Source organism: Spea bombifrons, chromosome 7, assembly GCF_027358695.1.
Source record: "Spea bombifrons isolate aSpeBom1 chromosome 7, aSpeBom1.2.pri, whole genome shotgun sequence".
In the NCBI taxonomy this organism is placed as follows: Eukaryota; Metazoa; Chordata; class Amphibia; order Anura; family Pelobatidae; genus Spea; species Spea bombifrons.
The window spans coordinates 27,703,456-27,764,403 of NC_071093.1; the positions used below are offsets into that span (position 1 = coordinate 27,703,456).

At 39.5% G+C, this 60,948-nt stretch overlaps 1 protein-coding gene across 1 annotated transcript; it reads right to left on the reverse strand.

The window, feature by feature from the left end:
• Positions 1-36,989: 36,989 nt before the first annotated feature.
• On the reverse strand, positions 36,990-44,606 carry LOC128502195 (uncharacterized). The gene is made up of 4 exons (XM_053471957.1): positions 42,612-44,606; positions 42,477-42,494; positions 39,682-42,387; positions 36,990-39,519 (listed from the first exon to the last, which is right to left on the reverse strand). The coding sequence occupies exons 1-4, from the start codon at positions 44,604-44,606 to the stop codon at positions 37,003-37,005; spliced, it is 7,236 nt and encodes a 2,411-aa protein (XP_053327932.1). The 3' UTR covers positions 36,990-37,002.
• Between the last annotated feature and the right edge of the window lie 16,342 nt (positions 44,607-60,948).

A 60,948-nucleotide genomic window follows, 5' to 3' on the forward strand; every position in this document is an offset into this window, starting at 1 on the left:
GTGTCTCCTTTAGTTCTTTCTAAACAAATTATGGAAAGAGTGAATAAGGAATGCTGATCGCCTCCTAAGGGGTTTTTGGTACCTCAAAGCCGGAGCAATTCTGCCATTTGAAAAAAAAAAACCTAATTTTTATATATTTTCCCTCCGAATCCTCACAAAATTGGGTAAAGTGATGGAAACTTTCCTCCAAGTTTATCAATTCAAGTGTCCTGATTTCAGAAATACCTAATTTATATAGATTTTCTATACTTTCCCAGCACTTCGTAGAATTTTTATGCTTATGGCTTAATGGGTTTTGGGGTTGTGAACGGGGGCAGGAGGGTTATACTTTTTAGATGTTGTGTTAGGGCAATGGGATGTAAGGGTTTTTTTCTTTTTTCTTATTATTATTATATTTATATATTTTTTTAAATATTGCTAGCTGAACTTCATGGGAATAAAAGTTATAGACTGGGGTTGTGGTGCCCCACACTACCTTTTTTATTGTTGACCACAGCTCCGATACTATACAGTCAGCCATTACTGACTGAATACCCTAGGAATTTTACACTAAGGTAGTGGCTAAATTTTACCACCCCAGCTATTTTAACCTAAAGTTCTCATGTTGCACAGGTTTATGATAGTCTGTTAGCTACTGCTATCATTGTTTCCACCAGGAAACCCCTCTCCTGAGCCAACAATGGTAGGCAATGGGGAGAAGGTAAGGAGGTATTGGGGTGTGAGAGGGGAATAGTAGGAAAGATATTTTGCCCTGCCCCCTGGAAAAGATCCTGCAGACATCCAGGTTTTGGGCTGTACTTAAAGACTAATATATGTATTTTTAAGCGAGGAAGCCACTCAAACCTTATAAAGACAATTTGATGCTTGCAGTATTTAGTGCTCTGAAAGAGTAAGGGTTTATTTTGATTTTGTTTACTTTAGGTGTTGAAGCTGGACTTGCCATGTACTTTTTTTTCACCCAGATGATGGTTTGTAAGGATCACTGACAAAACACCTTGCATTATAAGACGAGGTTTTTTTCAGAGCAAATGCTCTGAAAAATACCCCTCGTCTTCTAATCGGGGTCGTCTTCTAATCAGACCTCAAATAGAGGTCTGATTAGGAGACTAAGATCCAGATCCCCCGCACCGCTGCAGGGGACCTGGATCCTCCTGTCTCCCCCCCCCCCCCATCATACACACACTTACCGGTGCTTCCTGCTGTGTTGCCGGGGCAGCGGGTTGACGTCTACGCGATCCGCGTAGACAACATCCGCTGCAGCCGGAAGGAGGTGTGGCTAGCAGCGGGGGTTGTCTGCGTCCGTCGCGTAGACCTTCCCCGACTGTCAGAGATCAGAACTCTGATCTCTGACAGCCGGGGAAAGTATACGCGACGGACGCATACAAACCCCCGCTGCCAACTCCACCTCCTTCCGGCTGCCGCGGAAGGCGACGTCAACCCGCTGCCCCGGCTGGAAGCACCGGTAAGAGAGGGCTGAGAGGGGTGAGAGGGGAGAGAGGGGTGAGAGAGAGAGAGTGTGTGTGTGTGTGTTAGTTAAATGGGGGTATAGAGTGTGTGTGTGTGTTAAATGGGGGCATAGGGCATTTCTGGAGTGGCGTTAAGGGGGCATTTAATAGAGCACTCTGCCTCCTGAAATGCCTTATACCTCCCTATATGGCACTCTGCCCCATAATATGCCTTTTAACCCCCTAAATGCCAGAGTGGCATATAGGGGTATAAGGCATTTCTGGAGGCAGAGTGCTCTATACAATGCCTTTTAACTCCCTTAATGCCACTCTGCCTCCTGAAATGCCTTATACCTCCCTACATGCCACTCTGCCACATAATATGCATTTTAAACCCCTAAATGCCAGAATGGGATATAGGGGTATAAGGCATTTCTGGAGGCAGAGTGGCACATAGGGGGTCAAAAGGCATACCATGGGGCACAGTGGCATATAGAGGGTTAAAAGGCATATCATGGGCCACAGTGCCATATTGGAGTGGCAAGCCTGGGGGCAGATGTGCGTAACTGGGGGACAGGTTGGAAAATACAAGAAATAAAAACAAAAAAAAATATTTTTCTCAATCATAGCTTTTATAAAAAAAAATAGTTTACATGAATTAACATTTACTGGTTAAACTTTTTTCCTTTGGGGTCGTCTTATATTCAGGCTTTTTCTTTTTTTCCTAAGTTAATATTCAGATTTTGGGGGGTCGTTTTATAATCGAGCAAATACGGTATACTGTTCTTTTTACTTAATTTAATCTTAGCATAGTAAATTTATTTTCCACAACTAGTAACTATGTAACATTCTGTGCAGTTTGAAATGGATCAGATTAAGTGCTAAATAATGTGAGAAGGAATGCTGCCGAAAGATTTTTTTTTTTTTTAAAAAGTAAACATATCCATATGTCTCAGAATAAATCTGGATTAAAAGCGATTCTCACTTCTGTTGAATGCCCTTATGTTTCATCTCTTTAACTGAGTTTATAGTTAATGTGATAGTGTTGTACAAATATTTCTGAATTTATAACACATTTCACATGAAGTTTTTAGTGGTTGACAAGCTGCATCCAAAGACATACCAGCATATGACTGACTTGCAACATTAACAGTGCCTCAATTTTTATAGAAATTTACATAGGTCTGAGAAAAGAAATTAGCACTTGCTATTTGAAAGTCAATTTAAACTTTTGACCTTGTCTTCTACTATTTGAAGAATGCCAGCAATGTACATGGAACACTTAAACCTTTCCACTTATCTACCAGGTTGAACTAAGTCAATTAAGTGGCATCCTGGGAATTTGACATTTTAAATAATTTGGACATAACTGTTAGATTTAGTTTAGATAATTGTTGGTATATATATATATATATATATATATATATATATATATATATATATATATATATATATATGAATTCCGTTTCATACCTATCTATGCAATATGTAAAAAATATTACATATTAATTCAAGCATATAAAAATTAAAAATTGTACAATTTTGTCAAAATATTTGACAGTTTGTTTGTATGTCTCTGAATTATAAACTGGCAGTAAAAAAAATTGTTTTGTTGAGAACCTGACGCATTTCACCAATACCGGTTGTACAGTTGAACAAATATTGAGAGCAAGTTTTATAAGTATACAGGCTCAAGAACAATGGTCCAGCAAATAATGTGTAAACTATTTATACAAATCCACAAAAGTTACAAAGTTTGATGTATACTATATTATCTAATATTAGGATCTTTTTCTGCATGTCCTATAGTTCATTTGTTCCCACTTTTCTTATGTTAGACAGTCTCTTCATGTCCAATTTCAAAACCCCTTACCTCTAAAGAACCCAGCATTGGCAAAACGTGGCAACAAGTTGTCATATATTTTAACAAAATTGTACAATTCTTCAATTTCATATGCCTGTTTTTTTATTATGGAGTATTACATTATTCCAACACCTTTGAGCATCAGGCTCTCTGTAGTTGGTAGCAGCTACAGTATGTTTCTTATTTTTCTGCTTCTTTTAGAGTTTTTAATCTTTCTTTATTTTTAAACCATTCTGGTTTTTGGTCATTAACATTTTATTTTCACAAGTTTTATAGTCATGACAGTGTGACAATATTGTCATGTGAGTAGAATACATTGCAGATAAATCAAACAATGTAACCAGCAGTTTAGGCAGTACATACGAACTTTGAGTAAACACAACAGAATGCCACTTCATTAGTGTTACTATACAATTTGGGGTTAACCCAAGATTTTCATTATATTTCCAAGGTGTTGTCTGTCACGCCCTACCATTGCAGCCTGTAGGCAATGTTTATATCCTGCTTCAGCTAGTATAATGAAGGAGAACTCTAGAACCAGAGCTATGAACTTCAATAAAAGTGAACCTTTAAGCTTAGTAATGTAAAAGGATGTCGGCCTTATTGCCTTGATGTTCTGCATGCATGTTGTGTATGTCCCCCCTCTTGAGGTCTCTATTGAGTGCTCAATGGTCTGTACCCTTCCAACAATTTCTTGCGATAGCATTCAGTGTTTTGGAAAATTCATATAATGTGAGACCTGGTTTGGCTATCTAGCATATTAATGTATGCTCCCCATATGCCGATGAATCATTTGACCCTGTAAGCCGCGAGTAATGATGAATTGTGAAGTTGTGTGTCGTAATACAGCCCAAGTGTATGTAAAGATCCGCCATCGGGTATCAGGTGTATAGGAAGCACTCCAGCGAGGGTGGTGCGAGTGAAGATGATGCAGTTGTGGCAGATGAGTTCTCTACCACGGTAAATTGTCAGTTTCGCCTCCCCTGCTTTGCCCCTTGTGTAGAGTTGGCGTCTTCAAGGAGTCTTTGACTGCGGGTGAAACCCCTGGGATCCCTTCTTCATCCAAAATATTGCCTCTACACCGATTATGTAGGAGTTATCTGCTTCCAAGATGATGGATTTTATGAAAGTTGGATTTTAAAAGCTTGTATGGTTATCGATTTTAAAAGCTTGAATGGTATTTCGTGGCTGCCTCACTTGGCCCAGCCTCCTGGTTTCTTTTTTTCTCTTTTCCCTTTTTCCTGACACATACATATATAACTCCTGATCCTAGGTGGTAGCCAAGGGCACTCTGGTGGAAGTAAGACCTGTCACTTTCCCATGGATTAACGGTGCAGTACACGGAGCAATTGCTCCAGGGCTCCGGAGCAGTTTCCACTACTGAGCAGTGGAAACATGTGCTCTGGAGTGATGACTCATGCTTTACGACAGGGGCGTCCAATATGCGGGCCGCACCTCGAGCCCTGCTACAACAAGAGCCCTGCTACTTACCTGTGGGAGGGTCTTTTGTACTGCACAGAGGAAGTGGAACCCAGCAGAGTTCACGTGATATCACATGACTCTGCTCCAGTCCTGCTTCCTCAGTGCAGTACCAGAGAATGCAGAGGTAGGCCGCGCCCCCTGCTGAAGTCTGTGAGCGGCATCGAGGAGCTGCAGTGCAGGTAAGGGGGTGGGGAGGGTGTTTGAATGAGTATGCGTGATTGAGAGAATGAATCTGTGAATGAATCAGTATATGAATGAATGAGTGTGGATGTGTAAGTGCTGGAGCCTAGGCATGATGGGACTGTGATTGCTGTTAGCAATCACACTCCTATCATGCCAAGTCAACCAGCACATGCTGAAACCTAGCTAGCTGCCCCCCTTGTGTATTGATGCTGCCAGCAGTATGGGGTCTGCATATCACTTACAGCCACCCTGTACCAGCATGTACTGGCCGACTTGGCATGATAGGAGTATGATTGCTAACAGCAATCACAGTCCCATCATGCCTAGGTTCCAGCACTTACACATCCAACCGGTAAATGCTGGAACCTAGGCATGATGGGACTGTGATTGCTGTTAGCAATCACACTCCTATCATGCCAAGTCAGCCAGTACATGCTGAAACCTAGCTAGCTGCCCCCCTTGTGTGTTGATGCTGCCAGCAGTATGGGGTCTGCACATCACTTATAGCCACCCTGTACCAGCATGTACTGGCTGACTTGGCATGATAGGAGTGTGATTGCTAACAGCAAACACAGTCCTATCATGCCAAGTCATATTGCTATTTTTTGTTGTCCAATTATGGTGTGTTACCTACTTTTATTAAAAATGTGAGTTTTTATTATTATTTTTAAAGGTGGGGGGTCATTTTCGGTTTTGGCTAAGTGAACCGTGAATGTTTTGGTCCAGAATTTTCATTTTGGTGCATCCCTAGAATACATAGAACTATTTCATTTTTAACTATCCTGAATCCTGAATTTTTAGTCGCAAAACTTTCTAGGCCCAGAAATCAGTGAGAGGAAAAGTAAAGGTTTTGTGTTATTTACTTTATTTTAATCTGCATATTTTATTAAAGGCCATATTTTCTCACAGAATTATAAATGATTTACATAAATCTAGCATATGCTTAGTTTTTTAGGGATGGCTTTTTCCAACAGCAAAGTGTAAAGAAGAGGCAACAATATACTGCTAAGGGCCATGAACATCACTGATCTACCAGTGTGTGTTTATAAGTTAGTGTGATCTTATTGATAAACTCTTGCATTCCAATACAGTGCGGGAAATGTATACTTGATTAATTGTGAGACTGAAGCAACACTAGGAGGCATTTAGGAATAAACAGTGCTGTAGTGCACCTTCGTTGACCTCCATGTACATGTTAAGGCAGGTCTATTCTTCAAACTGTTACAGCCTCTTATCTCTGAGAAATTTTCTAGCATCTTCTTTCACAATTCAGTTATCCTTTGTTTAATGATGCGTAATCCAATAGTCACAGAGCTATGTTTTGGACCTCAGTTCTATTATCTCACGTTAGAGAGAAAAACCTCTTTAGTATTTTTCTATATTCGATTCATGTCACTTTAATATATATATATATATATATACACACTGATTCACATATGCAGACCTTCACACATAAAATACATTTTATATTATGAATATCTCACATACACACTGATTCGCATATACTATTTTATTTAATTATTAATAGGAAGCCTTGGAAAGCATGTTAATTTCAGATTTAATAATATACATATAATCATTATAGACATGACCAGATTCAGAGAATTAACTCCTCTGTTGAAAGAGATAACACACAAATGGTCAGAGCTGTGGCAATTGGCATTTAACGTGGATAAATGCAAAGTAATGCACCTGGGGCATAAAAACCCAAGGGCAGAGTATAGACTATTTGGTTCTGTCCTAACCTCAACGTGTGAGGAAAGGGATTTAGGGGTAATTATTTTTGAGGATTTAAAGGTAGGTAGACAATGCAGTAAAGCAGCAGGTAATGCTAGCAGAATGCTTGGTTGTATAGGGAGAGGTATTAGCAGTAGGAAGAGGGAAGTGCTCATGCCGCTGTACAGATCACTGGTGAGACCTCACTTGGAGTATTGTGTACAGTACTGGAGACCATATCTCCAGAAGGATATAGATATGTTGGAGAAAGTGCAGAGAAGGGCTACTAAAATGGTTTATGGATTACAAAATAAACCTTACCAGGACAGGTTAAAGGATCTTAACCTATATAGCCTGGAAAAAAGACGGGACAGGGGGGATATGATAGAAACATTTAAATACTTAAAGGGAATCAACAAAGTAAAGGAAGAAAGTTTATTTAAAAGAAGAAATAAAACCGCAACAAGAGGACACAAGCATAAACTAGAGGGGCAAAGGTTTAATGGTAACATCAGAAAATATTACTTTACGGAAAGGGTAGTGGACGCATGGAATAGCCTCCCAGTGGAAGTGGTAGATGTTAATACAGTAAAGTCATTTAAGCAAGCATGGGATAGGCATAATGCCAAGCTAGATATAGGATAAGGGCAAGTACTAAAGGAGAGTACTCAGAGGTTGGGCAGACTGGATGGGCCTTCTGGCTCTTATCTGCCGTCACTTTCTATGTTTCTATGTTTCTATGTTTCAAACAGAAAAACACAGTGACAAACAGACAAACATGAACCCTGAACAGCCTCATCACCACCTGGACCATCTCCCACAGATGAAAAGAGTCCCCTGAGCCCTGGAAACCAATTCAGAGGAAATCATCCAAGCAGTGGAGGATAGAGGACACCCCAGCCTCCTCCTGCACTACCCATTCTAAAAAGGTGCTACATGTGATGCCTACCGTGTCTGCCGCGGTCCCTCGCCGGCCGCTGCTGGGCGGTTCTTGCGGACGCGTCCTCTCAGTATGACGTGCACACAGCACGTACACGGAGGGAGGTGCGCGTCGACGCGGCACACTCACGGCGGTCGCATGACGCAAAGCGAACCGCCGTGGCATGCCCATGACACACCAACGGTACTGTACGAGCCGCCACGCGACATGCCAGCGGCACTCGCAGGGTCATGAGCGAGTTGTAGCAACACGTTCGCGCCACTCGATCACCCCAGCATCTGCCAATGTGGCACAACCGCGGCGCTCGTGGGTATAGCACACACAGATGCCATTTTTGTGTATGGTGTCAACATTACCTCGCTTCCTATTGGCCGCTAGTTCGTTTTTCCCACCTTTTGCCTATTTAAACCTGCTTCCTCAATCCTTCAGTGCCCGTTCAACGAGTCACTTGCATGTTGCTCTGGGTTCTCGTTATGTCAGTACCAGTACCTCATCACAGGGTCCGCCACCTCGGACCGCGGTCCCCGTCGGCCAGCCTCCTAACGGCGTGGACACACGGTCCCAGGACCGTGCGCCACAAAGAGTCCAGGATCCCTCGACGCGGGAACCGTCGGGCAGGAGGTTTAATCCTGCCCGCGGGTCTCCCGGTAACGCCGCGGCACTGTCTCGCAGCAGGCCGCAACCCCAACCTCGTGGTCAGCGCGCACGGCGTGCCTCGCACACGCCGCACTCCTGTCCACCAGAACACCAGATGGAGGGGGAGGAGGTGGATACTACCCTGTCCGCCTCCACTCAGGTGCATCTGGAGGGAGGGGATCAGGTACTGAGAGTGGGAGGGGATCAGGTGATAGGGGGCAGACTGCTCATTCCCTGCCCCTATATAATCCCCACAGAGCTCTCTCCCAGTGCTTCTTAGTTGAGCTTCGTACTGTGAAGTACTGTCTCTTGTTCCCTACTCCTTATACTGACTCCTTGGATTTTGACCGTTGCTTTGTTTCCTGATTCTGCTGTCTGCTGCCTGCCTTGACCTCTGGACCGTGACCCTGACTACTCGCTTGGATTTGCTCCTTTAGTACCGCGTTACTGGACTTTGTGTGGTGGCACCTGCGCTACGCTACGCTCCCCCCTACCTGGCACATTATTTATACATTCCTGCTTCTGATTGACTTCATTCATGTACCAGACCTTGGCTTTATTTCCCGACTTTGATCCTGTGCTGCCTGCCCCGACCTTGGAATCCCCTGATTACGTTTCTCTGCCACTGACCCTGTACTGCCTGTTTGCCTTGGACTTACTACCTAAGCCCTTTGTTCTGTGACTACGCTACCATCTATGCATAGTGGGTGCATCACCTGTGTTGTCCTAGGTCCCGCATAACACTACAGCACTCATAATAGAAGCAAGATATAGTGCTTCTCATAGGGAGACTCACATCCACGTAAAAATGTACCCCAACAAATGGTGACAAACTGGATTAATCAGAAGTAGCCTGAAGGCTGCATCCACATCTGTCTTTGCCAGAAGTGCACCACAACTTGCCGTCTTTAACATCTTGATTGCCTTATCAAAAAAAGCATTTGCTGCCCTGTCTAACTCTGCCAAAATATCGCTATTAACCTAACACCCCATGGATGCCCATCCTGAGCAGCTGCCTGCTTTGATACATGCGGACTCCTGCTATGGTAACGAGCCCCTGTCGGCCCCTATCAGCACTAGCCCTAACAGCCCTAACAGCTAAGAAGATGATATCAAGATCCAGGCCATTCAGGACAAGGTCAGCTAAGCAGGTAAGACTGTTAGCCATTGTTCCCACTGACTGAGGTCACCCAAAGGGCACTCTATATCCCCTTGGGACCCCTGCCCTCACATTTACATAACCCAATCATACAGCACTCACATGTTCCTTGTACATTCAGCTGTGCCAATTCCCAGAGGCCATAACACTAGACACATGTTCATGCAATTAAATGTGGTGTATTATGTCAAAGGACAATAAAAGTATTTACTAAGCTTCGGTTAGTGTAGTAAGTGTGGGGGAAAATCTCTTGTCATCATTAGCTAACACCCACAAGCAGTCAGATGTCAGATGTTCCAGGAGATCTTTGAATAACTGCACAACAGATCTTTTTATGCGGTGCTTATGCATCCTTTTCTGAATGGACCACCAAATGTGTACTCTTAAATATTTAAGAATGGATTTACTCGTGAAATTCCTGTGCATACACACAGAACATAGTCATCTTCTGAGTTCCCAATAAACCTTTTAGAAGCAAATACCTGCCCCCAATGTATTTTTTGGTTTATTAATCTACAAATTTAGATTTAATATATGGAGAATTACTAAAAGACCCATATGGAAATTTGTGATTAGTTGACTTGACTTGAACAATACCCTTCCTTAAATATGTTAATCGTACAATAACAATAGAGGACATGGCTCCTCAGATGTTCATAAAAAGACCTTGTTTCAGGGGTTTTACAACCTCATGAGGTAATTCTTACTACTCTGTGGCAGTCCCTTCGCTGAATAGTAAATTAGCCATTTCTGCCATATGGGAATTCTATATCCGATGCACTAACGAGGAAGCACCACTCAAAATAAAGGACTCCATCTGGATGCCCAGGCCCTGAGATGCCATGAACATATCCCTTACTAAGGTATTAAAGAAACCCTATTAGCTCCATAATGGTTTAGTGTTCCCCTTCCCTTTGTTTGCTTTCCTCATCATCGGACACAAGAGGGGCCATTTCTTGTAAAATTGAGGGCTTGCCAACTCCCAAATGGGTCCTTTTGGCTACCAACATTCCTAACAGAACATCATACAGGAGAATAACTTGTAAGAGCTTTTAATTATGAATATCAGTGTCATCCTAACCACAAATAGCCTGTTTGTACCATCTTTGTCCTAAATTTGTCACTACCCCAAACAGCTTATCTGTGCCATCTTTGCCCCAAACAGGTGCCCGGTACAATCTGGCACACATATGTAACACACACTCAATTACACATACACATTCATGCTCACATACATCCCTCTCACGCTTACCTCTCACTGCTCCTGCAGCTTTCTGTCCACAGGGTCATGTGATGTAACATGACCCCGATATGTTCCTTTCTCCTTATGCTGGTTCAAATAAGTTTAGAAAGCCCTTCTAACCTGGACCGATGCGATGTGAGTCGGAAGGGCCCTTTCTAAGCAATTTTGAACTGGTATTAGGAGACAGGAACAAGTGGTTGCATGGTTTGCCCGGGGCCCCCTAGAGGCAGTTGCAACTGCTGCAACTGCTGTAGTTGTGCCACTGATCGTATTGTTTTTTTGAGACCAGTAAAACCTCAGTATGCATATGTAGTTGATTCAGATAGATTGAAATTCAAATATAAATGGTTGAAATCTGAATTTCATTGAATAGAAACTGTTGCAGTCAGTGCTTTTTTTTAACTTTAATAACTCTATTAATGAAAACTATCTAAGGTGTTAAATATTTGTTTAGTTTTTATATTTACCAAAGAAAACTGAGACATATAGTAGCCAGGAGAGCATTAACTGTCCTTAATGTCATGCCCCAAGGTGCACTTCCTTATCCTCACCCCATACTTACAAAGGCTGCTTGAACCAATTAACCAGCAACATAATAGGGGCAGTTAAGTTAATGGTGTGGAATGAGCATGTAGATCATGAGAACAAGGAGTTGCATGGCTGCTTCCATGATATACGTGTAAAGTGTATTTCAAATATGTATATACATTGCTTTTTTCTTTTGTATTTTGTTTTTTTTTTTAAGTTCAAAGACCCTTACCTTATAATCCGTTTATGTAACTGAAAAAAGTGGGATTAATTAAAATGGTTTTAATTAAAAAGGTTTAATGGGATTAATTAAAAGGGTTTTTCCTTTAAGTGTTACTAATAGTAAAATTATTGTCATTGGAGTACATCTTTTAGACACTATTGATCACTGAATTATATTAATATTTTTCTAATTTTCTCCTATTAGACGCACGTCACACCAATAATGTTAAATATACTTGTGTAATTTAGACTGAGAGATACATTGAATTATGCTTGACATTATGCTGAAAATAAACTAATACTGATTTAATTTTAAGCACCCAAAATAAATGTTTGAATGTGTGTATTGTAATTTGCTTAAATATTGGAAAATGATAGTATATGTAAGATAATTTAGTAGTAAGTATAGCTAGCATTTGGATTGGTATAGTACAGGATAAGTTATTAAACATGTCACACTGATTTCCATACTATAAATCTAAAACATTGCAATTATTCCTAACATTAAAAACTATAAAAGTGAATGTAAGTCTGTATCACAGTGATGCCCAAATGCACTATTGTAATATCAGACCTGTAGACACATAAATATTCAGTATAGAATTGCATTGGTCAAATATATCAGAAAGGTGTTTGACCTTGAAAATAAAAGTCTGTTTTTGAAATACTGACTTAGATCATAAAAGTTTAATAGACCGTGTCTTAGCTCAGTCATAAAAAAGTGAAGTTTAGGAGCTGAAACTCAGATTAAAGATGTCTCTACAATAATGTATGATGTTAATAATTGTAAATGACTTTGCAAATTTTTAACTATATACAAAAACTGAACATTTCACCCTTTATCTGCTTAATTTAATTTGAGAATAAACATACACATATCTATTTATATATATATATATATATATATATATATATATATATATATATATATATTTACATGAACCTTAGCATTATGAAACCCAGCCCTTAAATTGGCCAAAAAAGCATTTGAAAATGTACAACACAAAATGAAAATCAATTTCAGTAAAAAAAAACTATAGATAGTATGTTGTATAAAAAATACTTCAGACTAAATTACTACCAGAGGTTGCCATCGAACAATTACGAAAGTTATTTAAAATATGTCTAATAAGCTAGCTTTATTTTAATTTTAATTAATTTAAATACTATATGTTTTTTCTATATAAATATGCTGATTAATGTGTGATTAATCATAAGAATTTGATTGATTTAAATCCATTTTGGCTGCCCTGATAAACCTCACTACCTGTACTAAACATTTTACTGTCAAAAATATTGTCAGTAAAAATATTTTCAATGATTGGCAGGTCAGTTTCTATATTGTTGTGCTTTAAATTACTATAGATAAATTCACTTAAAACCACTATTTTGAATCTATTTTGGATTTTCTTTAGGTTCCTGGCCCAGGTAAGTATATTAAGACACTTTGAAAACTAGTTTAGATTCAGTTTGTTAGCAATATCAAACATTCAACAACAGCACAAATTATGTTTGATATGCCAACAAGCGCTGTAAAGTTGTACAATATTGTAAGGTTAACAATGGTCAATATATGAAATTAAATGTAGCAGGGATTCAAACAGTTATTTAAATGGAATGTTGCTACCCTCATGCAGAATCCTTCAAGAGAACATTAGCAAATCTAATCTGAGGAAAAAGTGGGATGTAATCTGCAAATACAGTATGCACACACCCTGCACATACACACACATTATTAATCCCATGACTGCATTGTAATCAAACTGTCTCCTTCAAGTGCCTGTATTCCTAAACCTCTAATATCTCTTTCACCAGTCCATTCGTAAAAGTACATGGACAGAGTAAATTGTTTTAAATGACTTGCTTTGAAAGTCTTTGGGAAGAGGTATGTAGACTGTGACAAAGGGATTATAAATAAAAAGTCATTCCAGTCACCGTGACCATTCAATTGTTTGTATTACCAATAAGACTATTTTTCACACTCCACTAGAATTACTTTTTATGCAAAGGTCCCAGAGAAAGATTTATTTTCCCTTCCTCTATTTCCAATCTACATATTTTGATTTCAAATTAAGTGATACGTACAGTGAAATGTCACATACTATTGTATTCATGTTAATTAAAGGTTTTAATTGGGGGGGGGGCATCACCAGAAGCGTGGTCATTTTGGTAAACGTTCACACAAAGATTTTGTAGCGCGAAATGGCGGAGTTTCCAATGACGTCCCTTCTCCCGATTCTCCAATCAGGGGAGAGGATGTCACCAGAAGCTCTGCCAATTTGGGCAAAGTTTACAGAGGCTTATTTCAGGGCAAAATGGCAGAACATTCCAGTGATGTCCTCTATCCACACCATCCTTTTTGCTTTGTGTTTGTCCATTTCCTGTGAGGTCTGGCATTGTTTTCAGAGATTTGTACGAGTTGGCGAAATCTGAAAATTTTGTTACATCCGAATGCAAAAGTCTAATATTTACAATTGTATCATCTTATAGAGCCAAGACCCGTAGTGGAGGCAGCTATTTCCTAGTTGTTGCAGTATGAAGAATTTGGGCCACAAGCTTTACTCTTTTTGTATGCATTTTCAAAACCATGAAACCATGGTTTTGGATGAGTCTGCTTTAGGTGGTGATTATTATTAGCTCTTGTTTAGAAACGTTTGTACATGCTATGCACGGAATTCAGCTTTCCATCACATGCCAAAAAATGGAAAATTATTTCTAGGGCCATCGCTGATTTTATGAAATCTGCTCAGTAGCTTTATATTACCTTGGAACGAAAAACTGCATTTTTATGTGTTATTTGCAATAAATTGAACACTAAACATTAAAGTCCTTATCAGGCAGTTTGTTATGAATTCCTTTCTCCTGTTTAGTTTATTAGCAAAGTATTTTCCCACTAAATTATATATCACAAAATGATTTCAAAGTCATTGCAATTAATCTACTATCAGCATAATTGATTACAAGCTATTACTAAAAGATATTTTTTCCAGGAAACAAATAGGCTGTATGTCATAAACGATAAACATATTGCTTTTAATTCCAAAGTAATACTGATAATCTATATTACCTTTCTTTTGGAAAGAAAAAAAGAAAAAAATGTATGATTATCTCTTTTGCTAGCTAAATCTAAAATAAAAAATGTACATACTAGTTTGTGAAGCAGTAACAATGATATTGCAATGTTGCCTGCTCATTTTCTTTTTACTACATATATATATATATATATATATATATATAATTTGTGTATGTGTGTGTATATATATATATATATATATATATATATATATATAATTTGTGTATGTGTGTGTATATATATATATATATATGTAGTAAAAAGAAAATGAGCAGGCAACATTGCAATATCATTGTTACTGCTTCACAAGCTAGTATATACATTTTTTATTTTAGATTTAGCTAGCAAAAGAGATAATCATACATTTTTTTCTTTTTTTCTTTCCAATTTTCTTCCAATTTTCTTTATAATAATAATAAAAAACTATATTCATATACTTTTGAAGAAAACCGAAATATTACTGCAAACACAAATTATATATATATATATATATATATATATATATATAATTTGTGTATGTGTGTGTGTATATATATATATATATATATATATATATATATATATATATATATATAATTTGTGTTTGCAGTAATATTTCGGTTTTCTTCAAAAGTATATGAATATAGTTTTTTATTATTATTATTATTAGTAGTAGTAGTAGTATGATTATTATTATTAATTCAGTGCATGAAAAGCAAATAATTACAGGAGAAAAATCCTGCATGACCATACAGTTGAAGAGGCACTCTAATTATTAAAGAAAAGGTGAATAATTAAAGGTATTAAAGCAATAATTAAAGTTCTACCAATTTATTTTAATTTTCAACTATTACTAACATTTCCTATAAGGATGTTCTACTCTGCTTAGCCCAGTGGATTTAGGAAAGTATAGGTTTGTATAGTTTAGGAGAGTATACTAATAGGGAAAAAGGGATATCATGGCTAAAGAAAGACATAGTAAAACATGAAAATTGCTCTGTAGCATAAAAAAGCGGTCACCATCACTCTGTTGGCGTGGGAATATGGCAATCCATCCATCAGATTAGAGCCCTGCGCGGGACTGTTTTTTTTTAATCCCGGTCCCGCCCGCTTCTGCTGATTTTGTATCCAATCTCGCCCGTTCCTGCCATATATGTGGTCAATATAAGATGAAATTGCACCCCCAACTCGACGCGTTTCATCAGTATGGCAACACAAAACACTATACAGAGACCAACTAATATACCCCCTACAGCTGTCAAACGTTCTGTGCTCCCATAAATGAATGGCATCAGGGCAGTGATGTGTTTAGCCCCTCTGCTGCAAAACTGGGGGGCAAATAGCCCTAATAAGCAATCAGAACTCCTTGTGCACCACGCCTTGATGAGCTGCTTACACGAGAGATCTCTGATCTCCTAATTATTCTATTGAGCCCATAGCATGCTGTAGCCAGCCCTGCTTGTCCTTAAAGGGGAGTGCTGGGATATGATGCTGTAGTCTGCCCTTAGAGGGGACATATTAAATATATGGCTATGTCAGAGTTAGAGAGACAAGGGATTAATCTCCCAAACTTGGGCTGTCCGTAAAGAGGACACTTGCTCGCACGTAATTTAAAAAAAAGTCCAAGTATTTTTTATATAATTCTAGTAAAATGTAGAATGTTTGTTTTTATTGTATCTGCCCAATAGACTAAGGGTGGTATCAAGGTCAGGAATATGTGTAGTTACCTCTGAAAATGGGTGCTTTAAGAGTTTTTATGGTCACTAAATTAGTAAAAATTTAAAAATGAAATACCACTCCAGTTAAACCCTTATGTGTTATTCCTGGAGAAAGTATAAAAGAAAGAAAATGAACACTATCTTTTTTCCATCTCTCATGGGTAAAAAAAGCTTCAGAGGCAGTCAGAATTTTTCCTGGATCATCATTAGCTATGCTAAGTGTAATTGCTATAACCCTGAATACCTACTTTAGCTAGAAAAGTATCCAACCTTTTTTTTTAAGATATTGACTGAATTTGTCAAAACAACTTCATTTGGCAACGAATTTCACATCTTAATTGGTTTTACCGTAAGCAATCCTTTCCTAAACTGTACATCTCCTTTCTTCTAACCTTAAAAGATAATTCCTGTGTCAGCTGTAAAGTTCAGCACATGAAAGAATACCCAACAGGATCTTTGGATTTGACCTTGAACATAATATTCATATTGCTTTGTAGGCGGCTCTTTTTCAAAATGAATAAACCCTATTTGGAAAACCTTTCTAATGATCTGAATCTCGCACACATAAATATAATTTTGTAGCTGGTCTCTTTCTAGTTCTATAATGACAAGAGTTTTTAAAAAGAATGACATCATATTTAATGCATGTATATTAATATTCATATGTACTATGTATGTAAATATGTGAATATGTTCAGAATTGCACACCAGATGAACATGTCTAAGCTAAGGAAAAAGGGTTTTAACTTTTCTTGAAATTAGGTTCATGAGAAACAGGATGATGTAAACCTTCATGGTTTTACCTCAAACATTCTTAGAATCCTATTTTTGTATATAGAGAGTGCCATACTATTTCACATGGCCCATACACTCAACTAAGCCAAAAAACTATGTGCACTGATTAATTGATAGACAGATTCCTATAAACATAGAATAAAAAGATAATGTAGATAATAAATGCATCTTCAATATAATTAAATAGATTTTTAAAATTAACTCTAAATAGATTAGAGGCGACAAAAGCATTTCTGTACCTCTCTTTCTCCACAAATCTATTGCGGCGCTCTGCATGAAATGCCGGCACCGGGACGGGGGTAGGGGGGCTCGTGGAGGAGAATGAGGGGCGCCGAGCGGTTGCTAGGCGCCCCTCTCTCTCCTCTGCATTAAAAAAAAAAATTACGGCATTTGAAAGCCGCTCACAGGCTCCCCCCTTGAGATGGCGCCCATGGCATGTGCCATGGCTGTCATACCCTATATACGCCTCTGCCTGGTACCTCAGGGGGTTAAGGGCTTTCAAGGAATTGTCTGGGATGACAGTTCTTTGAGGGCCCATCACCCCTCATAAGCTAGGAAGCACTCTTGTGTGTACTCACCCCTTCAACCCAGACAATCAGGGGGTGATGGCAGCTCAGGGGAGTGCTATGCAGTCAAGGGGGGGGTCTGGGATGAAGTTCAGGGGGTGGTGGGCTTATAATGACATTCAATTGAGGACTAATCATACCTCTGAGATGCCATCAGCCCCTTACAGTTCCATGCCTTCACACCAGACAAATGCAAACATAATTACCCATGAACCCTTAAAACAATATTTATTTCTAATTATTTTTGGGCTGCCCACATCTGGGGTTCAAAGATACCCTCTTTTTATCCTGAAGCTGCCTAAGGCTGGCATGTGATCACCAGTAAATGGATGGCCAGAGAGCTGCCCATGTACAACATACGCAGTTGGCCGTGGAGCTCCACTTTGCCAACTATGTACAATTACACAGACTGTTTGCAGCCCCTCACAAGAACAGCCCATGGTTGCTAACTGTCAGTAACTCTGACAGAAAATAAAGAAAACTTTATGGATTTAAGTTGCTATCTAGGTGGGAAACCACCTTAGGGACCGGGTTGTTTTTTTTTTGTTTTTTTTTTAAATCCTTGTGTTTAGCTGTAATTTTCTTCCCTTATTTAGTGTACGCACACAAGTTATATATATCTATTAGACTTGTGCATTCATATTCGAGTGAACATGAAAACAATCACGAAGGGTGCGTTTTTGTTGTTCAGCCTGAATACTGAAGAAACGAACATGGCTGTGGCAAAACCTACACGAAGACGAAGACACACAACAAAAAGAATCTTCGTGTTCCTCTTCGTTAATATCTCCAACTAATCTCCCTGGTTCCTTCCCCCCTCTAGCCTACCTTTTCTACGCAGCATCGCAGGGGCTAATGGGAGTGGAAATCCGTAGGATCGCGCAAGGAGTTAAAGGTCCGTGTGAGCGACTCTATTGGTTACCTGAAGGGCCTCCTCTGGCATCAACCAGCTGGTTGATGCTAGAGGAGGCCCCTCCGGCGACCAATAGAGTCGCTCTTATAGACCTTTAACTCCTGTTCCTTCCCCAGGCCAAGTTTTGGCGTCAGGAGTTAAAGGTCCGTAAGAACGACTCTATTGGTCGCTGGCAGGGGGCTCCATCATTGCCAACAGTGTCGCTCGCACAGAACTTCGCTCCTGGAACCTCCCAAAGGCAAGTTCCGCAGTCAGGAGTTAAAGGTCTGTACGAGCGAGTAATAAAGGGAAGAAGATCCAAACTGGTCGAAGGCAATTATTATAAACATTGCCTTAGACTGGGCAAATGACGATCACTCTCCTGAGTTATCTGGAGGCTGAAGGTGTTCGCCACTGAATGCTGATGGCATCCAACAATATTCCATGAGTGACAAAAGCGATTAAAAAATCGCTCTGGAGGCTATTGCCAGTAGAAGGGTAGCGCCATAAACCATCAGTGCTGTCTTTAATGTGGGCAAAATCCCCTGGGGAGCAACAGCTGCTGTATGTATACTGCAGGCAATATTTTAAAGGCCTAACTGCCTACCCTTGTTTGGAGGCTTTAACCCCTTGGTTCCTTCTTTGAGAGTAGGGTTTATATACTCCATCACAGTCTTAATCAGAATTTTTTATTTTATTCCCTTAAGTGCTATCTGATACAATGATTTTGACCATCAGTATAAAAACTGTCAATTATATTTTAATATATCTCCAAGTGGTTAGCAACATTAGTAGAGACATACCTGAATTACTAATGCCCTCAAATATAAATACTGCTGGAGCAAACACTGACAATACCCCACTGTATGTCGCTTGAAAGTAATTTCAATATATTCCCCTTATGAGTAATTTTGTTATAAATTTGTGAATATTTAAAGTAAAATTAGTCCATTCAGCTACCCTGGGACTTTTGGTTTCCTCATGTGTGTGTGTATTTTGTTGAGTATAACAAACCATTCCATTATCTATTGTTCGTTGTGGTATTTCCTTCTATTTATAACATTTAAACGCACGTCAGTGACTTTCCCATTTGTTCTCTGTTTACATTTACATGTCTAACAGCTGGTTTAAGCATCCAAAATCTATATATACAATATCAGAGATGAAAAAACGTTATTTTGCAAAATCATAGTAAATAGGAACAATGCATTAAGATATAACAATTTTTATATCTATACATATAGAAGAAAAGAGTACTCATCCACCACAGCGCATCAAAATTTCCCCCTGAGGTAACAATTTAGACCCCCCTCTGAGCTGTTTAAGTAAATAGTAACCATCCTTAAAGTTGAAAGTATATGTTTGTTGTTAGAAATGTTTAGCTACAGTCTCATCGATGGCCTGCGATTCGACCTCAAAGATTTTGTTTTTTACCAAATAATTGGACAGTGCTTAAAATAAAATTCTCCTTCTCTAAAATCCTTCAGTTGTTAATGATCTGGGATACAGAGTTAGGTGCAGTATGGAGTTTGTTAATGCACTTAATATTTCATATTTTACCATTCCCAACACAATGAGCTTTCCTACAATGTTCACTAGCATCTCTAGCATCCTACAAAGACTGAGCATATCCCCAACCAAGAAATATTTTCTACATGTCTTGCAACTGTGCCTCAGAATTCTTTCTTATGACTTCTAAAAATTGAGAAAAAACTACCTCAATCTTTTCAGGGCCATCGGATGGAAAATCTGTGCTCATTACAATGAATTTTAAAAAGGTACATTCCAAACTGACAGCAACATAAAAACGGATGTCCCATCCCATGACACGGTGAGATAAATTTAACCGTATTATCATTTCTTCAGATGCTGAAATGCTACCAATGATAAACCTGAAACATTCCATTGTTGGAAACATTCCAATATGAAAGACTATGTGACAGAATGACCTGTCATACAGGGCCCCAAGATACCCAGAGATGGCTCCAGCCTGGCTGTCAAACAAAGATAGCACAGGCAGGACTGTTGTCCTCGTCTGGGACCCGAACTCCCCAGTCTCTAAGTGTACCCCAGTACTGGTTAGTGGGACAGGTGCCTCTTGCCAGCCCCCTGCATCCACAACTCTAGGAGCAACGGAGCTGTGCTCTCCGACTGAACTGGATGCAGACCCGGTTGGGGTCTGGCCCCAGTTCAGTCTTCTTTTTAAAAGGGGAGATATGTGACAGAATTACCTGTAATACAGGGGCCCAAGGTACTCAGAGATGGCTCCAGCTTGGCTGTCAAACAAAGACAGCACAGGTAGGAACTCCATTGTTTAATTAATCCCATCAACAGGATTGCTGCCTGGGGATTAAAGGTTGGGTTGAATACATGTATCTGTTAATTTATGTTAATTCAGTTCTCTGGATATATGAGTCTATGTCTTACATCAATAAACTGTTCATTCCTGCTGTACTCAGTTCAAGGTAGTTGTGTCTACTTATTGGGTACACATAGCAGGGTTCCAAGGTGCGCATGCTGGCTGGTGCTGGAAGTGATTCCGGGGACAACAGGAGGATACATGTGGGTGATCTCTGGGAGTTACTACAGCTCTCTTGGTGAACCCGTTACAGACCCTTTCATAACTATTCATAAATGCATTGGCATACATAGAAGCCATTGCCTACCCTAAAGATGTTCAATGCAACTGTTCCTGGAAATGAAAAGAAAATATGGGTCCATTCTAGTATATTAATGAAAAATTCCATGCAGGTGCCCTCATATACCATAGACTCACTCAAAATTGTCCTTTGTGGTGGCAATACCCTTATCATTTGGGATGATTATGTCTAGAAGGTTCCAAGATCGCATTATGAATTATTGGATTAAGGATGGAATATCCCTGATGTAACCCAGAAGTATTTGTTTAGAAGGTTTTAGATAATCTACAAATTAAACCGGAGATCTTTGGCAGTTTATAAAGTAATGAAAATGTGGGTTTCTGAATAAGACATTTCTAAGTATCAACCTGAAAGCCCAATTACAAACATATTCTTAGGTTCCTATGCTTAGTATCCTTAGTGAGGTCCACACATAGGGAAACAGAGTAAGAAAATAAATGAAACCATCATTTATGGTGATTACAGTGCCTCTGATGACAGGAAAGATGACTATATAAGTGAATTCAATGTATCTATTTACTAAGCCAAATTATTGGAATTACATTTATTTAAAAATAAACATTTAGATTAATATAAAGAAACATGAAAAAAATGGGTTTAGTATCTATGAGTTCTATGGTAAAATCTCAAACTGACTAAGAAGTTTAAGAGGCACAACTTGTTTCTTTTCACCTTTATCATCAAAAAATACTTCAGCATCAACAATCTCACCACTTTAAACTACTTGTGCTCCTAATCAAGCCAGTGTGATCCATTTGTAGGAATAAATGGAACTCCTATTGACCCCAGCCTGGCAGAGTGACCTAGATGACACATTGATTATTGGAATGTCCTCTTTGTTTTCATTAGGGCTCGCCAGTCCCTGTTTTGTCCTGCCCAGAGTGACCAAGAATTCTCACCAAGGCTTTGCTTGGCGATACTGTTGTGTGGAAGGAGGTTGCCAGATAATGTTTGGGGGGCTGCAGCATAGTGTTGTGTGTGGCTGAGGAGTGTTGTGTGTGTTGTGGGGGCTTCCAGATAGTATTTTATGCAAGGAAATAATGTTGTGTTCACTATACACTTATTCTTGCACTGGTCGTGTTCACCATACACCTGATTTTTGCTCTGGTTGTGTTCACCATACACCTGATTTTTGCTCTGGTTGTGTTCACCATACACCTGTTTTTTCCACTGGCTGTGTTCACCATACACCTGTTTCAGGAAAGTGATGCTTTGAATTGACTTGCAAAAGACACATCTATTGTAATCTGCCCTGCCAATAAACTCCCTCAAGTCTCAGAAGAGGGAGACTGTCAAGGGGCACAGTTGAACTCCTTGATAGGTGAAGCACTACCTATCTGGACCTGTATGTGCTGTCTGCAGAATGTTTTCTAGAGCCTATCTTAACCTGGTCTGGCAGGGAGGCTTAAGTTAGTAAATATTTGTGCTGGTTAGTCTGGGCCAGTCTAGGCCAGAGGGAGTTCCATTCGAGATCTACGCTTTTATTATTTTGTCTTGTGGAATTTGTTTCTTCACTAGCACACATTGTTGGTATTTACAAGGAAATTATAGAAATATATGCAACGCAGTTTCCATTGTAGAAGTTGTTCAAATTTGGTATTCTGAAACTTAAGCCTTAAAAGCAATCACAGATTGCCAAACCACTCACAAAAGTATATGATTTTGAAAATGTTACAACCTTTCATAAAGTTCTTTCTACCACTTTTCATGCAGACATTTTCAATCCAAACATTTTTTCACAATTTATAGTAATACTCAACATATATTTTTATGTTGATGAAATTAAAGAGACAAAACACTCGCTTACACCATACACAAATTCTTTTAATGGGTGTAAGGGGTGTTTGGATACATTATTATGCTGTTTTTAATCACACATTTATTTATTTGCCTTTTTATTTGTTTTTCCTCTTTGCCCTTATCTCCTTGCCTGCTGATCAAACAATAATCAGTAGTTAGGGCCTGCCATCTCTGTTTTCCTGATCACACTATATGTGATAAGCTGCAGGAAAGTAATTGACATGATCCTTAGAATTAAGGTCCTATTAAGCACTTCCTCTTCCTCTACAGCTGAAGTAGGTAAGTGTTAGATGTTTACACTAACAAAGACATAACCTTTGCGAAAAGCCATTTGACACATATGTTATTTGCTCTCAAAGTGGTCTCATGCACATAAGTAACAGAGAGGTGGTGTCACTGTACCCATTGCTATCTATTTTACTTGATATCAAGGTGATCTCCTGCACACATAATAAGATCAATGTCATTTTGAAGGCAAAGGCTGGTCTTACCAAATATTAATTTGATTTAGACATAAAGGTATACCTCGAAATACAGATTTGTACATTTTTTAAAGTTTTTTTTTTATTATTTTTTATTTATCTTGTACATTTAATGCCTTCCATTATGGTTATCTGTATATGTAGTCAAAATATCATCAATGTTAAGAGGTATTAATCTAAAAATGAGAAAATCTGTTCAGCAAGGGTTTTGTACCCTTAAATCTTAATCAAGTTGGATGGAAATACATCACCAAAAGCAAGCATTTATTTTTTACATTCACATATTCTGTTAAAGTAAAGTAATAATTAGTATTACCTCTGAGAAGTTCAGCTAAGTAGAATATTACCATCTGCACAAAGTCTGCCTTAGTGTCTTCTCCATTAACTGTTCTATATTTCAGCTGTTTATGTACCTAACGGAGCACCTGCTTTTGCTTTGAAGAGCTATTACAGCTAATCAATTGGAAGGGGGTATTGTCAGGCTTGTCCTGTGCTTTTTTGAATAATACTGAGTAATATTCCAGTTTATTTAAGATAAGTAAAGACACAACTTGATTCTTGACACAATGAAATGCACACAAGGTGTAAAACTTGGATGAAAGCATGGAACAGCATTCAAATCTCATTGTATTTGAATGAAAAGGAAGACATTTTGCAACTTGTATTGTGCCAAGCAAACTAAAGTTTTATAGCACCTCAGTGTTGCTGCCATACAGCTAATTGTTCTCTAAAATAGGTCAAAGAAAAGCAATTGTCAGCTACCCACAGCTTACACAAATGCTTTTGAAACTTCGACAGATGTTACAATTAAATGCAGCTCACACTTTTAAACCATTTCATGTAATTTGTAGCCTAAGGGCAAACCAAACCAAAAGAAGTGACTTTCTGTTGTCTAAGTATCTGAAAGAATTAAAAGTGGTGTTATCTTGTAAAATTATTTAAGTATAGTTATTTTTTCCACTGATCTCATGAATCAATCAGCATGAATTAACATGCAATACTTCATCCTCTATACCAGCTTTATGAAGTTTTTATCAAGGGTAATGGCATACCATTTAGCAGCTTAGGTTGAGGAATGGCAAGACCCTAGGCTTGATTTACTGACCCTTCTAAATGTTAATTGGAATTAACAGGGCTAGCAAATTGTTTGCGCAACGCTCTTTCTAAATCTGCAATCGTGGATTCTAGGCTGTGACCGCTAAAACAAAATAACAATACATTATAATCAATGGCAAACAACCTCTACTAAGCAATTCAATGGAGTGTAGACTATGAACACTCAAATTGCAACATTTTTGCATGTAATTTCGAGATGTCATAAACTTTGTATTTGACTTATAAGAAACATCTAAAGAATATTAAAGTTATTAACTGGATAAAACACCGATCACAGACAAGCAAATAAACTACAACATAACAAAAAGACAATGCTATTGAACTAAAATCTATGGTTCAATATATGTTTTTTTTTTTTTACCACATTCACTTCCATGGGGATAGCTTCTTACTCATGGAGGGCATCCTCCATTGACTTGACTGGACCTCATAAGCTTCCTTGCACCAAAGGGGGGATTGGATGGACTTCTCTACATGAGGGATGTGGAGGTTGCAGGGCTAGGTAGGGTTATATATGTATAGATGTATGTATGTATAGATGTATGTATGTATATATATATATATCAGGGCTTGACAAATTTGTTGTGAATCTAGGCACCAGCTAAAAAAGTTAGGAGCCAGGATTTTTTTTTTAAACTAACAGTTGGTCAGGAGTGATCTGATCATCATCAGCCCACTTACTAAACTCACAGCATTTGACCTGGAAGCACCCTGGACATTCAGCTCAGTGCTGTTTTTTTATTATTTTTTTTTATATATATTTTTAACGCTTTCAGTGCTGATGTTCCATTGGAGCACAGCATTGACTGATATTTAGTCCCCACAAGCTTGTGGGGACAAATGTTAACCCCTGCAATGCCAAGAATGTGTTATACACAATTGTGGAATTGAAGGGGTACACGTTGCACTGTCGCTCTCATGGAGCGATCAGGCAGCAGGGGAGGGTTGGGGCTGGTCTCCACACTCATGTGGAGACCGAAGAACCCTCTCCCCTATCCCTGAAGCTGCCTCTGGCAGCTGGGAAGCAATTGCTGGTCTATAGACCAGCCATTGCAGGGGGAGTCTCTTTGATGACTGCTGTAGGCTTCCATGCCTACAGGAGTCATCAAAAGGCTTGTGGGGGCTCATTTCTGCTGTTGCTGGTCTGCCTGGGCTTCCAGGCAGACCACCAGCAGCAGAGCCCCGAACAAAACGGGAATTAACCCCTAAATGCCGTGATCGCGGCATTGAAGGGGTTAACGCTGCACTGTCGCTCTCATGGAGCGATCAGGCAGCAGGGGGGGTTGTGTCAGGTCACCACACTTGTGTGGGGACCCAATCAACACTGAACCCCCTTCCCTGAAGCTGCCTGTGGCCTCTGAAAACGCTATTGCAGGTTTTCCTGCAATCGCGGTTTCAGCCTACAGGATCACTCTGTGGGAGTGATCTCAGGCTCGGGGGCGGGCTCTGAGTGGCTGTGCTGTCTGCCCAGACTCCGGGGCATTTTTTTTGTGGATGTAAGAGGCTGACAAACACCTAGGCGCCAGGATAAAATTCTCTGTCGCCATGGCGACCTGGCGCCTGGGATTTGTCGAGCCCTGTATATATATTTATACACTCACTGGCCACTGTATTAGGTACACCTGCTCAATTGCTTGTTAACACAAATAGCTAATCAGCCAATCACATGACTCAATGCATGTAGTTATGTAGAGGTGGTCAAGACAACTTGCTAAAGTTTAAACAAAGTATCAGAATGGAGAGGGGATTTAAGTGACTTTGAACGTGGCATGGTTGTTGGTGCCAGACGGGCTGTTCTGAGTATTTCAGAAACTGCTGATCTACTGGGATTTTCACGCGCAACTATCTCTAGGTTTTACAGAGAATGGTCCAAAAAAGAGAAAATATGCAGTGAGCCGCAGTGAGCAGACTGGTTTGAGATGACAGAAATTCAACAGTAACTCAAATAACCACTCGTTATGATTTAATAGATAAAACAAAACAAGCTTTAATTACATTTTTATACAATACAAAAGAACAAACTTAATGCCTACCAGAAATTGGTTCAGAGATTCCACCAAGGATACATTTAACCCTATCAATACTTGTCACCTTGAGAATAAGCTAGAACAGGAGGTTACAGAACGCAATGACTATATCAAACATAAATTCTAGTCTGTGTCTAATTGTAGCACATTATTTCTCCCATAGCACTATTGATAGTGGCTGTATTGTGTCTGCTTTACAACAACCAAGATCAGATCAATTTGTCAAGTGACACAACATAATGAGATACATTATTAAGTATCTTCAGGAACGGTGCTTGTTGTAAGTATCCATGCCCAATTAATCCTGGCACAATGAATGATGGATTCCTCCCTAGTTGCCAGGTGCAATGATTACAACATTTCGTTGTAGCATTATGAGTGATATTGTGAATGTCAATAACTGCCAATTTAGAATCACAAACACACTTTCCAAAACAGACATTTGGCATTTCTCTAATGCTTAAGGCTATGGTCTCATTTTAGTTCTATTTTATATTCAATGTAGTGGTGTCTCCTGCCATCTATGGACAATATGACAACAATGTTTTTTTTCTCTCTTTCAGCTGGCATTGTATATAATGGAATCAATTACCAACAGTTAACGACATGTTTATTTACGCATTGTCTGCTCATTAAATGTAATACTGTTTACATGTAATGAAACTGCATCATTTTTACAAAGATCATTTCAAAACCTAAAGCTGTACTATGCCTCTGGCTATTCAGATTAGTACACATATATATATATATATATATATATATATATATATATATATATATATATATATATATATATATCAATATTACACAAATAAAATGATATTACAATATACTGTATATTTTGTAGTCTGAGCTGCTGTTTGTTACACTTGGTCTTCCCTTAAAATTGACGAATTTGCATTCTGAGATTTTTAGAGTCTATGTAGATCAGAAAATGAGCTGGATACTCTAGTTTTCTAGGCTATTTCAGAGTTGATAGAAAGGTAAAATATAGGTCACTGTGAAATTGGTTTCATGCTTACCCTTTTAAATATTTCTTAATCAGAGTTTTCCATTCATACATGTAAGGTTTATGCATAAAGTGATTCTCACAGGAAATGTAAAAAGTGGCCTTAGTAACTAATGGAATGGTCCAATCCGCAGGAACATTCTGTGGTTATTCCAATTAAATTTGTAAATACGTAATTGGAAAGATTCAATATGTCCCCTTTATTCTGTTACTTATTTGTTTTTTTACAATGTAAGCTAAAAGACAAAATTGTTTGCACTTTTTCAACATCTAGAAGGTATATTGGTTGCCAAAGGTAGGTACACAATTTGTATACAAACAGCACTTGATGGCAGAAAGCACATCTACATGAGGCGCACCAGTTCTATATATGAAAAATAATGACTCCTACCAAGGCTTCTGCCATTGGGTTCCTGACTTTTAGTATTGTTTGTTTGATGTTATGTGTACCAACCTGATTATTATTATTGAAACCACACCACCTTTCCTAAAGCCTTGCAAGTTCATAATCTAAAACTTGTATTGCCCCCCAGCATTTCTGCAGTCTGTGGGTTAATGATAAGTTCTGCAGCAATCCTATGAAGTGCAGTTCTTACACATTATTATTTCCATAAACAGATAATAACACTAAATGTGCCCATACGTATAATAGTTCACTGAATTAGAGTTTGTTGTACTCTTATTTAAATGGCAAATTAAGCAGAAATTGAATATTCTCAGCTGCTATGGAATTAGTTTCCATCTGTTTAGTAATGTGATATTTATCTCTTCCATTGTAGTGCAGATGAAGTTCTTTGATACTGCTTTGAATGTGACTTTCATGCGACTAGGCTGAGATTTCACACTGACCAACCTGTTTTTCATAAAAGTATATTTTAAACACATGCTGGGAACAGAAGTATCATTTATGGATATCAAATGCTTCAAAGGAAAGTCCTATCTGTATAGCAATACACATTTAATATATCAATGATTTATGTTTTGACAATCCATTTTATACAGATTTGAGACTTCCACCCAAAAGTATTAGTCAGACATCATGGGATCCTATTATTAATCTTTGTTTAATATCATTTTAATGCTATACGAGTTTGTTAACAATATTATAATATTTTTTAAAACTTGAATAAATATGCACAGTTCTTTAAAAAAATAAACAAGAGTGAAGTGTCGCTTAATATCAATTGAGTTACTAGATTTTTTACATTAGCGGTTAAAAACACACAAAAATATTTTGTTTAAAAAGAATAAACCCTCCATTGTGGTCTGCTAACGCTAATTATTCATGACAAATTGGCAAAGACAAATTGCATGTGACCAGGCTACACTGTTTGCCTCCTGGGATAAGTGAGTTCAGTACAGCTTCAGATTAAAATCCCATTGACTGTGACAGGTCAGGTTCAATTCAAATGTAATTAAATATTGACGTCCTCAAATCCATCAGCGCTTAAATACTTTACCACCCCTCCCTGATATTCCCATATAAAATAACTGTTTTCCTTCTGTTAACAGACAAGTCATCAGCATGCCCTTCACCATTTGGTAACAATGTGGTATGAAATATTCCCACAAATAGATAAAATGCAGGAATATTCAGGAATACCAAGTTACATAAAACTGTTAATGAAATGTTTCAAAAACCCAATACATAATACAATACATACAAATAGCTTAAAAAGTGGTAACTATTTACTAAAAAAATGCATATTAGTTGCTTAGGCTTTCTACTCTCTTCCTTAACCTTATAATGACTATTTGGCATTTGGGCTGTCTTGTTGTGTGTTTATGCAATAATAATTTATATTATATATAATGGATAATTAGGGCTTTCTTTTGTGCTCATAATTATTAGACTTTAGTCTTAGACATTCGTTTTTGCATAAACATTATTTTTCACTAAAATAGCTTATTTTATATAAACTATTTATAAAATAGTTTATTTTAGTGCTGTTGTGGAAAGAGCTGTAGTGACTACTGTAGTCTGACAAGGACTGCATCAGACATTTTTTCCTCTGTTCTCGAGTACAGTTTAGTTGATTTAGACAGTACCCCTTCAATTGCCCCCCGGCCCAGCCCACCCCTGGGGGTGATACACAGTTCTTATAAGGACAATGACATCACGTTTACAACATAAGATCAAAAACCTCACACTAAACAAAAGCTTCGGGTTTCTTTTACATCCTATCACACATTATTTATGAACAGGACCTACTGCTTTCACAGACATTGCAATACAATATTTACAGTTGTACATTTGTCCTTTGATGTGGGCTTCAAGAGGCTACATTTGTATGCACCGGCACTTCATTGGTTGATGGCAGACGAGCCCCCTGCTGGGGACCAATAGAGTCGCTCGTACAGACTTCTGTAAAATCCTGGCGCCAAAGCTGCTGCGTAGTACCTACCATGTTAACCCCGTATTACCCCTTCCACAAAAAATGGCAAAAAAACTAATAAAAAAACAAACAGGAAGAAAGTACACTGGTATTCGCACGAACCGAACACAGGAACGGACGAATATTCGTGGAATACAAAGATTTTTTCCCCCCAAGAAGATGAACACGAAGGGCTGTGCGAGTGACTCTATTGGTTGATGCCAGAGGAGGCCCCTGACGGCAACCAATAGAGTTGCTCCTGATGGCGAACCTACGGATTTCCGCTCCCGTTAACTCGTGCAATGCTGCGTAGATAAGGTAGGCTAGACGGGGAAGGGACCAGGGAGATTAGTAAACAAAGACGAACGTGTGAGTCTTCGTATACGTTTTGCCGCCGCCATGTTCGGATGTTCGGTATTCGGCCTGAACAACGAAAACACAACCTTCGTCTTTGTTTTCATGTTCACCCAAATACGAATGCACAATTCTAGAATATACTGTGGAAAAAATTAATTGTGCACTTCTGCCTTCTACTTATTGTTTTGAGCCAGCTCAGTTTTTACACTGACAAAGATTCTTGGTGAGTTGAAACATTGCCACGTGTGTTGTAATAAACATCTTCTTTTCACACTTTCTGATCAGTTATTCAGAGAGTACTGGGGAATGGACGGAGCCCCTGCTACGGCACCTAACTTGTAGAGTGCATACCTTCAGCAAAGTATTTGGATATTTACCTTTAAATTACAGCACCCTCCTCCATCCTAAAAAGGCTTTGGTGTAGTTAACAGTTCCTTCAAGGTACTCAGAATGCTTAGTAATACCGCCCGATCCTTGGCCTTTTGTTTGCGTTAAAGGCTCATGCTTCCTTGCAAGAGAAGATGAAAGTCGTACCATATGTTGTTCATCTGGCCAATTGTACATTTGTCCCCTATCTAGAACTTCCTCCATTTTGACTCTTATACCACTGGCCATAACCATTTCCTCAGGTGTATTCAAAGATTTCAAATTGTTCTCTAAGCAGGTCACTTCTTGAGAGCATTTAGGAAGCTAATTCTGGTTTGACAAAGGCTCTTGGTGAGTTAAATGTTGCCACGTGTGGTGCAAGGAATACCTCCTGGAGTGCTGAGTGTTTATTTGGAGAGTACATTCTACTGGGGAATGGCCCATGTACAACATTTTCTGTTTTGTTTGCCATTGATATATTTCCAAAACAGTTTTTTTTTATTTGCTCTAGCTGTTTGCAACAATTAATTTATTATCCACTTGCTTAGCTGATTGTTCTTTTTCTCCCAAGCGTGTTTTAAAGATTGTACATTTTTCTTCTGTGCATTTACCTAAAATAAAAAATCTTCTGCCAAATATTCTTTAGAGAAGACCATAGCAAAACAAGTGTTTTTATTTGGTCACATACAATATTGTTTATCAAAACACACCCTGAATGAATGAATGAATGAGTGAATGGGTGGGTGAGTGAATGTTATAAGTGTTTATGGGCAGAAATGGGAAAGGCAGGCTGTTCGGGGCAGAGGTGGCACAGACAGACTCTTGAGGGGCCATTGATGGCACTGGCAGGCTAGTTAAGGGGCAGGGGTGACGCAGACAGGCTGATTCAGGGTCAGAGGCCTACCACATCATTGTCTGGCTTAACATTTAGTGATTTTTATTTTTTTTCCAGTTGACATGCATTTTACAATTTAGTGAAAGATTCTTGCCAACATTATTTTATTTTGTGGGTGTCTTTACATTTTAAAATGGGGGAGGGTGCCACAGAATCCACCCCAGGTGCCAAATTCTCTAGGTATGCCCTTGGCTGAGGTCCAAATAGTTAATGATATATTAATTCATAATACATGTAGTAAGTATATTTACCTTTTTTGCTTGTTGTAAACCATTAAAGCCTTAAACATTAGCTTACTTTTACACTCCAGTCATACCTAGACACAAATGCTACTGGTGCCTCATAATTTGTAGGACGAGTGTCAACTGTTAAGCAATGTATGTCAACCCCTAAATTATTAACTGCGTTCTTTTAGATCTATCAGTTTAAAACTGCTGCCGTGTACAATCATAACTGATTCCAGATAAATTAAGCATATTTTATTCAAAAGAAAACATTCACAGAACAGCAGCCGAAGAACAGCAGAAATCCAGATAAATTAAGCACTACAAGCTTCTAGAATATTATAAATTAATTACAATAACAATGTTTGTCTGAAACAAATAATTAAGCAAGAACAATACCAATTCTGATTAAATCTTACAGTCCACATTAAATGTATAGTAAATGAACAACAAAACAAGAATGTGCATGGTACTACAACAAACAATGAACACTAAACACAACTGAATATATATACAATTTAAAATGTGGGAATTAATTTGAGTATTATTGTAAGGTGAACAACATAAACTATGGAGTCCTCAAGGTCGATCCAATGCTGAAAAGTGTTTAATAATGTTCAAATACATAACATGCTTAATAATAAGCTATCATTGTAAGGTAACATTTTGTTTTAAGCTTTGTATTAATTTATCCGGATAGAAAACAATGACTTTTGTTGTTATGTTATCAGGATAGCACTAAATAATGCACAATTATCCCTCTCTCGCAAAAGTACGTATACTGTAGTATGCTGGTTCATACTCCCATACAGACATCTAACCAGGTCTAGCTTCTGAAAGGCAGATGGTCCAGGATTTTTGACCCGGGAGGCAGCTAATTACTTATTCCACAGTCCCAGCCTACTCATTTCATGCTACAATAGATTGGATACAGAAGATGAGCTCATACTAGACTTGGGCGCCGGCCAGCTCTTCGTGTTCGTCTTCGTGGGGGGAGAAATCTTCATATTCCGCGAATATTTGCCCGTTCCTGTCTTCTGTTCGGGCAAATATTCGTGTTCGTTTTTTTCTTCATTTTTTTCCATTTTTTTTTTAGAAGGGGTCAATACGGGGCTAACGCGGTACGGACTACGCAGCAGCTTTGGCGTCAGGAGTTTAAATGTCCGTACGAGCATCTCTATTGGTCGCCTGCAGGGGCCTTCCCTGCCATCAACCAGTAAAGTACACCTGTACTTCATTGGTTGATGGCAGACGAGCCCTGTGCAGGTGACCAATAGAGTCGCTCATACAGACTTTTAAAATCCTGGCCCAGCAACTTGGCCAGCAGATACCACTGGTCTCCCTGCTACAACGGGTAAAAGTCCGTACGAACGACCAATAAAGTCACTTGTACAGACCTTTAACTGTTATAGCAGGGAGACCAGTGGTCATGGGCGTAGGAACCGAGGGGGAACGGGGGGGACAGATCCCCCCCAGTAACTCATGCGGGGGGGGTGATAATGAAGAAATCCCCCCCAGGGCCGTAGGAACCCCCCCCCAATAGCAACGCCGCAAATGCGGCCCGCGAGACCTCGAGGTGCGGCCCGCGTAAGATCGGCAGCCAGGGCAACCGATCTTACGCGGACCGCACCTCGAGCCCTCCTACAACAAGAGCCCTGCTACTTACCCGTGGGAGAGTCTTCTGTACTGCACAGAGGAAGCTGTTAGGGATATTAATGAGACAAAATAGGCAAAACCAATATTTTATCACATACGCAAAATAACGACGCTACCAATCATTGTGGTACCACATCCACAAGATTAATTTAAGGAGATACCCTATATTTTATCTCCGATCCTAAATCCTTTCAGATCGCCGAAAATTATAATTCAAATCAGATATAGATCACCAAGATAGTCAATCAAAAATATTTATTGTAAATACAATTTATAAAATCTGTATATGGGTCACACAGTGCATGATATAAAACACAAAGTTCTTAAAACATATAAAAATTGAATCAATTGAAAAACAGTATATTATCGATAGTTATCAATATGAATTGGTACTTTATGAGTCTAACACACAATTAATTTCCATTCCACTCAGCAACCAAAAATTGATAATAATCAGGGCAGTAATAAAAATATCACTATCTCTCTTATATATTAGTTCAACTAATATGACAAATTAAAATAATTTAATAATGTCTAAGAGTATTTAGTGAAGTTCCTAATAGATGCAAATAATGTCAAACTTCATCTATAGGTAAAAATACCTTTTCATTATTGTTATTATCACGGGTTATAAGCTGCAGTCTCACAAGCCGCCATATACAATAATGCCATATATTATTTCCCAGAAACAGGGAATTCTATATGAAGAAGACAAAATTCATCTCTATTCAGAATAATAAAACGATTATATTTACCACCACTTGTTGCTGTGATCCAACTGGTCCTTGTAGAAATTAATCCAGGTTCAGTGGCAAGAAATTGAATGGAAATAATATCACTTTAGGTTAGAACTCAAAGTAACTCCAAGAGTGAAATATGGTGTCAGGATCTTAAAATTCCAATTCTCTGCGGTTTATTTGGTGAATCAGCCCGTCCGGGTCTATCTATCACAGGGTCAGTTCTTTTAAGGTCCGTTTCTTAGGTGAGAGTCCTTAATTATTAAAAACCTTAGCTTTTAAAGACAGGGCTTATTATCATAGCCTCCACCTCTTGATTGGAATTCTCCAATCATAACAGTGGGTTTTACCCATTAAAATTAGGATTTCTACTCATATTTACACCATTGTAATTTCTTACTTTACCTGTGAGAGACGCTCTGGTCTAAGAATTAACTTAAAACCATTACATATGTGTTTGGAATTTATCCTTGGTCACCCTTATCACCAGGTGTTACCTCCTAGATAGTAACTCAGGACTTGGTAGTCTTACCATGTATCCCCCATACGAATTCACGTTCCCAAGGATATGCAGCGTCTACTCCTTAACTTTCTCATGGAAGATGATATTAATTGTATCATACTTACTGAAACATCTATATACATGAATACTTCTTTGTTCTCAATTATAGAGAGAACAAGGACAAAAAGAAATAATCACTACATGATTAAGTAAAATAAAATGGCTCTGACTCCATTTTGTGTTCATGTAAAATACAGAATATATGGAATACATGTTTTCTATGATAAAATATCTGACATAATCCCCCCTTTAGATTATGACAAAGCAAGGTCTAGTTTGCTTTAGAATGATCTAAACAAACGTCAGATGGCTTATTAACGACTTCAAATCATATTGTCCGACATGGGACTTGCAGGGGTATAATGCACAGATTGGAACACTTTTGCTCCTGTAAGAGAAGTCATTAATGAAAACTTTACAGTAAGAACAATTAGCCATATAAGAACTGTTACAATCATCAAACCAAAAATGATGTCATTGTAATATGACCAATCCACATTGTGTATGATATTGGTATCTTGTTCCGTGTACTTATAGGCATCAACAGAAATATTATTCTTCCTGATAGACATCTGTATTGTATGGTTAGGCTTATGGTCAAGCAGATATTGGAGATCAGGATTAATGGGAATGTCAAGATTTTGAAACGCATCAACCATTTGAACTTCCCCTTCCCAAACATCGGTACCAGCAGGGTACAAAGTAACAGTGCCTACAGTAATACGCGAGTCCTGGGGTACCTTGATGAGTGACACAGGAGATGGCAAGGCTATCACCTTATTAGTCACTTGATCTCTCCCAAATATACTCATGTTTTTGTACAGAGTACTGACCAACCACCTATCTTTTACCAAGATAGCATGTACTGGAGCATTATCACCAGTTTTTGTCATAGTTACTTGACACTTTTCAGAACCGTGCTTAATATATTCAATTCCACATAAAGCATTGGTAGAATCGTATATAAAAGGATTCCCGTCACACTGAAAATTATTGTCCTTAAATTTAACACATTCTGTCAAAATAGGTATTGAATACCAATCTGGTACCCATGGTTGAAAAGCCAACACAGCAGGGGTTTGGATTTTGACATGTATCTCATCCTTCCATGTTCCAACATTATGTATGGTTTTCAACTGAAAAATGTTTCGTGGGGTAACATACGGGATTGATAATAAGAAACATATTTCCATTCTCTCTGGATCAATATAAAGAGGAAGAGCACTTCCCATTTCATTGGCCAGATTTAGTTGCATGGGCTCCACGGTATTGCCATCGACTTTTGTAATCATTTTACGAACGATATCGTCTGCAACAAAATATAAAGGGATGTGTCCTCTGGTTAAATCAGTCATTCCAGATTGCACTTCGTCCAAAAATGAAGTTGTGTGGAATATTATCGGGTCGTGCATAGACAAAAGTTCACGTTTGAATTGTTCATGACTTTGGTGCAGATTAATGGAGTGAGAGATTAATTTGGAATGCATATTCGTGGTTACAATGGTATCATTCACCATAACCATTAAATCCACGAGATACTCTCTTTGTCGTTCCATTTCCCGATGAATAGCATTGATTTCTCCTTTTAAGCCTCGAATTTCGTTCTCCAAAGTTTGAACAGAAACAGCGTTTGCGGCAGACATACCGGTTGCAACGACGGCACCTATGGCTGTACATACCAAGGCAACAATTAAAGCAACAAGAAATCTTTTAGCTCGATGATTCATTGTAATGGAGCTCGATACAAACGGCTTCCTGGCTTGTTCCAAAATTTCTTGAACGCGTCTTTGTGCTCTTTCAAGATGCATCTGGTACCAGGCCTTTAATTCAGGGAGCTGCATCGATGAAACGTTGTACTGTTTTTCGATGGAGATCTTCGGGTCTAAGCTGACAAACACACGTTGTGTTAGGATCCTCTTTTCTGTAAGGATGAATCCAGGAGCTTCTTGGATCATGATGCCAGAGGATGGTCCAGGCTCTGCGATCGGTTCCATCCGCATCTCGTGACACAGGAGTAATACGATCCAGACGATCGCCACATCCTTCTTGGACATCTTTCAGAACATGAATCCTTGTCTTAATATTCAAAAAGAAAAGAATAGTATGAGTATACGTACTTGTAATATCACTTGACATTAAAACATAACTATCCAATCTACCTATCGATATTGATATAGTTGCTGGATGGTATGGAAATTAATGACATGGATATACATTATCGCATAACATAACAACATTTCAAGTTGTATACGATACCACATTGTAGATTTTGATCTTCTGACTTCACACCGATGTTCAATCTTCTATCTCAGAATCATTATCTAGAATTCTTAACTGAGATCTAGGATGACAAACACGCAATTGGTTAATATGAACCCATTTTTCAACAAAATTACCATCTTTAGGAATCTTGATCTTATAGGCTACTGGTGAAATCTTGTCAATTATGACATATGGACCCTTCCAAGAAGGTAGAAACTTCTTTTCCTTCACTTGGTTTCGTGCAAAGTTATACAGATAAACTTGGTCGGAGATTTCATATTCTTTCTTAGTAGTCTTCAGATCATAGTAGGTTTTAGCACTGATTGCTGCTTTTCCTAGATTCTTTTGTGCAAAAGCAAATGCATATTGAAGATGTTTACGTAGATTTTCAACATACTGATGGGTTGTTGCAGCGTTGATCAAATTATGATCAGATGTGCGATATAGCAGATGTTGTGGTAAAATCATCTTTCTGCCTGTCATCAATTCAAAAGGTGACATCTTAGTGGCGGTACTAGGTGTAGCTCTAATAGCCATTAGAACTAAGGGCAATTTAACATCCCAGTCCTTGCCAGATTCTTTCACATACTTTTTGAGTATGTTTACTATGGACTGGTTATAACGCTCTACCCCTCCGCTAGAAGCTGCACGGTAGGCGATATGTAACTTGTGCTTCACACCTAGGATTTTCCACATTTTTGTCATCACTTCGCTTGTGAAATGACTTCCACGATCTGACTCGATTCTCTGAGGAAGGCCAAATCTGGAAAATACATGATTAATTAGTAATGCTGCACACACAGAACTAGTGTTCTCTCTGCATGGAATACATTCTACCCATTTGGTGAACATACATGTAACAGTTAACATATACTTGTTACCTCTTGAGGATCTAGTTACAGGTCCAATGAAATCGATTTGTATGTCAGACCAAGGTAGAGACATTCCTCGTTTCTGAAGTGGTGCACGATGAGTGGGAGCATGAGGTTGGAATTGCGGACAAATCAAACATCCTCGACAATAAGTTTGCACATCTCTTAGCATATGTGGCCAATAGGCATAATCACGCAGGATTTCGTAGGTGATCTTATCCCCACGATGACCAGAAGTAGGTGCGTCATGTGCGTGTTGCAACATTAAACCTCTAAAGGTGGTAGGAACTACCCATTGTTGTATGCCATGTTTGGATGTTCTGATCAGCAATCCATCCATCAAATTGAATTGGACTTTATATCTCATTAAGATTCGCAAGTCTTCATTATCCTTACAATCATCATCAGTGATAGGATTGGCAATAGGATCTTTTATATACTCATAAAATCGACCAATAACGGGATCGTTCTTTTGACTAGTGATCAGATCCTCATTGGGAAATTCTTGATTCCATTGTGCAATATTAAGGTCCACTTCATTTCTAGCTTGCTGTCTAGTTATGGCTTCAATCTGAATTGATCCAGTAAGATCATCAATGTTAAAAAGTTCTCCATTGATGGCTGCCTGTTTTGCTAATGAATCAGCCAAATCATTACCTTCTTTATCGATACTTTGTATCTTAGAATGGCCTTTGGTTTTCTTCCAATAAATGGTCAAACCATATTTGATTACCAATTCATCAATTTCACAAAACAACTTACCATGCTTCACAGGTTTGTTGTTACTTCTCAGCATTTGGTTACGTTTCCAGCTAGGCAGATATTCGACAAAGCTATTGCGCACGTAGTTAGAATCGGTTATGATAACAAATTCTTTAACACCATACTCAATTGCCATTTGAACGGTCTTATATACGGCACAAAGTTCAGCTATCTGACTGCTTTTAGGACCAATGCTGTATCCTACAGATATATTTGGATAATCACCTGTCCAGGTGATTCCAATACCTGCAACCAATTTCCGTTCATTATCAATGGTGATATGATATGAACAACCATCTATGTATACACATGATAGTGGTCGACAATATTCCTCGTCATAAGCTTTATAAGGAGAAAGTAATTGTTCCTCTAGGAAATCATCTCCGGTAGAGTTATCATCCAGTGGAAGAGCAGCACAATCATGTAGATCTGCTAGTCCTTGGGCAACTACATTCTTCTTGTTTTGATTATAACGGACTTCTAACGGCCATCCCTGTAAGAATAAAGTCCATGCAGTAATTCTACTGTTAGAAAGATTACCGTCTCGTATCCTGTTGCTCTGCAAATATTGTAGAGGTTGGTGAGCAGTTTCTACAATAATCTTCTCGCCGTGGATATAGCTCCGAAAATTCTGTAATGCCCATACTGTAGACAATAAAGCTTTCTCACAGTTGTTGAATTTCACTTCAACCGGTGACAAGGTTTTGCTTGCATATGCGATGACTTTGTTCAGATTGTCCTGTTTTTGATACAAAACCGCACTTATGCTTAAGTTAGTAAATCCGGTTTCCAGATAGAAAGGCTTACCTCCCTCCGGATATGCCAAACAGGGTGCCTGAGTGAGTTTTCTCCTCAGCTCGTCTATGGCTTTGTCCTGGGCTTCCCCCCAGTTCCATCTTACGTCTTTCTTAAGCAGCTGTAAAAGAGGTTTTGTTAGTTCTGCATAGTTATCAATAAACTTACGGGAATAATTAATCATTCCTAAGAATGATCTTAATTCTTTGACATTGGTAGGAGTTTTGGCATTCAGAACGGCTTCAACTTTCTTCTTCTGTGGACTTAACCCTTCAGAAGTTACCTCGTGTCCAAGGAAGTTGACTTTGGTGCGACACCATTGGGCTTTCTGTAATGAAAGTTTAACTCCTGCTTCTCTTAATTGATTAAGAACATGTCGGATCTCCAGAATATGTTTATCAAAAGAAGTACTTTTGAGTAAAATATCATCCACATAGGCCAAGGTTCCCCTTTCAAATGCATCAGGCATAACTTTATGCATGAAGACAGCAAATTCATGACCAGAATTTATGTAACCAAAAGGCATCCGGGTCCAAGTATACTGCTGTTTTCCAAATGTAAAGGCCAACTTGTATTGGTCCTCCTTGTGTACCGGAATAGTCCAGTATCCCTGGGCACAATCTAGGGCAGTAAATATTTTGGATCCTTGCATTTGTACCAAGTATTGGTCTATGTAGGGTACAGGCCATCCAGACATATACACACGTTTATTTAGCTGTCTTAAATCAGCACACAAACGCCATTGACCATTAGGCTTCAGAATTCCTAGGATGGGGTTATTATACGAACTGTGCACCGAACGGATAATGCCACGGTCCTTTAAATTCCGAATGATATCCTGTAGCGCATCATAGGACGCTAAAGGTAGTCTATATTGCTTGATACATACGGGTGGTAGATCGGGATCAGTCTGGATCCTAGCGACATGAAGGTTAGTAAAACCACAATCATAAGAATCTTTGGCAAAGATCTCTTGGAACTCCATTAGAATTTCCCTTAGCTGTTGACGTTCACTGTCATTAGCGCAAGCATCAGCCATGGATATCTGTTCTTCCACCCTTTCCTGAAATCCAGGAAAAACTTTAGGTTGACCTATTTCAAAGGATTCCTCAAGTTTAGAGGTTAGGTCCTCTCCAGGTGGATTAATTTTCTTTTGGTCATGATATTCTTGTTCATCAATTAGGTGGTCAAAGATGATGGAGGATTCTTCAATCCTGCACGAACCTTCACCTATATTGAAAGGATAAACAGATTGGATAGTGAATAAACCTTCTGGAATAGAATTAAACGTTTGTTCCACTATTTGTTCTTCTGTTAGATATTCTTCAGGAATGAGACCTATCACATGATTTTGAAATCCAAAAGTATAATATTCTGAATCCAATGCCAAACCTACAACAGTACCTTTGGATAAGGTAATATTATGAGGTGCAATGTTGTTTATAACAACATAAATAGGGTTTCCATGAATATTTACCATTGGTGTAGGTGTTACCATGATACCTAGCTGTTGCATCCGGTTGGATAAGCAGATAAATGCATTGGGATTTCTCAATCTCTGGCCTTTCTTAACCTGTATGGGTAGAAGAAAGTTACTGCTTCCTTGTGGAATGGTTACATCTTCAGGTACTTGAACACTGACTGCATATGGCAATAACTGTGCCGATTTCAGTGCTGCATCTTCCTCCTGAAATTCACAAGGATTGCCTTTTAACCTGGTCCAAAGATTAGAATTGATCAAATCCAGATGGATAGCAAAGCGATGTATGACATCATTTCCCACATAAATCTGGTAACGAGGTTCGTCCAACACCAGAAACAAATGTTTGGCTGTCTTATTTCCGATAGAAATAGATAATAAACATTTTGCAATAATATTATGGCTGTCCGATTCGCCGTCCAGATTATGGATCCACCTGTCTTGGGGAGAAAGATACCGGATCATTTTAGGATTAGCGATCTGCTTTAACAGACTTTTGCTGATATAGCTGTTTTCGATCTCCAAGTTTAGCTTGGCATTCTTACTTCTCCCTAGATCATTCACTTGAACAGGAAAAAATAAATTGTTATTAACCCTTTCAATTTTGTCAAGGAATTGAACATGACTTGTTGATTCCACAGATTCCACATAATCCCTGCGAAGAGAAATGGTTAAAATATCGCCTTCCAGAGAGACATTTCGGATCCTCTCCGGTTGAACTTTTATGGAATGATCATCTGCAGGGGAAATAAAATCATTAACCTGCAAAACAGTAACATCAGATGACTGACTATTCCTAAAATGAATTTCAATTGAGTCCGGCCTTTCCTCAATCATATGGCAGTTACGCCTGGATTGCTGATGAGACTTATCATATGGAATGGGTACTTTGGTTTGTGACCATACAATCCCATTCACACAATCTATGATTACATTAAGTCTTCTGAGTATATCTATACCCAAAATCAATCGGTCATAGGGGAGATTTACCACTATTACCGGGTGTCTCAAGGTCTTATTACCTATGGTAAACTTTAACCAGGTAGAACCTACGACATGAAGGGAATTACCTCCAACACTCAGTAGAGTATTTGGAAAATCTCTTAGCTTCGGCTTTTCCGCTGCTAAGTCCATTACCTTCTGAAAGTACACATTTGACAATATAGTTGCCTGTGACCCAGTGTCAATTAACCCCATGAAGGGTTGTGGTAATGAATCCTGTACATTTACAGAAACATAATATCTTCCTTCATATTCTTCTAATTCACATAAGAACTTAGAATGTGTCAGCATATCACTTGTCTTCCATACGTTACCTGTCACGGCAGTAGTTCCAACCTGTACTGATGTATGCGCACTCTTACCCACTAGTTCTTCCTTCTCAGGAATGTCTTGAGCATTCAAGCTGTTACTAGCGGTCGGCATCTCATCGGTTAACTCCTTCAGAGCCGGTTCCTGGGAACTAGGTGCTTTTAAAGACAAGTTAGCTTGCGGACTCATTTGGTCTGGCTGCAATATAGAAGAAAAAGTTACAGACACGTCCCCCCTAGCCAAAAGTGGAGGGACCACATAGGTTTTACCATCATTATTAACATCACCTGATAGATGATGAGGATCTGGAAGTAAAACAGGGTTAGGAATTATATCATCTGATAACCACCCCTGCATTGCCACATCGGCTTTAACTTCGTTATGATCTATTGCGGAGGAGCTGGCATTGTAGCGGAACCTACCCCTAAAAAAGGATTGGTGGTCGCTGTAGCCACAGTTTGACTTAATTTAGTCATTTGCTCCGTTAACAATTTGATTTGGTCACTCATTTGATTGACATGATGACGAAAATTGTTTTTCCCATTCCTGTACTGCCTGTTAGGTTTGGAGTTATTTGGCTGAGGCTGTTGGGAGTTATCAGACTCAGACTGACTGGATCTGTCCCCATTAGTCCTGTAAAATTTCCTCCTTGCCTGAGGGTTTTTCTTCCACTGGGAATTACCCTTTCTCCACTGTGGATTCTTTTTGGCAGTAGGACTTTTTCCTTCGTTATCCTGGGATTCCACATTAAGAGTTTTAGGCCTGACAACAGGTGAGGCTGTAGCCGATTCCTGTTTCTGAGGTTTTGGGGATTTAACCACCTCAGCATAGCTTCTCTTTTTCTGTGATTCTAATCCCAGATGGGCTTGGGTTTCTGCCACCTCTTGTCCATGATATTTCTGATTCTTTTTATCAGGCAAATCATCATTGGCATGCAATACTGTATACAGCGTCATGCATTCATTGACAAGCCAGTCTAATGAACAATCGCTATCATAATCTCTAGCAAGATTTGTCCGAATTGGAGAAGGCATTGCATAGAAGAAAAGATCACGGAATTCTCGAGAATCATATTTGGGCTTACGTTCTGTAAGAGAATAAGCGTTCTTTAGAACAGTTAAAAACTCTCTAGGACTTTGGTGAGGTCTGCATTTCAGATTATACACAGCCTTCTTAGCGGCTGAGACAGTTTTATACTGTCCAAACTCAATCTTAATCTCATATTTCATTTTAGACCAAGATAGGGTTTGCATACTTTGTAAACCTTCAAAGTAATGTCTGTAATGACTTGAAAAAGTCCACGACACATAGTGCTTCTTGTGGAAATCATCATCCATTCCCAAAAACTGCATTGCCCTTTCAAATGATTCTAAATGATCAGCGATATTAGCTGTGCCTTTTTTAGAAAATTCAGCAACAGTCTCCTTAAGGAATTTAATTACCTTAGGGGCATCATAGACAGGTACGGGTAATTTCTTAGTACCCTTTGTTGCTCCTTTAAAATTACGGGAGCGCCCGTCTGATCTGTGTGTTTTGGCCGAATTGGCACCTTGTAACATCACAGAGGGTTCGCCTGAAACATGACCTTCTGAATAAACGGAAGATTCACGATCGCTTTTTTCACTCTCCTGATCAGAGTCAGAGGAATCGCGTGTATCAGACAATGTAACTTTCTCATTCCGCTGTGATTGGACAGAAGCCATCTGGTTAACCTGTTCTTGTAGAGTTTGTAATTGCTTACTTATACTCAGAACAGTAGACTCTGTTACGGTGGTGTGGGTTTTAACCCCTTCATCACCTTCACCATACAAAGATAGCTTAGGCATTTGCACACTATCCTGTTGAGACAATTGGGCTTGGAGTTCTCGTATCTCCCTACGACAATTATCCAGATCACACTGACAATCCGTTTCCCTGCTCTTAGCATCAAAGTACTGGCCATGAAGCGCCCAATGCTTATCAGTCAATTCATCAAGCTTTAGTCTCAACTGTTTGTTTTCTGCCTGGGTATCATTTAACTGATCCAGGGCTGCTTTAGAAGCATTCAACTCTTTCTGGAGACTAGACACTTCTTTTTCTCTAGTTTCACGATCTCGCAACAACTGAGAAGCCAATACAAAGAAATAGGGCCAAGATGAAAGGATTAACCCTTCTCGCTCCTTCAAATCAGATGTTTGAACAATGGTATTCAAATGTCCAACCAAGGGTGATCCTTCCGACCAGTCGTTAATTAGGGTCATTTGTACTTCATCCTTAAGGGATTGGAGCCACTCTCCATAATTCTCTTTGATTTTCATATTTTTATGATAACCTTTCATAACATCCTGTTTAATGTTATTAACATGTACCAGCATTTGTGCTTTATACAGCAAAACATCTTCACCAGAAGTAGCACTCGATTTGCTGGACACAGACATGTTTTATGCACTGATCAGTATACAATACACAGTACCAGAAATATACTATGTGAAACAACAGAAATTGACAACAACTACCGTATATCAATAATTCGAATTATTATTTTACGTGAAATATCTCAGCAGTGCCTCCAATTATGTTAGGGATATTAATGAGACAAAATAGGCAAAACCAATATTTTATCACATACGCAAAATAACGACGCTACCAATCATTGTGGTACCACATCCACAAGATTAATTTAAGGAGATACCCTATATTTTATCTCCGATCCTAAATCCTTTCAGATCGCCGAAAATTATAATTCAAATCAGATATAGATCACCAAGATAGTCAATCAAAAATATTTATTGTAAATACAATTTATAAAATCTGTATATGGGTCACACAGTGCATGATATAAAACACAAAGTTCTTAAAACATATAAAAATTGAATCAATTGAAAAACAGTATATTATCGATAGTTATCAATATGAATTGGTACTTTATGAGTCTAACACACAATTAATTTCCATTCCACTCAGCAACCAAAAATTGATAATAATCAGGGCAGTAATAAAAATATCACTATCTCTCTTATATATTAGTTCAACTAATATGACAAATTAAAATAATTTAATAATGTCTAAGAGTATTTAGTGAAGTTCCTAATAGATGCAAATAATGTCAAACTTCATCTATAGGTAAAAATACCTTTTCATTATTGTTATTATCACGGGTTATAAGCTGCAGTCTCACAAGCCGCCATATACAATAATGCCATATATTATTTCCCAGAAACAGGGAATTCTATATGAAGAAGACAAAATTCATCTCTATTCAGAATAATAAAACGATTATATTTACCACCACTTGTTGCTGTGATCCAACTGGTCCTTGTAGAAATTAATCCAGGTTCAGTGGCAAGAAATTGAATGGAAATAATATCACTTTAGGTTAGAACTCAAAGTAACTCCAAGAGTGAAATATGGTGTCAGGATCTTAAAATTCCAATTCTCTGCGGTTTATTTGGTGAATCAGCCCGTCCGGGTCTATCTATCACAGGGTCAGTTCTTTTAAGGTCCGTTTCTTAGGTGAGAGTCCTTAATTATTAAAAACCTTAGCTTTTAAAGACAGGGCTTATTATCATAGCCTCCACCTCTTGATTGGAATTCTCCAATCATAACAGTGGGTTTTACCCATTAAAATTAGGATTTCTACTCATATTTACACCATTGTAATTTCTTACTTTACCTGTGAGAGACGCTCTGGTCTAAGAATTAACTTAAAACCATTACATATGTGTTTGGAATTTATCCTTGGTCACCCTTATCACCAGGTGTTACCTCCTAGATAGTAACTCAGGACTTGGTAGTCTTACCATGTATCCCCCATACGAATTCACGTTCCCAAGGATATGCAGCGTCTACTCCTTAACTTTCTCATGGAAGATGATATTAATTGTATCATACTTACTGAAACATCTATATACATGAATACTTCTTTGTTCTCAATTATAGAGAGAACAAGGACAAAAAGAAATAATCACTACATGATTAAGTAAAATAAAATGGCTCTGACTCCATTTTGTGTTCATGTAAAATACAGAATATATGGAATACATGTTTTCTATGATAAAATATCTGACAAAGCGGAACCCAGCAGAGTTCACGTGACATCACATCACATCCTGCTTCCTCTGTGCAGTACCAGTATTCTGACTCCGATTGTTGTGATAGCGATCTATCCCTTGTAAGACCTCTATGCCTGGCCTGAATAAGCAGATATAAGCACTGCAGACAATCCTTGTCAGATAGCTGAACTCACCAATACCGGTTTTCATCCAAGAGCTGGTTTATTCTGTACAACAAACAACTGAATACAGCAGAATGAATGGATTTCAGTATTATGCGGTCAAAAGATGATGCTTTCCTAGCTTAGCATGCAGAATACATGTGTCCCTGTTACATGTGGCAGATACAAGCAGCCATGATACAGGAAGTGCCTCACTAGAGAGCAGGGGTGGGGTTTACATGCAAAGGAAATGTGTGATAAGTGCATTACCAAAAAGGGCCAGAAGATGGCAGCTAACTAACCATAGAGAAATCCATAGTAAATGGATTAAAGAATAAACTATGTAATTCCCATCTACAATAATGAGAATACTAACTGTGTAACAGCATAACCAGAGAACGCAGAGGGAGGCCGCACCCCCTGCTGAAGTCTGTGAGCGGCATCGAGGAGCTGCAGTGCAAGTAAGAGGGTGGGGAGGGTGTTTGAATCAGTATGCGTGATTCAGGGAATGAATCTGTGAATGAATGAGTATATGAATGAATGAGTGTGTGTGTGATAGCATGGATGTGTAAGTGCTGGAACCTAGGCATGATGGGACTGTGATTGATTGTTAGCAATCACACTCCTATCATGCCAAGTCAGCCAGTACATCCTGAAACCTAGCTAGCTGCCCCCTTGTGTATTGATGCTGCCAGCAGTATGGGGTCTGCACATCACTTACAGCCACCCTGTACCAGCATGTACTGGCTGACTTGGCATGATAGGAGTGTGATTGCTAACAGCTATCACAGTCCCATCATGCCTAGGTTCCAGCATTTACTGGTTGGATGTGTAAGTGCTGGAACCTAGGCATGATGGGACTGTGATTGTTGTTAGCAATCACACTCCTATCATGCCAAGTCAGCCAGTACATGCTGAAACCTAGCTAGCTTCCTCCATTGTGTATTGATGCTGCCAGCAATATGGGGTGTGTTACCTACTTTTATTAAAAATGTGAGTTTTTATTATTATTTTTAAAGGTGGGGGGTCATTTTCGGTTTTGGCTAAGTGAACCGTAAATGTTTTTGTCCAGAATTTTCATTTTGGTGCATCCCTAGAATAAATAGAACTATTTCATTTTTAATTATCCTGAGACCTGAATTTGTAGTCAAACTTTCTAGGCCCAGAAATCAGTGAGAGGAAAAGTAAAGGTTTTGTGTCATTTACTTTATTTTAATCCGCATATTTTATTAAAGGCCATATTTTCTCACAGTGAAAAATGAGTGTGGCCCGTGCACGTATACAATTCTGATGAAGTGCCCACTGCAGAAAAAACCCCTGGGGTAGACAGTGAGAAGAGGGGTAGGGAGAGGGTAGCTAGTGAGAAGGGGGGGTAGGGAGAGGGTAGCTGGTGAGAAGGGGCGGTAGGGAGAGTGTAGCTAGTGTGAAGGGGGCGGTAGGGAGAGGGTAGCTAGTGAGAAGGGGGCGATAGGGAGAGGGTAGCTAGTGAGAAGGGAGGGTAGGAAGAGGGTAGATAGTGTGAGAAGGGAGGGTAGGGAGGGGGTAGATAGTGTGAGAAGGGAGGGTAGGGAGGGGGTAGATAGAAAGAAAGTGTGAGAGGGGGGAGAAAGGGTAGATAGTGTGAGAATGGGGAGAGGGGGTAGATAGTGTGAGAGATGGGGAGAAAGTGGGGATCTGATGGGGGGAAATGCTGTCCCCCCTCAGATTTTAAGGGGTTCCTACACCCATGCCAGTGGTCTCTGCCGGAAAAGCTAACCCCCGACGGCGAACAAAAACATTAGATGCCTTTAAAAGAGGCCTGGATATTATTTAATAAAGCAGAACATATAGGGCTATGTATGATAGTATAGGAATTAATATTTATTTAGTGTTTGTTAATCCAAGGAGAAATCTAAACTACTATAACTATAACTAAGATCTAGAATAACATCTTGTTAATGTTGCCTTGAGTAAGAAGAAAAACAATCCTTTTTTTCAAAAATGTTAAAATGTTAACTATTCAAGTGTATGATTAAACCACATAATCAACAGTTTTATTAGGTTGTAAAAATATCGAGAAAATTAAATATCTACTGTATGTTAGTGGAATCTATATGTAATATAAATGAAAGGATTATATGTATGAAAGGCTTGGTTAGTCAGCTTCTTTTGGGGGGTGGCAGCAATAAGAGGTTGTTTTCCTGCCTCTCTTTTAGGTAATTACCATTGTCTGGTCTGGCGTAGGGTCTGGTGGGATTTGGCACTAGTGCAGAAGGTAGCCCTAGCACAGACACAGTATCTTCATGGGGTGGGGCCTCTGAGGAGTTGGCAGTTTATGGCACCACCGTTCTAGGGAGATATGCGGCCGGAGGTTGAATTTTCACTGTGATTTCTCATAGGATCTCGATGAAGGTTTTTATAGAGGTGGTTTTGTTTTATAGAGATTGTTCAAAAGACGTGTGTTCGTGAGTATTTTGATGCTAATGTGGTGTTTGAGTAATGCCGCAAATTGGGTAGATAATGACCAAAAAAGGATTGCTGGCATTGCTACAGTTCAGGAACCAGGGGTGTAAAGTTGGCTTCTGCAACCCTTCTGGCCTATATTTCAGTCTAGCAAAATTGTTGCAAATCTCTTGTTTATTACATTCTCTAAGGTCTGTTATTTCAGATTATTTTGATGTATAAGAAAATAAAGTTCTTTAAATCTTGCAAAACTCAGCATCCTTAAATTTAAATTATGTCTTTAAAAAAGCAAATGTAAATAACAAACTAAAATGTACCGCTTCTTGCTAAAGTACTAGGGTATTTTGATGCAGTCTAAGTAATCACACTGTGATAATTTCCAACATTTTCACTTCCATTTATCTGTATTTTATACTAAATCGCTATCAAAAGGGTGGGGAATATGCTGCATCTTTTTAACTTTAAAGCAACACTGATTTAATAACTTTTCAAACACTATAAATCTAGACATTTTGTGTTAAAGTTTTTCTCCCCACTCACAAGTGTTTGGCTAAGGAGGTTCACTTCAGATTAGTTTTATTACCAGGGAATTATGTATATTATTGAGAACTTGCCAGGGCTACTTCCCTAGCTCTCTTCAAGGTTGTGAGTATGGAGGCAGGGAGTGAAACCTACTGTATACCACAATATGCAAAAAAGGCATGGAGTGACTAGAGCCAGGGCAGGAAATGTGAATAACTGGTAAAAAAAAAAAAAAAAAAAAAAACAGTTTTGTGATGTGGAAATCAAAGTCTACAATGGAGGCCTTGGTATGATTACTATAGCTTCCAGGACATGTGATTAATAGAGAGTAAATATGTGTCTAGGTGACATAGCCTCCATAGTACTTTGTGCCTGGAGTGCTGTGGCCTTCTGAGGTGGACAAGGGTGTCCAGTCTATATATGTCACTGCACCACATAACATATTTATGCATGAATATCTCCAACTCGTTCATAGGCCCAAAGGAGTATGGTGGGTGGATGTTGTCAGGTGACAGGGCTTTACAGGACTTTTTAATGTGCGATTAAAAAAAGGATAAGGTATTGTGTTTACACAGTTGAATTTATATCAACAATTTGGGCTGTTTTATGCACAGTATTGCTACTTTGCTGAAGGGCTGCACTCTGCAAGTTATGTGCCATAGCAGGGGCTACACCCATTCCCCAGTACAATGTACTCTCCAAATAAACGCTCAGCACTCCACAAAGTGTGAAAAGGAGGTGTTTATTGCAACACATGTGGCAAAATTTAACTCACCAGAAGCCTGTGTGAAGCCAGAATTGGCTTCTTAAATGCTCTCAAGAAGTGGCCTGCTTAGAGAACAGTTTGAAATCTCTGTATACACCTGAGGAAATGGTTACGGCCTGCAAAGAGGCATAGGATCAGGGTTTGAAATACCACAGAGAGGTGTAATAGTGAAAATGGAGGATATTCTAGATCAGTACAACATGGGATAAATGTACAGGGTACAACTTTCATCTTCTCTTCCACGGAAGCATATGCCTTTAACGCAAACAAAAGGTAGAGGATCGATCAGATGGCAGTACTACTTTTGAATGGAGGGGGATGCTGTCTACCCCCCTGAAAGAACTGAGTGAGGCAGAACACATCGAAGGATGGTGGGGTAGAAAGAGATCGAATCTCATGCTGGCAGGGCAGAAAAGCTGTAGCCTGGATACCATTGAGATCTTTCATATATGGATCCTTCATATGGAAACAATTGCCTCTAGACACAGCTGTTTCTGTATTCTTCACATAAGGTTATTGGAAATATATTGTATATTTACCATTATTTTATCTTTATATATACCGTATTTGCTCGATTATAAGACGAGGTTTTTTTCAGAGCAAATGCTCTGAAAAATACCCCTCGTCTTCTAATCGGGGTCGTCTTCTAATCAGACCTCAAATAGAGGTCTGATTAGGAGACTAAGATCCAGATCCCCCGCACCGCTGCAGGGGACCTGGATCCTCCTGTCTCACCCGACCCCCCCCCCATACACACACTTACCGGTGCTTCCTGCTTTGTTGCCGGGGCAGCGGGTTGACGTCTACGCGATGCACGTAGACAACGTCCGCTGCAGCCGGAAGGAGGTGTGGCTAGCAGCGGGGGTTGTCTGCGTCCGTCGCATAGACCTTCCCCGACTGTCAGAGTCGGGGAAAGTATACGCGACGGACGCATACAAACCCCCGCTGCTAGCCACACCTCCTTACGGCTGCAGCAGAAGGCGACGTCAACCCGCTGCCCCGGCTGGAAGCACCGGTAAGAGAGGGGGGAGAGCGGGGGAAGGGGGGTGAGAGAGAGAGAGGGGGGGGAGAGAGAGAGGGGGTGAGAGAGAGAGAGAGAGAGTGTGTTAGTTAGTTAAATGGGGTTATAGGGTGTGTGTGTGTTAAATGGGGGCATAGGGCATTTCTGGAGTGGCGTTAAGGGGGCATTTAATAGAGCACTCTGCCTCCTGAAATGCCTTATACCTCCCTATATGCCACTCTGCCCCATAATATGCCTTTTAACCCCCTAAATGGCAGAGTGGCATATAGGGGTATAAGGCATTTCTGGAGGCAGAGTGCTCTATACAATGCCTTTTAACTCCCTTAATGCCACTCTGCCTCCTGAAATGCCTTATACCTCCCTATATGCCACTCTGCCCCATAATATGCATTTTAACCCCCTAAATGCCAGAATGGGATATAGGGGTATAAGGCATTTCTGGAGGCAGAGTGGCACATAGGGGGTCAAAAGGCATACCATGGGGCACAGTGGCATATAGAGGGTTAAGAGGCATATCATGGGCCACAGTGCCATATTGGAGTGGCAAGCCTGGGGGCAGATGTGCGTAACTGGGGGACAGTTTGGAAAATACAAGAAATAAAAACAAAAGAAATCTTTTTCTCAATCATAGCTTTTATTAAAAAAAGAGTTTACATGAATTAACATTTACTGGTAAAACTTTTTTCCTTTGGGGTCGTCTTATATTCAGGCTTTTTCTTTTTTTCCTAAGTTAATATTCAGATTTTGGGGGGTCGTCTTATAATCAGGGTCGTCTTATAATCGAGCAAATACGGTAGTTAGCTACCGGGAAGATAACCAGTTGTTAAACATGTATTTAAAGGATTGGATACTTCAGATATACATGACATATACATTGTTGAAAACACTTTTATTTTATCTGTGTGTAGTTTAAAATAATCACTGCTGCATGTTTTTTACACATTGCTTTATTAATATATGATATGTGATAATATTCTTATTCGTTATAAAATACTTTATTAAGATGTTGCTCAATTGATATATGATTTTTGTAATTTTTGTAATTTTACATGTTGTAAATTGTATAATGCACTAGTATGAGACGATTCTATGTATAATTCTAAAATACTGTCACTTTAATTGATTGGTGGTATGACTCCCCCTATTAAGTCACGTATGTATTTGTGAATATAAAAACACTTGCTTTTCCTCCCTGCTATTATGGCTTTACAAAGTTTCTTGGTGAATTGAAACTTGCCAACTGTATTGCAATAGCACCTCCATTTCACACTTCCCGAAGAGTTGAACTTTTATTTGGAGGTAAAAAGGTAAATATTTCAGAAAAGAAACGTTAAATGAACTTGGTGGTAGACAGAGTATATGGTATTCAAATATAAGATCTAACACTATTAATATATATCATTCTCATGGCACTGTCACCTCTCTATTTGTGTCTCCTCCCGAGGTCCCATCATGGAAAGGAAACTTATCAGGATCAGAGCAATGATCAAACTCCCCATCTTTAAGTTCTAAGGAATCTCATAAAAATTAATTGTGTGCGCATTAAGGAAAGAAGACATCCCCCATTTATGTGATAGCCTCTCTGCATGCATGGTAGTGTATGATGTTAATGTGTGTGACAGCATATGATTGGAGTGTGCATGTTAGTGCTTGTTGTTAGCATTAGTGTTTGTGTGTGTCAGCCTATGATGTTAAATTGTCTGTAAGTTAGTGTATAGTGCTAGATCGTGTGTGTTTATATTAGTGTATGGTATAAGGATGAGTGTCTGTGTTAGTATTTGATATCTATGTTTGTATGTGTGTTATTGTATGTGTTAGCATGAGTGTATGCATCAACATATAGCATTAGGATGTCAGGGGTTTGCCTAGGGTTAGTGTGTCTGGGAGAGGGGAAGAGGGAAAGCAGGAGAAAGAATGTGATTATGTTTATGGTATTAGAGCAAATTGGTATTAGAACAAGTTTGTGTGTTAGTATGTGCATGTGTTTTTCATTATGGGTAAAGAAATACTGTACCCAGGTGCCACGAACCCTCGGCTCGCCCCTATTTGGCTTTCCCACCTCTGAAGAAACACAAGCAGCACAATAATGTTATCCTTACACAATTATTATTTTTCAACTTACATGGCCAATGCTTCAATTTTCAAGTGGACCAGGAACGTGCATTTTTGTCAACAGTGTTTTTAAGTTTTGTTATATTAGTTATTTTTTCTTCGTTCCTGCAGTTTATAGTGGCAGTCACTTGTGCTTCCAAGGAATACACTTCGCTACCTCTTAGAATTTATAGTTAGTTTGACTGTAGCCTTGTCTATCGAGGTATACATTTTGGTAATACAAGGTCTTACAAGTTTAGTTTAGGTATTGATTCACGGGACGAGGATATTATCGTCCCTCTTTACAGGTCAATAGCGTGCCGGTGTTTCCTGCTGAGGGACGGAATATGACGTCATATTTCGGCACTCAGCTGTGAAGCACGCAGAGCGGGAAGACGGGCACCGGCAACAAGGTAAGCAAGGATAATGAGAAGTAGTGAGAAGGGGCAGAGGGGGGTAGATAGTGAGAAGAGGCAGAAGGGGGGGAGGCAGTGAGAAGTGGCAGAGGAGGGGAGGCAGTGAGAAGTGGCAGGGGGAGAGGCAGTGAGAAGTGGCAGGGCGGGAGGCAGTGAGAAGAGGCAGAGGGGGGAGGCAGTGAGAAGGGCCAGAGGGGATAGATAGTGATAAAGGGGGAGAGGGGCTACATAGTGAGAAGGGGGAGAGGGGGTACATAGTGAGAGGGGATAGATAATGAGAAGTAGGGGAGGGGTAGATAGTGAGAAGAGGTAGAGGGGGTACATATTGAGAAGTGGGGAAGGGGGAACATAGTGAGAAAGGGGGAAGGCAGTGAGAAGGGGGAGTGGGGGTACATTGTGAGAAGGGCGTACATAGTGAGAAGGGGGGTGAGAAGTGGGAGAGGTGATGGATAGTGATAAGAGGGGGTACATAGTTTGCCGACAAAGATGTCTTACACTGGGCTGTTTGGGGACAAAGTTGGCTCAGGCTGGGCTTTAATATGTGTGTAATCTGGGCGCTGATCAGGTTCTGTTTGGGCAAAGTGGACACCTGTCACTGTCCGCGTCACGGACCGCAACGCAGCGATTCCCCCGAGTACCCGCGGCTAGCGGGTACTCGAAACCTACCTCTCCCGCAGTCCCGGGACCTCGCTTCGGCGTGCAGGCATCCAGCACACACCCGGGGCAGGTCCTCCCTGGTATCCCCATCACAAATGATGGGCGGAACGTACGGGGGCGAACCACGCCCCCTCTCTTATAGCTTGCAGAGGCGGCCGGTGGCATCAGCACGCATCGGCCGTTCAGATTACATTCCCAGCAATCTGATGGCTGCATAGTGATGGGAGCAGCGTGAGGGGTGAAAGGTCAGTGCGAGGGGGCGGAGCACCCAGCGGCCGCTCAGATTAGATTTCGGGCAGCCTGGGGGGTAATTGCCCCCCTGCCCAGCCCGCCCCTGGTCCCAGCCCGCCCCTGGTCCCAGCCCGTCCCTGGTCCCAGCCCGTCCCTGGTCCCAGCCCACGGACCTGCCGGCCCACCGGGAAATTTCCCGGTATCCCGGTGGGCCAGTCCGGCCCTGACTCCTGACCCGGCTTGTCTGACAATTCTTCTATTTATCAGTGCCTTTTCTGCATACTGGGTTCCTCACTTGTATTCTCAAGAACTTTGTGACAACACCGGGGCTGGCTTTGGGGTGTGTGACCTGTGATCTATGCCTGTAATTTAGGGGGTCATGTATACATATATATATATATATATATATATATATATATAATGCTGAGTTTATATGTGAATTCCAATTGATCAATACCTGCAAAGCTGGGTGTGTGTTTTTCTGTTGATCTGTATCTGGTACGCTCTGTTTCCATACATTATTATTGTATACCTACAAATAGAGGGTTTGTATGTCTGATTCTGTTTATTTGATCTATACCTTAAATGCTGAGTTAACATGTGATTTTCAGTCTTCCCCTAATCTGCAGTCAGTGTGGCAATTTTTTTTTTTGGTGGGGTAGTGGAGGGGGTGATTGCATGCTAGAGAGCGTGGAGCGGGCCCAGAGAAATGCTTTCTGGGGTCCAATCTTTTCAATATTTAAAAAAATGTTTTTGTTACAGCAGATTAGCTGTTTTGTTTAATGAAAGCTATCTGTTTGTTACAAGATTTTTTTCCTTTCTTTTTGGGGGGATGGGGGGCACCAAAGGAGTAGTCCGCACAGGGCGCCAGAACACCTAAGGCCGGCTCTGTATGTAACTATAATGTCTGCTCATAGTCCCTTATCTGTTTTTGGTGTATTTCCAGCATTGAAACAAAAGTATCCTTTGCAATAACCAAATACATGGATCACAGAATCAAGTGCAATACAGGCAGTATAAATTTTAAAACATAGTTATAATAAAAGCTAGGACATTGAGAGGTCCCCTTTTAGGAGGGAAGTCCTTTGTTGGACCTATTTTCTCTCCAACATTCCAAATTTTCAAGGAGCTCATAACTTTGTGTGTGTACATCTGTGTTATACTACTCCAAAAGGCATAAACAATAATATGTATGTAAACAGCAGGGTATATATTAACCCCTTAATTAAGGATCAGGCTGCTTTTTGTTTTTTTTGTAACCTTCGTGACCAAGGCACTTTTGTAGTGCTTGTGTTTAGCTGTAATTTTCCTCTCTCCCATTTAGTGTACCCACACACGTTATTGATTGCTTTTTCAGAATAAAAAGGGCTTTCTTCAGCTACTACCGTATTTGCTCGATTATAAGACGACCCCGATTATAAGACGACCCCCCAAAATCAAAATATTAATTTAGGAAAAAAACAAAAAGCCTGAATATAAGACGACCCTATAGGAAAAAAGTTTTACCAGTAAATATTAATTCATGTAAATTATTTTTTCATGTTTAATAAAAGCTATGATTGAGAAAAATATATTTTTTAAATTTCCTTTTATTTGCCAACCTGCCCCCCCCAGTTATGCCACTCTGCCCCCAGAAATGCTTTATACCCCCCTATTTGCCACTCTGCCCCATGATATGCCTTATACCCCTATATGCCACTCTGGCATATAGGGGGTTAAAAGGCATATCATGGGGCTGAGTGGCATATAGGGGGTTAAAATGCATTTCTGGAGGTATATAGGCATATCATGGGGCTGAGTGGCATATAGGGGGTTAAAATGCATTTCTGGAGGTCCAGAAATGCATTTTAACCCCCTATATGCCACTCAGTCCCATGATATGCCTTTTAACCCAGCATGTACTGGCTGCCTTGGCTTGATAGGAGTGTGATTGCTGTTAGCAGTTTGATATATATATATATATATATATATATATATATATATATATATATATATCAAACTGCTAACAGCAATCACACTCCTATCAAGCCAAGGCAGCCAGTACATGCTGGAACCTGGGGATGATAGTAGTGGGATTACAGCCTCCCTATGCCATGCTACAACCCCCACCCCCCTTACACATCCATGCTATCACACACAAACACATTTAAATACTCATTCATTCCATTAATCACACATACTTCACACATTAAACACATATTAATTACACATACTTACCCAAAAACCCTCCCCCACCCCCTTACCTGAACTGCAGATCTCTCACTCGAAGACTTCTGCAGGGGACCGGCTGTAGAGCAACTTCTCTGGCCCCGCCCCCAGAGGAGGGAGGGGGAGATAGAGCTCTGTGAGGACGCTGCAAGCTTCCTGTCCTCCTGCTTCTAACAGAAGAGACGCTGCTCGCGACCGGTAAGCAGCATGGCCCCAGCAGACATTTTTTGGGGGGTCTGAGAAGACGACCCCGATTATAAGACGAGGGGTATTTTTCAGAGCATTTGCTCTGGAAAAAACCTCGTCTTATAATCGAGCAAGTACGGTATTTTTCTGATAATATCATTTAATTTTCTATAACAAAATAAATAAAATGTCTCCCTCTTATTTGAAAAATCTTTTACTCATCTACAAAAGCTAATGAAAAAACCTGCTAAATAAATTCTACTATTTGTCCTGAGTTTAAAAATACCTAGTGTTTTTCGCAAGCTATAGGGCAATATGTACAAGTAGCGTTTTGCTATTTCAAAACCATCTTTTCCAGATCTGGTCATTCTGCATCATGTGCTATTTGGGACATTTTGGAAGCAGGCCAATACAATTTACCTCATCATAACATATATAACCAGACACTCTAAGGTAGTTCCAATTCTGGTATTTTAACCCTTTTCATGCACTAATTCTACTACCACCCTATGTCAAACTTTGTGGTAGTAATTTATTTTGTGTTTTTTTATCACACAGATTGTAATTCAGGTATAAATGTACAGCACCTGGTATATGTCACTGCCAAACAACACCCCAATATGTGTTAAGCAACATCTCCTGAGTACACTGATACCACTCATGCATGGGTTTATCAGATTACAAGGCCACATTTGGGACATGCGGAATTCAAGCTTTCAACTTGAAATTTTGACATCTGGTCTTTTTGCCCCCATGTCTTAATTGGCCAACTCAATGTATCATCAAACCATCAAACCATATCTTTTTGAAAACTAGACAGCCAAGGTCTTTCAAATGCGTGTATTTTAACCCATTCCCTTCATGAATTCTACCACTAGCCTTTGCCAAAGTTTGTATTTTTTTTTTTACACAAAATGTAATTCAGGTATGAATTTATAGCTCCTGGTATATGTCACTGTCAAACAACAACCCAAAATGTGTTCAGCAACATCTTTCAAGTACAGTGATACCACAGTGTTTGGGGGCTAAAAGGCCACATTTGGGAGGTGTGCTTTTTAATTTTGACATCTGGTCAGTCTGTGCTTATGCCCTATTTGGAACATGTTTGAACCCAGCCAATTCAATTTAACCCCATCAAACCAAAAATTTGTTTTCTTTAAAGTAGCCCTTGGGTATTTGAAATGCTAGTATTTTAACTCTCTGCATGCCAAGATTTTTGGGAAGATACAGTGCTAATTTTTGCACTTGCTCATAAAAATACACGTTTTTAAATATATTTTTGTAGTTTTCTTTTTTTACAATTTGTTTGAACTGGATGGTTCCCCTGACGGTGACATCACTGTATAATTATTTTTAAATGTTACCCCCTTCTTTTTCTAATTTTATTTTTGTCAATTTAAAAAAAATATTTAACTAATGACATTGTGATTAGAAAGCTGGGCTCCATTGACTTGCATGGTTGAATCCGGTACCTGTATTCAACCTGCAGGGGGTGCCCAGAGTTCTCAGGACTCCATTGCCTATATGCTAGCTCGCTAGCTAGTTGTCCCCGTTTGACCCTCCCCTTCGCTGCTCAACTTCGCAGTTCCTGACCTCAGCTCAACTTGTGATTATTCGGACTATATGGGACCTGCCCTCGATTATGGATTGTTCCTCGACTTCAGCTAACTTGTTCTGCCTGCCTTGTCCTCTAGTTTGTCTGGCTAAGCACACATGATACGGTACCAGTGCCTTAAGCTCCCACTTTACGCACACAGCTATGCACTGACAAAAACACTCAAGCCTTTATGGACCCTACAGCAGTGGCAGATGCCATTCAACAAATCAGCTTTAAACAGTACATGAAAATACGTAAGAATTTAATTACATATTATTGTTCCACAAACCAGTTTAAAAATATATCACTGAATGTGGGCCCAAAATACCTAGGTCCCTTAGGGATTATTGCCTTGGTAGGTGCCGTGGCAGTACATCTGCGCCTGACTCCTGGTGCATTCATCCAACCTTCCATGTCTCCCTTCTAAAGAAATATGTATTAGATCCGGACACCAGACGACAGCTCCACCTCTGCCTCCTGTTATCCAGGGCACCAATGATGAAAAGTGAAAGAGATCCTTGATTCTTACATTCACAGAAGGTGTCTCGAATATCTCATCTACTGGAAGGGCTACAGACTAGAGGAGCACTTCTGGGAGCCCCTCTACATCATCCATGCACCTGCAAAGCTCAGGGCTTTCCATAGGGGCCACCCTGGTCATCAAGCCCCTGATTGCACCCAGAGGTCACGTTTAAGGGAGGAGGAATCTATCAGACCCACGGCCTGTCTGCACACAGGGCCAGGGTCTCTTACCTGCCCGTGATGGAGGTGCGCGTGCACTCGCGCAGTAGGCTGCATGCCGAACCTTATGCAGAGGAGCAAGTCTTCCTGCTTAAAGCTGCCTCCCTATTGGGTGTGGTATATGTGGTATATCCTTATAAGAAAGGATAAGAAAGGATATATAATTTAAATCTATTGAATTAAATCTATTGAATAGCAATCCTTTTATAGATTGCAATGGTACAAAGTAGGTGGTACATTTTGTGTCAGATAATTACCGTATTTGCTCGATTATAAGACGACCCCGATTATAAGACGACCCCCCAAAATCAAAATATTAATTTAGGAAAAAAACAAAAAGCCTGAATATAAGACTACCCTATAGGGAAAAAGTTTTACCAGTAAATATTAATTAATGTAAATTATTTTCATGTTTAATAAAAGCTATGATTGAGAAAAATATATTTTTTAAATTTCCTTTTATTTGCCAACCTGCCCCCCCCAGTTATGCCACTCTGCCCCCAGAAATGCTTTATACCCCCCTATTTGCCACTCTGCCCCATGATATGCCTTATACCCCTGTATGCCACTCTGGCATATAGGGGGTTAAAAGGCATATCATGGGGCTGAGTGGCATATAGGGGGGTATAAAGCATTTCTGGAGGTATATAGGCATATCATGGGGCTGAGTGGCATATAGGGGGTTAAAATGCATTTCTGGAGGTCCAGAAATGCATTTTAACCCCCTATATGCCACTCAGCCCCATGATATGCCTTTTAACCCAGCATGTACTGGCTGCCTTGGCTTGATAGGAGTGTGATTGCTATTAGCAGTTTGATATATATATATATATCAAACTGCTAACAGCAATCACACTCCTATCAAGCCAAGGCAGCCAGTACATGCTGGAACCTGGGGATGATAGCAGTGGGATTACAGCCTCCATATGCCATGCTACAACCCCCACCCCCCTTACACATCCATGCTATCACACACACACTCACACTCATTCACAAACATTTAAATACTCATTCATTCCCTTAATCACACACACTTCACACATACTCAAAAACCCTCCCCCACCCCCTCACCTGAACTGCAGATCTCCCACTCGCAGACTTCTGCAGGGGACCGGCTGTAGCAACTTCTCTGGCCCCGCCCTCAGAGGAGGGAGGGGGGAGATAGAGTTCTGTGAGGACGCTGCAAGCTTCCTGCCCTGCTTCTAACAGAAGAGACGCTGCTCGCGACCGGTAAGCAGCATGGCGCCAGCATTTTTTTGGGGTCTGATTAGAAGACGACCCCGATTATAAGACGAGGGGTATTTTTCAGAGCATTTGCTCTGGAAAAAACCTCGTCTTATAATCGAGCAAATACGGTAATATGGGCAAATATATTTCTATTTTTTTTAAATTTCTATTGGGAGGATTGTTCTTCAGTGCATTGTAGTAGATTTATCCAGCCCACTATCTGTTCAGAAAATCAATATACAAATTCAGAAATACAAAGCATGTCACTGCTTTGAATTGAGATACTGTCACTAGCATTTGTCATTTAGAAATAATGTACTGTATATTTTATCAATGGTATCAGTAAATCCTGTTAACTGTATCATATCATGAGTAATATAGAGGCAACATATGTTTTGTTATCACTGCCAAGAAAGTTACACGTCAGTTATAGTCTGTCACTATACAAAGAGATACATGGTT

Excerpts from the sequence above, each read along its gene's own strand:
- LOC128502195 (XM_053471957.1), bottom strand. The coding sequence starts at position 44,606 with ATGTCTGTGTCCAGCAAATCGAGTGCTACTTCTGGTGAAGATGTTTTG. Across the intron at positions 39,520-39,681 it reads TCAACTTCCTTGGACACGAG|CTGCTTAAGAAAGACGTAAG; the intron begins GTAACTTCTGAA and ends CCTCTTTTACAG.